The 71,191-nt window shown below is 49.7% G+C and overlaps 2 protein-coding genes and 1 pseudogene across 2 annotated transcripts; 2 read left to right on the plus strand and 1 right to left on the minus strand.

The window, feature by feature from the left end:
• Window positions 1-16,949: 16,949 nt before the first annotated feature.
• On the plus strand, window positions 16,950-17,471 carry LOC121447575 (annotated as a pseudogene).
• A 1,818-nt stretch (window positions 17,472-19,289) lies between these two features.
• On the minus strand, window positions 19,290-40,071 carry Irf8 (interferon regulatory factor 8). The gene is made up of 9 exons (XM_041650974.1): window positions 40,030-40,071; window positions 36,383-36,557; window positions 32,457-32,640; window positions 29,892-29,980; window positions 28,210-28,315; window positions 27,112-27,159; window positions 20,705-21,085; window positions 20,127-20,242; window positions 19,290-19,684 (listed from the first exon to the last, which is right to left on the minus strand). Exons 2-9 carry the CDS (start codon window positions 36,554-36,556, stop codon window positions 19,508-19,510), a joined length of 1,275 nt encoding a protein of 424 aa, XP_041506908.1. The 5' UTR covers window position 36,557; window positions 40,030-40,071; the 3' UTR covers window positions 19,290-19,507.
• Window positions 40,072-57,801: 17,730 nt separating this feature from the next.
• Window positions 57,802-58,167, plus strand: LOC121447459 (60S ribosomal protein L39). The gene has a single exon (XM_041650726.1). It carries the CDS (start codon window positions 57,851-57,853, stop codon window positions 58,004-58,006), a length of 156 nt encoding a protein of 51 aa, XP_041506660.1. The 5' UTR covers window positions 57,802-57,850; the 3' UTR covers window positions 58,007-58,167.
• Window positions 58,168-71,191: the final 13,024 nt, after the last annotated feature.

Below are 71,191 nucleotides of genomic sequence, written 5' to 3' on the forward strand. Positions count from 1 at the left end.
AATTAGCACTAGTGAAAGTGGCCGGTCCTGGGACCGGTTCCTCCTTGGGCAGGGAAGAAGCTGCGGGCTAGCAGGTGCCGCACCCTCGCACCCCCGTGCAGGCAGATGTTTTCACCGTGCGGTCAGGTTTGGGGAAGAAGTGCCTGGAAGCTCTGGGTGGTGGTTCCTTCAGGTGTCTTCAGGGCCACACCTGGGAAGTGTCGAGAAGCGGCCTTGGGTCCTGCATGGGACCTGCCAAGCTAAACTGCAAAGACCAAGCCCGATTTTCTACTCTCTGCAGTCCAGCTGCCATGGCGGGTGGGGCTGTCCCAGAGGGTCAGGAGAAGGTGGAATGCCTTACTCCGTTCTCCCAGCCAACTGTCCCCTGGGTCTTTCCCCACAGTTACTACTTGCTGTGTAATGGCAGGCAAGGCCCTCACTGCTTGAGTCTTGGTTTCTCCAGCTGTGACATATCAAAGGGTAAAACTTTGACCTTGTGTTACTGATGTTGTGAGTGTCTGAGCCTGGGGTCCAGCAGCCCAAACAACTTAGAATCCGAAGGTGGCTCAGACAACAATTAATAGATCAATTAAACAGAGAAAGAAGCAAAGCGAACAGTCAGAGAAAGATTCATTCATTCAGTGTGTCTACAATGGAAGGAGGTGAAGTGCCACCCCACCCCCCCCCCGCCAAATCCCTCACGCACAAATGTGTATTCAGGATTCTGAGGAGTTTCATGTTTAAATAGAGGGCAGAAGTGTGCAGAGATCATCTGTCCTGGTCCAGGTGTAGCCCTGACCACCACCGACCACCACTGTCTCAGCTCCAGCCTCCCCGACAAGGCTGTGTGAAATCTCTTCCCTCTGGCTGGCACCTGCTTCAGGCTTTTCCTTCCCACAACAGGAGACTCTCCCAGCAAAGGTCTGTTGTCCCCAGGGTCTGCTAGACAAAGGGAGGGCTTAAGGGTCTTTTTAGGAAATCTTCATGCCTGCCAGGACCCCTCTGTACACCCAGACGGCAATTGCATTAGATCAAAGGACTCGACTGGAAACCTTGCAGCCCGATAAGTCTGTGAACCTCCAGACATGGCAGCCAGTCGTGGGAGCCTTGGACCTGGAAGCCCCTCACTTGAGTGTTGCAGGATATTTGATCGTGAAACTCCGAGACTGTGTTCAAAAAATTAACCTTGCATCAGGTACCAGAGCCAGCGACTAGTTGACAAGACTTAGCCATAGAAAGGGTGAAGGACCTAGGAATGTGGATAAAGAAACGCACAGGAAGGAGTAGGGAGGGACTTAGAGATTCAGTCCTTTTTGGTTTGGGACAAGGGGACACTCTTCTCTTGCTTGGTCTTCCAAGAAGAAGGTTAACTGGTTGCTTCTTGACTTCTCCGATCCAGAAGGTTTCACCCCAACATCTGACTCCTGAGTCCTCCCCTGTTACCTCCGGGAACAGTGACTCCTGACTCCTCAATTTTTGGGAATGAGAGGCATGAAACTGAGGACCAATGCTGAGCAGCCCAGACTTAGAGCACCAGGACAGTACTGAACACCCAGCACTAAGTGAATAAGTACCAAGTATCCAGCACTGAGGGCTGTAGAAGTCTAAGCCACAGAGACTGAAGAGGAGAGGGATCTTCTAAAAGGGTCTTCCAGGCGGTCCATTTCCTCTAAGCCGGTTGACAACTGCCTGTTGTTTGCCTTCAGGGACTTTGGAGATGTTTTTGTTTAACCACAGCCAGCCACTGAGACAGGAGCCACTGCTGTCCCACTGCCAGGTTGAGAATTATTAAATGGCTGTGTGACACACAGCCCAGGCCAGTGGCTTTAAGTAAGAGACTGCTGGTTCAGACCTGAACCACTAAGAGCAGGTTTGCCTCCATGTGCTAGGATCTGAGTCTCTCCAGGTCCTGGCGTGAGTCCCTCTGGATGTTAGTTTCCATGACATCAAACATAATAAATGAATCCTAAGAATCTGTGCCACAGGAGGAGTGACAGAGAGCTGGTAGATACTAAGAGTTAGTCCTGTGTGCTAAGCAGGGCGCCATCCTTGACAAGCTCAGCAACCGACAAAGCTGGACAGGGACTGAGGAGGGGTCAGGGAGAAACTCTGGAGATGGGACGTGGGAGAAGAGCTTGGCGGAAGCGAAGAGAAAGCTAATTCAGGGAGCAGGTAGAGGAGCAACAGGGTGAAGGGCCCGAGCCCCTTGTGACTGCCTGGGGGCTGAAGGGAACATTGGAGAAGTGGACAAGGATCAGGCAACACTACCCCCACCCCTCAGCAATTCCAGTCCCTCAGAGACGAAAAGACCCACATGTCTGCTCATTCGAAGCACTATCCTGAGAGCCAGCAATGTCACACAGCCCGAGTGCGCATCTGTGACTCTCCCTTGCCACTGTCGTAGTGGCTCTGAGAACACTGTGTGAGATGTGACACATTAAAAAGAATCACAGTTCAGATCACAGCCCAAGGATGAAGGCAAAACAGCCGTGGGTGGTGAGCAGGCAGGCAGGGGAAGCTCTTTCCCCGCGTTCAGATTTTATAGAACGTATTTACTAGGCACTGTTTTTACAACTAATTTAAAAAAAAAATTACTAGGGAAGATGTATTCCAACCAAGCTGGTGACTGAGAGGGGGGCGGGTAGCCCAGTTTGGTTTCCCTTCCTAGTGAGGTGCCCTCCCACCTGTGTTTCGGGGTATCTCACCACTGCTGATGGAAGTGAGCCAGTCCCAGGGATGCTACACCCACAGGGAGCATCCTCCAGCTGCACAGCCAGGTGCTGCAGCCCCTGCGTTCTCCAGAAAAGCCATCTTGACCCCAACAGACTCCTGCCCAAAGTTCACACCAATGTTAGCATGGGTGGGGTTCGTATGCTCCACAGGACTCCTGACAAAATTACAGCCCAAAGGTACCCTTGGCCTCGGGAACTAGACAAAGACAGGATCTCCTGAGTAAATTGAGAGCGTGGGGATCATGGGAGAGGGCAGAAGGGGATAGGACAGGAAGGGAGGGAAGCGGAGAAAATATATAGCTCAATAAAAACAACAAAAAATGTAAAAGAGCGAGAGAGAGAGAGAGAGAGAGAGAGAGAAGAGAGAGAAACCATTTAGAAAAATAAAAGCATAACAAAACAAAAAATCTGGAAAAAAAAAGATAGCAAGAAAAGCTATGTGACTCTAACTAAGGGTAGGAAGCCTGGACCATCCCGTGTGCACAGGGTCCAGAACAAAGGCTTTCAACCTGAACTTCCTGTTCATTCCTAAATGTGGGCAGACATCTTTTGAATGTCATGGGTTCTGCTCAGTGACAGAACCCTGGCCTAGCATGTACAAGACTCTAGGTTCCATGCCCAGCATAAGAAACAGAGAGAGTATGTATGCGGGGGGCGGGGGGGGGGGGGGCAGGGGGTACCCAGGTGACTCCAGAGAGCATCCAGGCCTGAGACCTAATCTAACTTAGAAAACACCAAGCAGGAGTCTGTAGCTTCCTTGGACTGTTTAGATAAAATCATGGCAGGAGTCCTGACAGTCTGCAGACAGAGCGGACACCATGCTCCCACCCCAACCCCTGATGCTTCCGGTGAAGCAAACGTGAATTGTTGGGAAGGTCACACAACTCTGTGCACACAGTAAAAGTGGCCAGGGTCCCTCCCACTCCAGTATCTCCTCAGCTTCCCAATCCTTGTCATCTCTTCGGGGAAAAGAAATTAGAGGAGACACAGAGGTATCTTGGGGGACAAAGACTTTTATATGTTGTGGAACATGCTCAAGGGTGAGAGTGGGCAGTGTCCATTATGGAGGGAAATGCAGTGTGACAATGACCAGAGAGAGCTGGTCATGATGTCCCACATGTTTAGACAGGCTTTCATGCTATGCTCCTGAAGTCTCTGGAACAGATGGCTTTCCTGAGAGGTGCCTTCCTGTGCAGGTGATTGGCAGGCCAGTGGATTAATCCTTAAGGGACAGGCAAGGTTCATCTTCGATCTTTACCAGGAAGCTAGGTAGAAATCCTAGGATCTTTCTGGCAGTTCAGAAAGTCCTGTCTCCACCCAGGGCCAGTGATAACAACTCAGATTCCATTCTACCAGATCCAAGTCCTGCAGCTTCAGCTCCTGGTTTTCCAAGTTGCTTATTGGGATTGTGGGTCTGTCCTCAAGGGCTCCAAGCCTAGTAAAATCTATCAGCCTAACACTGGAGTCCACCAGACTGAAAGTTTAGAGGGGCAAACAGGCGAATTACAGGGGATGTGACGTCTCCCCACACAAGACTGTTACAATGCGGTGCAGGTGACTCCGGCCAGGACAGTGTCCTTTGTGCTGCTCTTACAACTCTTCTGCATGTTAGGGCTGGAGAGATGACTTAGTGGTTTAGAGTAGTTGTTGCCATTTCAAAACACTGGGATTCAGTTCCAGTCACCTATGTCGGATGACTCCCAACTGCCCCTGACTCCAGATCCAGCGAATCCCACACTTTCTTTTTACCATTACAGACAGACAGACACACACACAGACACACTTACACACACACATTTTACAATAAAAATGTGAGTTGGTTTTAGGGGCCCCTAGCACACACCACTTTGCTCAATGCCTGCGTCCCTGTTACCCGCGTTGTGCCTGTTCTCTTGTGTGTGTGGGGGGGGGGGGGGGGCAGGCCTTAACTCTCCATCCTAAGCGGTCCCAGGAGAGGCAGGTCCTGAAGATACACAGGGCTTTGGGAGAGGGTACCAGCCACGGAGGGCAGCAACTGCCTAGATAGGCCAGCCTGAGGGGAGAGAAAGCAAGGCCCACACCTGGGATCTGGCCCTGGGCTTTGGAGGGACCTGATTTAAAGTTGAGGCCAAGAACCAGCTGGAGATCAGTCCAGAACCAAGCTGCAACGTCAGTTACAGGGTGTGGGTCCTGAGGGGAAACCTAAAAACACCAGGCAGGGTGGTGGTTTTTCCACGGGGGTCTAATTCTGTCTCCCACGTGCCCCTTCCCTCGGCACCTGGACCAGCCTTGGCTGGAGGGCCACAGAAACCTCAGAGGCTGTGTTGCAATATCATGGCCCTGCCATGAAGCAAGGGCTGCCAGACACAGGTGGCGAGGAGAGCGCCAAACCCCAGCAAAGCAGAGTAAGAAATCCCACCTCAGGCCCTGCTAGCCAGCCCCTACTTTGCCCCCCCCCACACACACACACACTTAGGTGAGGTGAAATTCTGAAACTAGACCTGCCCCAAGCCAGTTCCCTTTCCAGGGCCATCGAAAACTTGGTGTTTCCTCCAGCAATTCCTTTTGGGGAGTCACTTGTTCCTTGAGGCAGGGTGAGGACGGCTGGATTCAGGAAGTGGCTGGTGTCTTCAGTGGCCAACTTCGCCTTTCACTTTTCTTATCAGTTAGGTGCGTGAGTTATCTCGGGGCTGATGCTGTGGAACCGCCTTGATGGACAGGACCCCTGAAACTCTGCTCCCATCCAGGGCAAGGCATCAAGGTGGGAACCTGAGCCAAACTGAAATTCAGAAGGAGAAGCTGAAATAGGAACAAGAAGAGACAGGGATGGAGGGGGAGCTGGCTGCACCCCCACGACGACGGCACTCTCCGCCCGAGCCAAGGTCTCCTTTGCGTGGAAGGGAATGGGCCCTCTGGTTCAAAAACCACAGCTCTTACCTCAAGGCAAACAAGAGCTAGTTGGTTCTGGTGCCAAACATGAAAGACGATGGCCCAGGAATACAGATTCAGGTTTCTATAGCAGCAGGGAAAAGAAAGCAGTAAGCCACAGCATCTTTCAAATGCGTTTGTGGGAACATAAGGCTGGGAGGTGAAGGTCAGTCAGGGAGTCTCCACTTTAGACTTCACATGCCACCTGATTACACTCTTAGCCTTTGTACTGGTGAAAGACGGGTTCTGTTTGTACGGTCCAAAGAATTTACTTACAAGGGTGTTAGGTCACTCACAGAGGTGAGCAACCACAGTTACTTAGGGGTTGAGAAAACCCAAGATAGTTGGCTCATCTGCAACTTTCCAAGTCTCCAGTCATTAAAGTGTATGTGTGTGTGTGTGGGGGGGGGTGTTTGGTTGTTGTTGTTTTGCTTTATTTTGGTTTTTTTAGTTTTTCAAGACAGGGTTTCTCTGTGTAGCTTTGGAGCCTGTCATGGAACTCTCTCTCTAGACCAGGCTGGCCTCAAACTCACAGAGATCCACCTGCCTGTGTCTCCCATGTGCTGGGATTAAAGGCATGCATCTCTGCTGCCCGGCTATTAAAGTGTTTTTTAAGATATATTTTTATTTATATGTCTGTGCCGTAAGTGTGCCAGTGCCTGAGGAGTGAGAGAGATGATCAGGTCACCCGGAGTTGGAGTTGCAGGTGGTTGGGAGCTGCTGGGAACCCAGCTTGGGTCCTCTATAAACACACTCAACCACTCAGCCATCTCTCCAGTCCCTATCATTGAATTTTTTTAACTTATTTATTTTACTCCGTGTGCATTGGTGTTTTGCCTGCACATATGTCTGTGTGAGGGTGTTGGATCCTGGAGTTACAGACAGTTGTGAGCTGCCATGTGGGTGCTGGGAACTGAGCCCAGGCCTTCTGGAAGAAAAGCCAGAGCTCCCAACCACTGAGCCATCTCTCCAGCCCCCACCACTGAAATTCTAATCATCCTCAAATCTGTCTCCAAGAATGTTTAACACAGGATGGTTCTTATTTCCCTGGGAACTTCAGTTTCCAGACATAGGCAGAATTCACTCTCAGTGACTCTGAAGAGTTGTTCCTTTGGAAGGGACCTATGGGCAGCTGCCTCACACCCTTGTTAATTCCCTTTATTAAACCTCAGTGTGGGAGGGGGGGTGCTGGAGAGACAGCTCAGAGGTTGGGAGCATTGGCTGCTCTTCCAGAGGTCCCGAGTTCAATTCCCATCAACCACATGGTGACTCAAAACCATCCATAATGAGATCTGGGGCCCTCTCTGGCCTTCAGGCAGACATGCAGACTGAACATTGTATCCATCATAAATAAATGTTAAAACAAACAAATAAAAAAACGTTAGTAGGGTACCAATGATGCCCCTCCCTCTAGGTTATTAACTGCCATTTTCATCACATGATGTTTGAATCTTCATAACGACCATGTCTGAGGAGCATCTGTTGAGATGTCAGTCAGATGGTTGTGTCCAGGACTGAGGTTCACCTCCAGCCACACCATCTACACCATTCTGCCTAACAGCTGCCCCAGTTCTGTACTGAATATGATACAATCACTGCTCTACGATTCCTCCCTTAAAGATGGGGAAACTGTGGTAGTCAGGCCAAGTGACCTGCCCAGAATGAACCTAGTCTAGGTCCCTGATGCTCGGAAACCCAAAGAGGTTCCTTTTTAAGAGACAGAGACTGGGGGCCTTAGGATGTGACTCAGGGGCAGAGCATTTGCAGAACATCGATTAAGCCCAGCACTCGGGAGGATGCACCAGAGTCAGGAGTTCAAGGTCATCCCTGGCTATGTAGGGAATTCAAGAACAGCCTGAGCCACATGATACCCTGCCTAAGGAAGAAAGGGTGAGAGGGCAGGAGACAGACAGACAGACAGAGACAGAGGGAGATAGATAGATAGAGAGACAGAGAGTAAATTTAGCATTTTCAACTGGTTTAAGTAAAGCAAGAACAGAACACTGAAGTTTAACCCCCACGATCCTGACTGTGTATCTCCAGGGACCCCTGCACCATGGGGCCTCATGCAAGGCAGACCCAGAGGCTCATACAACAAGAACTGTCTTGTAGGTAACTCTACCAGCACACAGCCCTGGGAGAAGCACTTGTGGGTGGGAAGGGGTCATACAGGGAGTGAAAAAGCTCACCTGGGAGCCACAGAGGGACCCCTGGAGGAAAAGCTGAGGATGGAAGTCGGGCACTAACCTCACAGCATCTAGATTCTAGAATGTTTTTCTCTTGCTCCCAAGCAGAGCAGGAACCTGAAGCTTGGAAGCCAGCACCCATGGCACCCCAACTCCTGCGCTAATTCTCTGAGTTTCAGTTGCCCCTGGAGCTCACGAGCACCTCACCCCACAGCCCAGCTCCAAGGGCAGGAAGTGAGCTCTGAGCTGCTGTAGCAGGATCAGATCCATAGCCAAATGTCTTTGGTGGAAACTGCCTTGTCCTCCCATGTCAGTGAGCCCCAAGACATGGCAGCAGCTTGGAATAAACCTAAGGACGCAGACTGCCATTAAAGCCGACTTTAGCTGAGATGCTGGAACCAGGCCATGGCCAGGCTTTGGGTTGGGAGGAGACACCAACTATGAGGGGTCACAGAGCAGAGATATCCTGGCTGTTCCCTGGACAGTTGTAAGTCCCTTGCCTCGCACTGCTACTGAAGACACAGGTTTGGATCTTGACAGCTCAGATTGGTGGTTCTGTTGTAGGAGTGGACATGCATGGGAGGGCATCCAAGCCAAATCTGGGATCGCAACCTAGAAGAGAGCCCAGAAGAGACAGACACTCCACCTGGCCAAACCCACAGCATACATCAGGGGGCTAAAGGGGTTTCCTCTGAATCTGGGGGCTGATTCTGTGGGGTCCACAGTTCTCCCCAATGCCAGCCAGATGCTCTAGTCCTTCAGTCAATGGCTTTCTCTGGTCACCTGCATCCATCTTGCTACCTGGACAAAGGTCAGCAGTGTGGGGAAACTCATACTGGGGCTACCATGTAGACATGCTACCTTCACATGAATCTGAGAAGCAGGAGTCCCAGGTCCCGGCATACAGAGGAGGAAGCTAGAGTACCCACCACAGAGCTTCCGCCCACAGCTGGGGCAACAGAAATCACTCTTCTCCCTCCATCCCAGCCCCACCACACGCCACCCAGCAGCGTTCACAGCCACAGTCCTGGCCTCTTAAACGTAATGCCTGCTGGTAGCCAGCAACCAGCAGAAGCCACCTCCTGACATTTGGCCATTTTCAGCCATCTCTGGGCTCCCTCAGCTATTGGCTTTGAACCCATCCCTGCTCTCTGCCTGTCCTTCATCCTCACTTCAACCACCCTATTTCAAAGACATCATTCCTAAGGGCATCCTCTAGTATCCACTCCCCCTAGTCCGTGTGTGCGCGTGCACGCGGGCGCACACATGCACACATACACACACACACACACACACACACACACGCTTCTTCTACAGGCCAGGGCTGCTGTTACTACCTCCCCACAGCAGGCCCTTTGGTTCACACTTGAGAAAGACAGAAAGAAAGAAAAAAAAAGAAAAAGGAGGAAGGAAGGAAAAAACTGAAAGCTGTGTTCAAACTTAGCACCAGTTAACTACCAAGAACACAAGACACGATTTCCTGTGTTTTTTCTGGTTTTTTAAAAGAGTTCCAAAAAAGTTTTCTCTACAAAACTGAGACCGAAATGGCAAAAAATGCAAATGTGGTAGCCCTGCTTTAAGCTGTCATCTGCACCCAGCACAGGGCAGTCACAGAGACCCTGAGGGGTCCAAAGCCTAAAGAGAGAATTCCATCAGGAGACAGGACCATTCCCGGCAGAATCACCAAGACTACAGGCCTCCAGAGAGCAGGCTATCTCTTGACCCTGTATGCCAAAACTGTCACTGTGCAAGGCTCAGTAGATGAGTGGGTAGATGATAGGTGAAGAGATGATGGATGGATGGATGGATGGATGGATGAAGGATGATGGATGGATAGATGGATGATGGATGACGGATGGATGTTGGATGATGGATGGATGGTGTGTGTATGTGGAGAGATGGATAAGTAGATGGGTGGATGGGTGAGTGAATTGGGGTAGGTGTATGACAGACGGTAGGTAGATGCATAGGTAAATGGATGGATAGGTGGATGGGTCAATGGATAGACCATTATGTGGGTGGGTGGGTGGGAAGGTGGGTGGATAGATGGATTGGTAGACGGATAACTGAGAACGGAAGGATAGATAAATACGTGTAGGTCAATAGATTGAGTAAATGAAGGGGTAGGTGGATAGGTGTGTCCATGGATAGGATAGTAGATGAATGGATGGATGGTTAAGTGGGGGGACAGATGGATAAGTGAGAGCTGATGCTGAATGGGTGGATGGTGGATAGACAGATATGTGAGTGGGTGGATAAGTGAGTGAATGAATAAGTGTATGGATGGATGATTGGATGGATGGATGAATGGGTAGATGTTTGGGGGATGGATGGATGGATGGATGGATGGGCAGATGTTTGGGTGGATGGATGAATGGGTAGATGTTTGGGTTCATGGATGGATGGTTGGGTGAATAAATAAATGGGGAGATGTTTGGGAGGATGAATGGATGGATGATAAGTGGATGGATGAATGGATGACCCTGTGGATGAGGGGCTAAGTGAATAGATGAGCAAGTGATAGGTGGGTTGATAGGTGAATGGATCTAGTTACAAGAGCACCTGGACCCTTTGTAATCTGACTGGCTATGGGCTACAGGCCCTGGACATACATCAGGGAATGCAAACAGAAAGAGTCTTGCCCTCCTTGAGTGTACTGTAGAGGAGACTCATTAACAAAAGGGAAAAGGCCCTATATGCGGTGTCTTTGCCCCAGCTCTGTCAGTGTAAAGGGGGCTCTTCCGTTCTGGAGGAGAGTTTTTCTCAAGGTGGCTGTTGGCAGTTGAGTCTGAAGGAGGAAGCTGTCAGCCAGCCTACCAGGGAAGGAAGCAGATTCCAAGCAGAAGAAATGGTGGGAGCTGGCTCTGGGATAGCTGGAAAGAGATGTGGATCTGGGGAAAAGCAAGAGGAAGCTTGCATGGCTGGAGCCCTGCTGGCAGGAAGGAGATGGTGCTCAGGCAGAGAGCAGGCTAGGGCTCCAGAGCGTCATAGGCCATGTTCCCAGAGTGTCATGGGCTACGTCATTATGGGACTTTTGGAAAAACTGTTCAGGTTAACTTGCTGAGGAGCGCTCTCAAAAACCAGTATGAACTACGGAGAAACCCTGTCTCGAAAAATAAAAAAATAAAAAAAAAAAAAAAAACCAGAATGAAGTTGCTGCTGGAAACCCCAGGAACTGGAGGACCTACAGGGCGACAAGAAGGCCTCCCCCTCTGTCCCCTAGCAAAGCACATATCCCAAAGGCCTGTGCTGCCCCCCGTCATTGGCCTGTGAACTTGAAGAATCCTCTGTGGACAGGAAGGACAGTTTTCTGGGAGACCAAGGCCAGCACCCACAAAGAAGTCATCTGAATAGAGTGTTCCTGACAGCCCAGCCTTCATCTGAAACCTGACATCTCATGTTTTTGTTTTATTTTATTTTTAATTTATTTTGAGACATGGTTTCGCTGTGTGGCCCTGGTGGTCTAGAACTCACTATGTAAAACGGGCTAGCCTCTAATTCACAGAGACCTGCCTGCTTCTACCTCCTGAATGTTGGGATTAAAGGCGTGCCATCTCTGTGCCTGGCCTCAGCATCCTCCTTTAAACAGGAGAAAAATATCACAGAGTGCCAACTAGGAACCATCTGCAGGATATCTCAAAAACAATCAAGACCAAGCGAGTCAGGCAAAGTCTGAATAAATCACAGCCAAAGAGATGTGACCACCCGTAGGATAGGGAGCATAGTGGGTCCCAGAATAGGAAAAGGGGAGAGGGGACACTTAAGTAAAAACAGAGAAGTGTGAGATTTAATTAACAAAAGTGCACTAAGTTTGGTCAGTTCCCTGCAGGGGTTAGTCATGTCAGGAGGAGTGGCCACCCTAGGCTGAATCCATGACCACCTCAGTAGACACAAGATTCTATTCAAGACATGTGGCCCTGGGCTTCGGCCTCTAATTTCCATAGATACAGAGAAGCTGAGATGGAGCTGCCAAGAGTGTCACCCCGACAAGCAAGCTTGCCTCTTCTGATCAACTCAGATTCAAATGTTTGTTGCAACCTTTAGGTTGTAACCATCCCGGGCTCTGCAGTGAGCCTCTGTGGAGGTCAGTGATGGCGGATACAGGAGCCTGGCTTCAGACTGTGCCACCTATTGGTCTCTGTGTGGCCTTGGACCTGTCATGTGACCCCACTGTTCCTCTGCTTCCTTGGCATTAGCACGATAACCATCTTAAGACAGTGTTGAACAGCTAAAGGAGGTGAGCCAGGGTGGTAAATCAACTCATGATACGGGGCTCACGGACAAGACAGCCCAGGGGCAGCGCCAGTGGGAACTCTGTAGACCAGCCTAGAAGAACCAGAGGAAGACACCCAGGCTTATGTTCAGGGTGTGAGACTGGCTAGTTCTGTTCCAGGATACTAGGTTCTGTACCAGTGTCTACAACAGATCTGCAAGAGTTTGGGGGACACCCAACCTCTCCCAGCACGGTGGCCTCTCTGAACCCACCTCCCATCATATGTCCCACCTCCTCCTGCTCTATCCATGGGCATGTGGGAAAGTCCACAATGCAGGAGGCCAAGCAGAAGCAAAAGGAGTTCCCTGTGCAGTGGGTAAGGATGGAGACCTAAGGCTGGAGTGTTCTTGTAGCTGTTTGCCGACTTAGGGAGGGCTGGGAGAACCTTGCAGAAGCCCATTGGATTGTCCCCTTATATTTCACTGACTGCTCTCCAGTCACGTGACCCTACTACTGTCTCAGAGATGATCAGGGTCCATAGTGGGGCGAGGATGGGACGCTCCCTGAATCACACAGAGGAAGGCAGGGTGCCTGACACAGTCAGGGTTCCATGATAAGAGGCAGACAGGCTGCAGACCTATCACCAAACACAGGGTCACCTCCTGGCCAATTCCAGTGCAAGCCACTCTGTCATTTAAAACCCATCTCTGGGTCCTAATTTCTCTGTCTGAATAATAAGAGTGATACTCTTGAAGAGGGAGGAGATGAGCTGGAGGACACCACCCCCTGCCACACCGTCTTCCTGATCACAACTGTGGGAACCTGCTCTGGACATCACTGGGGCATGCCACTCAGGATCGTGGGGTTCAATCCATCATGCTGGAATGAACCCGTGTCCTCATGGAGTAGTCAGAAGACCTTCAGGGCATTGCTACCCACTGGAGAATGATTTCAAGTAAGCGCTTGAGTCTTACTTAACAGAAGAAGGTGACCATGCTTTCTGGAACCTTCCAGCCATGTCAGAACCCGTGTGGCTCACGCTCACATGCCCCTTTCCCTCACGCTGTGGTGAAGACCAGCAAGTGGCAGGCCATCATAGGAAGTTTTGTCTTTCAGGCACTGTGAGCGGGGCACTGTTCCCCACCAGCCTTGGCATTTCAAAAGCGATCTGGGTGAAATGAGGCACACTATATAGCGGGCATTTTCCTCCCACACACCTAGGGCGATCTGGGTCTTATGGCGTCATTTACACTTTCCAGTGGCAACCAGCCCTGAGGTTAAGCTTGAAAACTTGGTGGGGAGGGGGGAGAGATTTCTTGAAAAAGGCCTATGCTGCTGCCCACACTTTTGAATGGAAACAAGTTATTGGCCATGACACCATCGTGGTCGGAGCTCACACCCAGAGAAAGGAAATGCCGCCACCTCGAACTTGAGAGTGAGGAAGACCCTAGAACAAAAAGACAGAAAATGGCAGCAACCCCTGCACCAGCCAGGCCACGAACACTGGGAACTGGGCACTTGCTATAGAGCCCCATCTGGGCCACCCACACAGCTGGGAACTCAGCAGGACAGACCAGACGAGAGCTGCCAGTATGGACAGCCAGACTGGCAGAAGGAAGTGGCTTTTTCAGCCGGCTGCCCCGAAGCAGCTGATAGCAAGAAACCCAACCAAGAAAAATGCAGGCTATTTTCAACCTTGGGGTTTCCACCCCAATGTCCCCAAGTACTGAGGACAGTGTGGCTCCCCTGTAAGAAAGCCAGGCGACTGATGAAAGAGGAGCAGTTATAGGGAAGTTGAATCTGGAGGAAAAGGGGCATGGTACAACCCACCGTGAAATACAGGACCTCTCTTCCTCTTCCTGGGAGTCCTGGGTGTCTCTGCTGAACTCCAAGGTTCTATGCAACTGTACTAGGGCTGTGGGACAAAGAGGACAAAACAGCACACACTCATTCCCTTACAGTCCTCAAGGTCAGAATCACAAGATGACACAGCAATTCCTTCTAGAACCTTCTGTTTCCCTGCCATTCTCAGCTTCCAGAGTCCCCTCATTCCTTGGCTCATGGTCTGGCTTCCATCTGCAAGCCCTCACAGCCCGACTAAATCCTGTTCTGTGGTGTTAGGTGTCTTCTCCGGCTCTGATCTCTATGTCCTCTCTCCATAGACTCTGACTCAGCACTGGGACATCAGCCCCTATGGATAATCGAGGGTCTTCCATCGTAACATTCTCGGCTTATTCACAGGGCTCCGGCAACAGTCGCTTTGTTCTGACCTCAGGATCTCTAACCTGCTTTGTCCAACAGCTCACTCCAGACAGAAGCAGGGGCATTGCGGAGATCGAGAGACCCCTGCAGAAGCCACAGGCAGGTAGGAAAGGGGCATCTGGGGCAGCTGAGACACTGATTCTTCTCCCCCAAAGCTGGCCAAGGAGCTGCCATGGGGATCCCTTGTGTCCTTTTGGAGATTCGGGCAATTTTTAAGTTTCCATTTTTGTATACTCCTGACAAAAGCAAAGCAGGGGGTATTATAGTCACCAGACTCTCAGTGCAAGGGTATCACCTATCAGGCTTTGAGTTCAGTCCCACTCAGTAACACAGCTCCAAGTCAGAATTCAGCCCTCCACTTGAACATGCTGAAGGGACCAGGAGGAACCTGCTCACTGGGCAGCATCCACAAAAGCTGTTCCTTCCCCATGTCTCACCACAGGTGATCCTAGACCCTGAGATTCTGCCCTTCCTCTCCTCTCCTGCCTCTCTCCTTCCACCAAGTAGGAAAGGCTGACCTAAAGCACACTATTTCAGTGGTCTCCAGGGAGGTGGTCACAGTGACGCCTCCTTTGGGGTGTGAGAGTCCATCTGACCGCTAAGAAACTGTGGAACGGCCTTCATGCTCCTACGGCTTGTCGGGAGAAGGTCGAAAGGGGCTCTCCCTTCTCTCAGCAGCTCTGATCGTCACAGATCCTTGGGGATCATAGACCGCGCCTTGCGGCCCCTCCCACCACCTGCCATGTGACCATCAGAGCCACCCTACCACATAGACACAGGCAGTTGGGGGGCTGAGGCAGGAGGTTGTCACACGTCTGGGGCTAGCCTGGACTACTAAGACGAAGACCCTTTCTCAAAAACAAAGAGATAATAAAATGGAGTGCTACTGTACTCCAGGCTTTGGGCAGGAAGCTGGGATCAAGGCAGCCTGGCCACTAGGCTAGCTGAGACCCTGTGTAAGTAAGCTTCACGAGAGAAGTTTAATCATCTCGTGTGTGTGTGTGTGTGTGTGTAAAATATACTGTTTAGAGCTACAGCTTTCAGAAGCAATCACATATCATCTACAATTGAATCAGTGTCCATAACTAAAGGGAACCATATAATTCTACACACTCATGCATTGCTTTAGCAATCCTAGCAATTGAGTATTTATTATTCCATTATTATTGCTTTGCTTTGGTTTCTTAAGACAGTGTTTCACTGTGTGGCCCTGGATGGTCTGGAACTCACCATCCTCCTGCCTCAGCCTCACGAATGCTTGGAAGACAGGAATCCAGGACCTCACCCCACCAACAATTACATACTGATGTAGCTGACTGACACACATACTTGAACCACTGGCGTTACAGTTCATTGACAGGAACTATTTAATATTTATAGTGCGACTATTTAATCACGCAGTTTAATCACAAATGAGTGATAAACGGAAACGCACCTCTGGTGGGGGCGGGATATTTACTGAGCGGCAGGTCATTTGATCCTCAGTGTGTGATACTGAATCCCTCTTACGGATGAGGAAACCCAGAGTTGGGAGCATGAGCAGTTGGTGAGCTTGGAGTGGTTGAAACCCTAGTCTGTCCTGTGGCTACACATTCTCCCCCCACCCTCCACCAGCCTAACCAAGTTCTCATACAGCAAGCAGGTGCACCCTGGCCTTGCCCCAACCCACCCAACTCCTCCCTTTTTGTCTCTGAGGTTGGTGTCTTATGTGGGCAGTAAAAGAGAAAACAGAACACTAGCTCCCCAGTGGATCTTGCTCTGGGGTCAATTGTCCTCGGGGTCAAGGATCTTGCACAGAGGCTCCTTAGTGTGCTCCCAGAAAGCTTCACATCAGCCAAGCATGGGCCCCTGCCTCACTTTCCACATCTATAAGCTGTGACTAACAGGCCTTGTCTCTGAGGGATTCCATGAGAGCAGAGGTGGCATGCATTGCCTCCGTGACAGGATGTGCTAGGCTGTATCCACCCATCTGAACTCACAGCTCACGCCCACCTGAGCTTGCAACCTGTGCCCACCTGAACTACCAGCCCATGCCCACCTGCAGTGGGGGCTTTTCTCTCAGTTGCTAATGCAATGGCTCCTGGGCTGGATGCAGCATCAGTGAGGGGCCATGCTGGACTTGTGTCCAGCATGAGGGTGTGCATGGAAATGGAAGGTCAAACTTCATCGCTATGCCTGCTAACCATCACCCTAATACTTCCAGAAGCCTCCAGAAGGGTGCTATCAGTGCAATATCCTTCCTCCATGCCTTCCCACACTTAACACCATCTGGACTCACTAAAACCCAAACAGGCCTCTGAACGGTATCCATGGTCCGCTGCACTCTCCAGTATCTTCTGTGTACCAGTCCCATTGTTCCATTCTCCAGACCTTTCTGCCATTGTCTTGGGAACCAAAAATAAAATTCTTAAAATCTCAGTCCACTATTCCATTATTTCTTTAAAGTTCCTTCTTTAAGAATCCTCAAAGCTGCCAGGCGGTGGTGGCACACGCCTTTAATCACAGCACTCAGGAGGCAGAGGCAGAGACAGGCAGATCTCTGTGAGTTCAAGACCAGCCTGGTCTGCAGAGCAAGTTCCAGGACAGGCTCCAAAGCTACACAGAGAAACCCTGTCTCAAAAAAAAAAAAAAAATCTTCTAGACTGCTGTAGTGCCCTCGTTGTCTAGGAAATGCAGTTATCTCAGCAGTTGGACCTGTTTCCTGAATGCAGAGTGACCCTTCTGTTATTTAAAGATGTAAAAAATGCAGGGGACTTGAGAAAAAGGCCATGGAAGGATCTCTCAATGGTTCATTGATAAACCCTCATATGGTTGTCGATCCATTTCAGATACTGGTGGCAGCAAACAAAGCCATTCATCTCCACAAGCTGGGAAAAATGAAGACAAGAACTCTGTCCACTGAAATTATCTTCAACCTCTCCCCTAATAACAACATTTCAGAGGCTTTGAAAAAATTTGGTATCTCAGAAAGGAACACTTCGGTTCTGATTGTTTACGTTGAAGAGGGAGATAAACAAATACACCAACAACACCTAATATCTCAAGTGGAAGGTGAGCAGGTGCCTTTGGAAAGCCTTCCAGAAAACAAACCTCTCAGAAGTCAGAAAGGCATACAAACTGTCACAAGAAGAGAGCATTGGGACATTATTGGATGCTATCATTTGTAGGATGTCAACAAAGGATGTTTTATAAGATGCCGCAAAATACTAAGACATGATCTCAGCGCTAACCACTAGCTGTTCTTTCGTGGTTATGAAATTAACATATTCATCACTGAAAAAGGGAAAAAGAAAACACATCAGCCTGCTTTTTTACGTCTTAGAGATAGTTCCTGTCGTGGTATTTGTCATTGTCTTCTAGTCTTCTGTTTGTACTTGAACGTATTTACTTTTATACAATTGAAATAAAAAGTGTAAGCACCTAAAAAAAAAATCTTCAAAGTCATAGTGACTAATGCCTATGCTCCCCTCACTCAGGAGGCTGAGGCAGGAGGATTGCAATGAGTTCAAAGTCTGGGCTACAGAGTCAGGTCTTGTCTCAATTTTTTTAATCAAAATGTTTTTTTTAAATCCTGGAATCTAATAAAAATTATATTCAAGAGTGGTTTATTTTTTTTAAAAAAAGGAACAGATATCACTTTTATGAAAGAGTAATTTACTTTAATAAAGAATAAGATCAATACTTTTTCAATGGATACAAAAATAAATATTTGGATTACAGATTCATGCGCTAGCACTCACGGAGGCAGGAGGTGACATGTGACACATTGTGACACGTGGCCAGCAGACAGACTGTCCTGGCTTCAGAAGAGATGTTCCTGGCTTTGGCCGAGGGGGAGAAGCAAGCCCCGGGTTCTGTTCACAGGCAGCACACACTCTGGCGACGGTGTCTGTTGAGCTGGCCCACTTCTGCCACCTCCACACAACAGCCATGAAGTTCTCCGTGTTCTTTGGCTTTTCTGGTTGCAAGGCGTGGCCTGCCGAGCCCCTCAGCCCTCATACTTTCCCCCACTTCTCAGAACTACAGTCAACAGGTAAAGCTTTTCCTGCCCTTCACTGTGGAATGCTGAGCACATTAGGAGGGACCCAGGCTGGTGACAAAGGAGAACAGATCCAGGAGGTCTCTCCTGTCTCCAGACAAGAGTGGAAGGAAGAGGATGCTCCCTTCCAATGAGCTTGGCATCGGCACCTGCTGTGCACGGATAGTGGCAGTGGCTCACTCCTACAGGAAGCAGCCCTGGAGGCGGTCCTGCGGCCCCACAGCCAGTGATTTAAATTACTTAGATACTAGACTGGATGGCCAGACTGAGGGCACAAACGGGCCTCTGTCACAGAGCCGTGCACTAAGTTTTTCACCCTGGCTTCTACTCAGCATGCTACAGCTGGGCATTCTGCCCTGTGCTGTGCAGGATATGTACCTTTCTCTGGTATGTGGGTGGGCACCTCTAAGCCTAGAGTGCAATTTGGACATTGCTTTTCACTGGGCCTTAGGGCTATATGTGGAGTGGGACAATGGAAGGGTGAGATGCGTATGGACAGGTCCTCTCCACAGTTCCTGGTCCTACCATGCCCCACGCAAACCCCCGCCAGCTGACACAGAGTCATGGGAATTGATGAGCCACAACGAAAATTCATATGAAACCCACAAGCAGTATCTACGCTCCTATTTATAATCTGCCCTTTACAGGAAAGGTCCAAAGTGATTGACAGCGGTCATGCAATACAAATATTGTTTAAAAAATGAAAACCATTTAGACAGGAGACAGAGGTTACCTGGGACCACCTCATTACAGAAGCTTTTTGAGAAAAAAAAAATGTATCAACTTACTTTCTCAGCCTTCTGGCCAAAAACTAAAAGAAAAGGGCCGAATAGTAAAAAGATGCATTGTATACAATCAAGCAGGGGAAGTCACAAATCTCTAGGACAAAGATGGCTCTATTGGCAGACTGATTTACTGTCAAAGGGACTCCAACATGCAGAAAGAATAGCCATTAATGGTAAAGGAAAAAACTCATTTAAAAAAATGTTTTAATTGCAGGGTTCTGGCCACAGCCTCTGCAAGCTTTCAACATCTGCCTGAGCAGGAGCGTGTCCATGGCTGGGCTTCTTGAGGCCCCACGGGGGACACTGCCCACCCTAGTCAGGGGGGTTCACATCCTTCATAATCCTGTCACTCAAAGAATCATGACACTTGAGTCTCGGGCGAGGTGGGATGCCCGGAAAGAGGCTTAGACGGTGATCTGTTGATTTTCTCTGAAAAAGGGTCTCTGATGTGAGGCACAAATATCTGGAAACATCCGGAAGGTCTGGTCTAGCTGGGGCTCCTCCAGGGCTGGCATCAGGGAACCAGCACCACAGGTCTTGCCCGCTTCCTCCATCATCTGCCTGGCATAAAGCTGCTCCACCTGCAAGGGCCATGTGCCAAGTCAAAAAAGGAGTGGGAGGAGAATTGGGGCCTTCCTCCACCACAGTCCTCTGAGCCCCTCAGTGACGAGAAGGGGCTGGGCAGGCAGTACTCCTCACATTGCTCAAATAGGGGCTTACAAAACTGGAATAGGTCACTTAGACCTTAGGGCCACTGGACAAGTGAAGATTTTCTGAGGAGGGAGGAACAGGGGAAGGGAGGAAAGGAGAAGAAGGAAAACACAGATGAAAAGAGCCCCAACCCGGGAAGACAGAACACAGAGGTGGCGGGAACTCTTTGCAGCCTGGTTTGCCCACCTCTGCCCCAGTCACACAGGTGAAATATTCAGTCCTTGCTGTCTCTATTCACCCTGGGATAAAGTTGGTCCCATATAAATGAGGGTGAGGCGACCTGGGCACGAGACCGAAGCCGCTAACTCTCACCTGCACCAGGATGAGCTTGGAGCGCAAGGGCGCTGTGTCCGGAAACTCCTCCCCGAAGCACAGCACCACCCTGCTGTCAGGAAGGCGACTCTGCGAGGCGTAGAACTGCTGCAGTTCTGGAAAAACACAGAAACCAGTGAGCCTCTGAGCTGTAGTCAGTCAGGCTCCGGGGTGGGCTGCAGCGCTTGAAAGGAACCACATGCAGCCCACAAGCCGAGGACTGGACACACAATCACGCCACCTCCCCAAGGACCCTGCCAAGGGCTTGGCTGAGGCCCTGGACTCGGCGTATCTAAGCAGCTCCCAGGCTAGGGAACAACCACGAGCTTCATTAGCTCCACACTCTGGAAAGGAAAGGCTCCAGCTCTAATATCCTGTCTACCCAAGGGAAACTGAGGCAAGGACCCCCGGGCTGCTCAGGGAGACTGTGCAGGTCAGGCTTCAAAGGGTTCCCCAGCTATACCATCGCCAAAGCCCTCAACCCCTGAGGAGTGAACTCAGTCCGTGATGCAGGAGGCACAGGGTCGGAGGTGGGTGTGAACTCTAAGGCAAGGGCAGCCAGATGACTCAGTACTGACCTCTGAAGAACTGGTTGGTGTCAAAGACCTGCACCACCTCATCCCGCTCCAGCTTGTTGGGCCTGCCCTTGGACACCACCGCGTTGCCGCTGCAGAACACACGGCCCTGGCACAGGCGCTTCACAAACACACCCTTGCGGTTGCTGTGCAGGAGCACACCACGCTCCAGGTGCCCAAACAACTTCCGGGTCACCTGCCTCTGCCGCTCACTGGGGATGATGTCAGCTGTCGGGAAGCACACCAGCTCCAGGCCATCCGGCCCATACATCTTGGGAAGGCCCGGCTGGCTCAGGGATAGGCGGCAGCCCTCGGGGCAGGTGGTAGTAGCCTGGCCCACGTGCTTGCCCCCATAGTAGAAGCTGATCAGCATCTGGGAGAAGGCTGTTGGGGGATGAGAACACAGGGCAGTCAGGGGCCTGGGAAGAGGGGGAGCCCCAGGCCCTCCTTTCCAAAGGCCCAGAGTCTCTTTTCCCCTTCCAAGTGGTGTTTGCTTGTGATCCCAGCACCTGAGTGACAGAGAAAGGCCAATCCTAAGGCTGACTGGCCAGCCAGTCTCTCCTACTTGGTAAGATCCAAGCCAGTGTGGGAGTCCCTGTCTCAAAAAATAAGATGGACGGTATCCAAGAAATGATACCTAAGACTGGCCTCTGGCCTACACACATCACACACACACACAAACATGCATTCATGCACACACACACACGAACATGCATTCATGCACACACACACATGAATCTGCATTCATGCACACACACACGAACATGCATTCATGCACACACACACGAACCTGCATTCATGCACACACACACACACGAACCTGCATTCATGCACACACACACACGAACCTGCATTCATGTACACACACACAAACATGCATTCATGCAACATGCACACACACACAAACATGCATTCATGCACACACACATGAACACGCATTCATGCAAACACATTCATATTCACATGCATCTGCACACACAGGAACACACACATGTGAACTTATACACACGATCTAGCAAGACCTGGGAACTGTGCCAAGTTCAGGCCATTTAGGCATTGCCTGTGTAATGTCCCATGAAGTGCCCTGTGGCTCTGCTTCCCTTGTCACCCTGGACTCGGTGGCCTTTATTCAAGATGGGAAGGCACACCACCTATGAAGGTGTGACCATCACAATACCATCTTCCCAACACACGGTGACCTGGGATTTCCTGGATTCAGGTGGAAACCTCTGCAAAATCCTGCACACAGCCTGTCCTCCGGGAAGTGCTCTGTCTGGGAGCTACCCAGGGGGCAACTGTGACAGACAGGCTACACTTCCACCATCCCTTCACTCTGTCACCTCAAGAACTAGAGTGCCATTCAGAGCAGGGACGACTGCCTCACACATGCAAGGTCCTGGGCTACACCCTCAGCACCACAAGTGCAAACTAATCAATAAACAGAATTTAAAAGAAAGAGAAGAACTTCAGTTTGGCACCAACAGACCATAATAATCCCAACGATCTAACTTGAGCCATGAGGCTGGAAATTTATCAGCACTGTATTTTGCTTTCGTTGGCTTTGGTTGGCTTCAGCCTCTGGCTTCCTGTATAAGAGGTGTTGCTGGTGTCCTCTTACAGGCAAGAGCAGCAGCATTCCAGATAAACTTAAGAGTGAAGAGACAAGAAACATACACTGCAGAGGGCCCAGCAGGCCCTGAATGACAGCCAGCGTGGAGGCGGGGCTCCAATGCTGGGAGTTAGGCAAACCCTGAGTTACTGTAGGAATAAAGAGAAGAGCCCAGAGCTAAGGGCTGGAGATGCTCTGTAGCTGCTCTAAACAGAGTTTTCTTTCCACCAACAGCAGCCTGAGGTGTCCTCGGCTTCTCAGAAGCCCAGGCTTCCCTCTGGAGCCACAGAAACTGACAGCTCCCCAAACCTATAGTGTCCTGGAGCTGTGTGGTCACCAGCAGCACCGCTGGGAGGGCCTGTGTGAGTAACACACGCCGCTGGGGCCAACACTGCTGTGCATCTGGAACACTCAGACCCTTCCCTAGGGTCTATCTGCTAGAGCGCCCACCGCTGTCCACAGACTCTGTCATCCCCTGCTGCTGCGACATCGTGTTCTAGAGTCACCTGAGGAAAGCAAGCTGTTTGGGTTCAGGTCATCAAGCTCACATTTGGGGAAACTGAGGGCCAAATCGACCTGGTCAGCAATTCAGTGATAGTACCAGTGAACCTACTCTTTGCTCCCTGCACTCCCCACCAGCCAGGTGAGGAACCTCTGTGTCTGCATCATCAACAAACTGACACATTCCCTCTGCACCCTGGGACAACTGAGGACTTCATTCTGAGTGAATGGAGACTCAGCATTGCATCTGCCTCTTATACTGTGCCCTGTGCCCATATTGTGCCTTGTGCCCACACTGTGCCCTGTGCCCACATGATGCCCTGTTCCCACACTGTGCCCTGTGCCCACTACATACCCTGTGCTCATGTTAAGCCCACATTGTGAACTTCACCCTGTCATCTCAGAGGAATTTCGGAACCAGAACCCCTCAACACACCCAGGAACAGCAAAATGTCTCAGAGATGCGCCAGCAGGACTGGCTCAGCAAACCCATGCTATAGCATCCTGAGCTTGGAGAAAGGACAGGTGGACGGAGCATAGGTGCCAAGCTGCCACACCTCACAAGTGACAAGTGCAGACCCAGAGGAGAAGCAGGTGATCAGCGTTCTCCATGCTATGATGCAAGTCTTCACCCCACCACTGAGATTCTAAGAATCCGGACACAGTCTAAGCCTACTTTAAATGCATCCACCGAGGACGCTAGCAGCTCGCCCCACATGTGATCCCAGGCCCACCACTAATATCTAAAATCAGGATCGGCACTATCACCATCAGCATCACCATCATCTCCACCATCAGCATCACCTTCAGCATGGGATTCCAGCATCGCTTCCTCACAACTGTGCGACTTGAGGCAAGCGGTTTCACCCCTCTGTCTGCTTTTCATCAACAAGGTAGAGAAGGCAACAGCACCAGCTTTGTGGGGGCTTTTGTGTGACCACATGAGCTGGGGGAACAGGACAATATATGGCCTACAAATAAGCCCTCTGAGACTGTGCACCACAAACCCTGGTCTGCGGAGATCCGGAGGGGTGCTGAGTCAGGGGCTTTGGGCCCATCCACACACTGGACCCCTGCTGTGTGTTACTGGTCACTTGCAACCGTTTTGTAGATGAGGAAGGGAGGCTGAAGAGGCGAAAGTGCAGTCCCTGCCAGCCTAGCTGTTCTGTGGGGGAGCCTGGTCTTGCTCTCCACAGCAGGCTGGCTCTGGCTCATTCTGAAACGCTAAGACATGCCAAAAAATCCTCGCTGTTTAATCCGCTCATTGACTATACACAGACTGGGAAACAAGCTGGCAGCCTCAAGAGAGTTGGCAGCAGGATGGCACTGAGATATTCGGGGGCGGATGGCAAATAAAGAGCGGCGGCTCACACCCTAGCACTCCAGAGCCTGAGGCAAGAGGGTTGTGAGTTTATAACCATCCCAGGCTACACACTGAGACTGTCTCAGAAAAACAGTTAAGTTTTAAAATCCGGACCTCTGAATTTTTCTGATAAATAGGAAGTCCATAGAACACTGGTTACCCACAGAGAGGCAATTACCATGGGGCAGCCCTCAAGGCCATGGCTCTCCACAGTGTAACATTCTCCCTCATTCCTTACCATTCTTCGCCACCCATCTCCCTCTCTGTCACCTCTGTAGTCAGAAAACCAGGAGCCCTGGCTGTGGCTTATCTACAGAGGCAGGGTGTGTGACCTGGGTTCTGGAAGAGGAGCTCCAAGCAGTGGTGGGGACTCCTTGCTTTCCTCACATCTGCTGAGACAGCTCTACAAGGCTCAAGGACACTTCCTCCTCACAGCCTAACTTTACTGCTCACTCAGTTGGTCACAGGTCTGGGCCAGGCAACGTGCCCCCCAGAATGCATTGGTCAGCAGATTCCCAGGGCCACAGCCCAAGACTGACAAGGTCAAAGGCTGAGCCCATTAACCCAGGCCTCCTGTGGGGGATGAAGGGGGCTTGAGAACAGGCTAGGAGGCAAATGCCTTCTGAAACTTGAAGGAGCTAGGGTCTCTTATCTACAGCCAGGTCTAGAAGGACCCCAACACGCAGGCTAGCACTAGGTAAAGCATCATTTCCTTTGTATTTTTCTTACTTGCTGAGCACCCACCTCTGCCCTCATCATGGCCCCCAGGGCATGCTTCTGCCTGAGCTCCTCTGAGTCTGCCATGAAACCAGACAACACCGTGGCTCCTGGGAATGTATAGTGATGCCACCAGCCCCACTACAGGCGGCAGTGAAGATGGGATACCAGGACAGATCCCTGCTCTGGGGCCTATCAGACTCATCACCCAGGACCTATGAAATGGGAAATAACCTATCTCCATAACCTAGAGGAAGTTGGAGTCATGGGTAGAAAAGGGCCCACAAGAGTGTCAGCCTTAACCCTGGCACCCAAAATCGTACCGTAAATACCACCCACCACCATCAGCACCATCACTATCAGAATCATCAGCATGGCTATTATCACCATTATCAGAACTATTACCTCCAGCACCACCACCATCAGTACCATCAGGACCATTATCACCACCACCATCACAATCATCACCGTCACTATCACCACCACCATCACCATCAGCACCAGCACCACCACCATCACCATCATCACCGTCACTATCACCACCACCATCACCATCAACATCACCGTCACTATCACCATCAGCACCATCAGCATCACCATCAGTACCATACCCAACAGCATCATCAGCAACATCACCAACGACATCATCGGCACCAGTACCACCAGTCTCAGCAGCATTAGCACCATGTTACCATCAGAAACAACCTCTGTGGGGACAGCTTTTCTCTGGAAATACCTCTTGTCTTAAGAAACTGAACTTTTACAGTTAGCCTGGCCCTGAAACCAGGTTAATAATTTGCCTTTGAGACCATTGAAAGTTTTGTCGCCATCTGTCTCCCTACTGTGTTCTCTGCCCATTTAACCTGCCTTTAAGAAAACAATGTAACCAATCTTACTATGCCTTGGATTTCCCATGCAATTAGCTTTTAAAACCCAAGCTAAATAGTAGTTTTAATCTTAAATTATGAACTTTCCCATGTCCATACCAGAATAGTGTGAGTAAGTGTGTGTGTGTGTGTACATGTATGCATGCATGTGTGCATACTATGGTAGTCATTTGCTGAAAGCAGCCCATAGATTAAAACCAACCCTAAACAAAACAAATATCCCATAAGTGTTAGAAGCAACATGAGGATAAAAATTAATAACATATCAGCTGGGCAGTGGTGGCACATGCCTTTAATCCCAGAACTCAGAAGTCAGAGGCAGGTGAATATCTGTGAGTTTGAGGCCAGCCTGGTCTACAAGAGCTAGTTCTAGGACAGGCTCAACAGCTACAGCAAAACCTTGTTTCAAAAACCCAAAAAGAAAAAAAAAACAAAAATTAATAACATAGCAACTATTCTGGATCAGCTGGGGTAAGCAAAGTAACTTCTTCCCTTATAAAACTCTGCTCAAGATCTCTGTTAAAAAAATAATAATTTCCCAGTATTTTCACACACTGTGCTAAATAAACACAGAGCAAAGCACTTTATTAGGGTCAGAGAGACATCAGACCCACATAATAAAGTGACACTGACCCAAAGACAACAAAACAGTTAGAAGACACAAGGAGAGAGGTAAAGAATTCAAAGATACAATCTACATCACCATTAGCATCTGCACCAGCATCATCACCTTCAGCATCACTGCATCGTCACCATCATCATCACCATCAGTATCACTGCATCATCATCACCATCAGTATCATCTACATCACTGCATCATCATCACCATATCATCTGCATCATCACCATCAGCATCACTGCATCATCATCAGCATCACTGCAGCAGCATCAGCAGCACTGCATCATCATCACCTTCAGTATCATCTGCATCATCATCACCTTCAGTATCATCTGCATCATCATCACCATCAGCATCACTGCGTCATTATCAACATCAGCATCACTGCATCATCATAACCATCAGTATCATTTGCATCATCATCAGTATCATCTGCATCACCATCAGTATCATCTGCAAAGCAGGCTACATTATCTTCTGCACTGCTGCTTCTGAAGACCCTCTGGACCAACTGTGGCTACCTCAGGAAGATGTTCAGCAAATCTGGGCCACTTGTCTGCTCCCAAAACCACATAGAATGAAGAGGAAAAAACAGTCCTCAAAGCCTACCCCCAGGCCACACTTGTCCATAGAACCTCATGACCCCACCCAGGTCATGAGACTGTTTTCAAACAGAGCCTGTGCCATGCCCACACACCCAAAACACCCTAGTACCTGAATGATGTGTGTCATAGGCAGCATACCCGGTCACCAGTGGCAGGCCTGTAGGCAGAGAATAGAAAGTATAATCCCACCTGGACTGGTTCTGTGAGCAGGGAGTGACTCAAATGTCCCTGGAGTATGGATGGGACACTAATAAAGCTGGTGTTGATGCTGATGGGCAGATCCCACTCTATGTGAGCTCTCGAGCTCACAAACACAGAAACCCACCAGGGCAAAGTGTTTCCTCGGTGCTCTGGGATCCTGTCCTTGTGCCAGAAATCCACAGGACCATGCTCCCTTCCTACCAAAATGTCACTGGACTGTATACAACAACAGGGCTTATCTCACAGGGGAGCCTGGTGTCCCAGGCAGCTTTCCCAAAGACATCTCTGAACACTGGGCCCCTTGCAAGACACTAATACTCACGGCCTGGAAACCTCATAGGCCTCCAGGGCCAGCTAAGACATCCTGGCAGCTCCTGTCTTAGCAGGAAAGAGGTAAAGGAGGAAACCAACGTGCCTGTGAGCCAAAAAAATTGCTCACACACTATAGCAATTTATATTATAGAGGGCCGGTGAATGGCCCTCTAAACATCTATAGCCTGAATGTACCCACCAGATGCTAACAAAAGGGTGAAGCCCTTATTTAACTTTCTAATTCCCCTGGCACCGCCAAGACATGTAACTGCCCATTGTGGTTCCAAGCTATTGCCCTGACTGGGCTCCCTTCTCTCCAGAAGTCCTGGGTCTCTCAGGGTCTAGGAGTGTCCTGATCATCTGAATGGAACAGTGAACCTATGTGAGCTGGGAAGGAGAAGCAGGGTGGCTGAGAGCTGGGGCCTCCCTTGAGTCTTGGGGATGTTGGCAGACTCCTCCTCTCAACTTCCTGGGGGTATGGGAGGAGAGTGACCATGCATAACCACCTATTATAGACCAAGATACTTGTGCCTTCCTGGGAGCTTGCACCTGGCTAACTCAGCTCATGGCTGTGATTTTTTCACCTATCTAGACTTAGTAACCTTCCACAGGACATAGGGCCTAACAGTGACAAGTACCCCCAACCATAACACGAAGTACCTAATGGCTGGCAGTGCCAGCCATACACACTCACCTGCACTGGGCTGCTGGACCCACCAGTCAGGAAGGACCTGGCTCCTGCCGGCCTCTGGTGGGGATGGGCTCCTTTTGGTTAGACCCATGTACTCATCCACAGAAGGCTACAGGACCAGGTGACAGAAAATAACCGTTGAGTCACGGGTCTCCAGCACAGCCCTCCCTAAAGTCCATGCTTGTAAAACCCAATATCAGATACACAATGAAAGCCACAAAATCTGTCACCTTTATCTCATGAGACAGAACCTGACCTTCACTTTGCAATTCATAAGACCCTAGACTACAAGCCCAGCAGCTGACAGTTTAACCAAGCTTGTCAAGGCTATGAAAAAGCTCACTGATCTTTTGATGCCAGGAGACATGGACCAGCTTTAGGGCAACTGGTACAGTGACGCTGAATGAATCCTACTGTGCAGTGAGACCCTCACTCAGAGAGTCACATCCAATTACAAGAGGTCCTAAACCTCCTTCGCTTGTGACCCTAGTGTGCCATCATATTCATCTAATTGCTTCAGTGAGTTAGCCAAAAAAAAAAAAAAAAAGATACTGAAAACAGGACGCAGGACCAAGACCACCCAGAACGTCACAACTGCCATTTGCCAAAAAGCTGGGCCACACGAGGCAGGTGTTGTTGGCTGTCTGTACTATCCCACGGCCAAGCTTCAGGGTGCACAGCTGATGAGCCATTGCTGACAACAATCTTGGTTTTGTTTCAGTGACATTATGGTGCTGGGGATGGAAGGCAGGACTTTGTGCACGCGAGGCAAGCACTCTACCACTGAGCTACATCCCCAGTATCTTTTCCCTTTTGGTTTCAAGACAGGGTCTCATGGGAGTTTCCCACCTTGAAGTCATTCTGCAGCTCAGACAGGCTTTAAAACTTGCCATCCTCCGGCCTCAGCCACCTGAGTAGCTGAGATGACAGGTCTGGGCCATCTGTCATCTAAAATGCCCTCCTCTTCCTTTACATGAGCTGAATAGGGTTCGTTAGCTATGAAAGCCCACCTTGTGCAGACATTTAAAATACAATAGAGATGCTAAAAAGAGACACACAAAAGGCCATCTGTTTAACTTAAAGAGACCCTATTGCACCTTCAATTACAGGCTACCAACCATGCATGCATTATCAGTGGATTATTTTAAGATCTTGGTTTCGCATGTGCTGTTAGGAACTAGACCTTAGGCTTCATGCACCACAGGTGAGCGCTGGGTCACTAGCTAGTCCCCAGTCCAATTAGTGGATCCAAAGGGTCTCAGCCATCCAATTACAGTGGCCATTCAGGAAAAAACTTTGTAGGTTAAAAAGGAAGCCATATAGTTGCCAAGAGGGCCAATAGGATGACCCTATGGAATGTAATGGAAAAGGTCATGTTTTATCCTGGAAGCCAGGCTGAGAAACAAGGCTAAGACCACATGGTGACGTTTCAAATCTGCTATTCAACATGTTTAAGTAAACTTGGAGCTTAAGAAAGCCTTGCCGGAGGCTCACAGGAGAAGACAGGACATACAGGACCTGACCAGGACAGGGAGGCTGGCCTAGGGAGGTGGCCAAGGAGTCCTTCACTCTGCCTCCTCAGCTAGAATTGTCACTTTCCTGGAGGGCCTGAGGCGCTCAATGCCTGTGAGGGGTAAAAGTGATGTCTGTCCCTCCCTGGAAGGTGTTTGGGAAGCCGCACTCACCTCCTTGATTAGCTCATCGATTTCAGAGCGACCACACTCCATCTCCGTGACATCGTTCATGCAGCCTGCAGGCACCACGCCCAGCTTGCCTATGGGAAAGGGGATGGACACCATGACCCAGGGCGGCCAAGCACTGCAACCTTTTATAAAATGCTGAGTTAAGGAAACAGAGGTGGTAAGCGTCCTCCCTGGCTTTGACCAGCAGCTGCTAGAAGGTTTGGGAAAGACTCAACTGTGCCTTCTCATGGCCTGGTCATCTGATCAGCTAGGTCGAAAGAGAGAAGTGGGTGCTGGGGGTTGTAAACACAAGGCTTTTAAAGGACAAGGCTTAGACTCTGGCTTCTTCCTCCTATCTGAGCCTTGCCTGGTACATTTTATACCAGACGTTCACTGCCTACATATTGAAGATAAGTTTGCTAGTCCGGGTATTTGAAAACATCCAGTGATTTACTGAAGAATATGCTGGCAGATGGGGAGCCAGGTAGCAGAAAATCTCCTTGTACCCTCCAAATATACATGTGTGTGTCTGCACACCTCTGCCACATGGCAAAGTCACACCTGTGCCCTGTTTCACAGCCCCCACCTGCCTCCAGGGGGCCCACAGCTTTATCTGCTGGCATCTGAGCCCAGGTGGCTTCTCGCCCACTTTGCTCCTCTTCCCTGATCAGAATTTGCCTTAGAAGATTAGCATCCATGAGATACGGCATGATCAACAAAGCCCCACCAGGCTCCCAAATCCCAGGGACCTGTGCAATCTCCCTACCACTTCACCCAATGTAGGGGCTCACTCAGAAGCCACTGCTGGCGCAAGAAGAAAGCAAGAAGATCCCCCTCCCCCACTCCCCCCAGAGAGGCTGGCAAATCACTCAGGTTCATAGTACAGTGTACCAGGACAAATGCTACGCAAATGCTGTGTTCCTCTGCTCAGAAGCCTGCTGCGCCTTCACCCCCAACACTGCAGGTGATGGGGCTCCACCCGTGCTATAAACAAGTCAGGGCCATCTACCAGGTCAAGCCCGGCTGAGCCTGGGGGAGCAGGGCGCTGAGAGAAACTTCCCTATTGCTTTGAATCGTTTTGAAGACACACAGTCTAGAGACGGGAGTAATTAAGGCTGTTGGACCTTCCAGAGGCTGCGCAGAATGAACCAGGCCCTGGGAGCCATAAGGCTCTTCCAAGGAAGGTTGCTGAATAAGCCTTGCCACGGTCACCTATTAGGACTCTGAGTCAATGCAACCAGGTGTCCATCTGCAGGTGACTAAGCTACAGATGACCAGGTCACACAACACTGCCAACCACGGTGCCACCACCTGCACCCGTCAAGCATCAGTTGGGTCGGCTTCCTCTTTGGGGGATTTTTTTTGTTTTGCTTTTGAGACAGAGTCTCACTCTGCAGGCCAGGCTGGCTTTCATGCAATCCTCCTACCTTGGCCTCCTGAGTCCTGGGATCATACATACAAACCAACACTCTTCCTACCCCTAACAGACTAGACATGTCACATCTAGTATTTCATATTCTCCAACAGGCTTTGTCACCAGGTCAGCTCCCTGGGGCGTGCCAGACAGCTCCGATACCAGCTCTCTGTCTATATGTTTGAGTCTTGGTTTTCACTTCTTAAAAAATTGTATGCCTGATGTTCAATACCCCCACCGAAGCATGAGGACAAACCCAGAATTTATGTCCAGCCCCAAGAACTGTTGCAAGGCTTCGGCTATTAGCAGTCTGCCTGTAAGTTTCCAAAGAAGTGAAGTCACAACTCCACAAGATTCTTTACGCCTGTGTGGAGTGGCTGTGAAAACCAAAGCTTTCAAAGACCCTCACAGACTCACGGTGGAGATTAAACAGCTCTGATTCTGCACAGAACACGGGTTTAAAAGGATTCTGAGGTTAGCACTGAGGTCGACACACTCTGATTGATTGGTGATGTCTCACCAGAGCACAGGCACACACCGTGTGGCAGGTTTCCGCTGCCCCTGCTTTCGTCCCATTACAAGTGCTTTAAGGATTTTACTGCTGGAAGGGACCTCAGGAATGATGTGATCCCCGACAGCAGTCACACGCTGAGACCATCAGTGAGGCCACTGCTGCTGTCTTGTCTAACTGGAGAACTCTTCACTCAACTTTAGCCCACACTTTCCTCGCCCTCTAGATAGACCTTCCCCGGCCTCCTCTGTAAACTTCTAGACAGCAAAAAGGAATTCTGCATCCCATGCTCTGCTACGGCAGACTATTAGGGGGAGGGTACACCGAGCTCGGGGGCTCTGCTGGGTTCCCGCTCAGACTATGACCCAGAGTGCTCTGAGCCTTGACCCAGGCTACCCTTCCCTGCCTCCACATGGCCACTCCCTCAGCAGGAAGCTGCCACTTGACAGCACATGGCGTGTGAGATCAGCAGACCAGCTCTCTGGGTCTGCTTACAAAAGAGAGAACAACTTTGTTTAGCTAAAGCAGGCACCCAAACCCTGTGGGTGGCACACCTGCTCTGTGGAGACCAAAGGCTAATGGGGCAGAAGAGGGAAGGTGAGGGAGGGTCCTGGAAGGCTTCCTGGCCCCAGCGGATAGTTACATTTTTGCTCTTCCTCCGGGACAATTCGGTAAACTTTATATGGCTCGGAAATGTCCAGCTGGGATCGATCGGTCACTTCCTCAAAATCTGGGCTCTTGTTCAAAGCACAGCGTAACCTCGTCTTCCACGTGGCTGGCTCAGCTTTGTCCCCCTCTTTAAACTTCCCTTTAAAAACTGCCCAGGCCTGAAGAAAGAGAGAGAAACACAGTCAACACAGAGGGACACAAACCACAGAGTTCAGCATGAAGCCAGGACTGCAAACCCCCTCCTCCCCAGAGACTTTCTTGGCCATCAACTCTTGTTCAAGGTCAGCACTCCATGGGACTTCAGGGAGACCACTTTGTCTACTGTATCCGAAGAGACCAGAGCAACACTCTGCAAAGCCAGAATTTGAACCCACGTCCCCAGCTCCCCACACCCTGGGATACATCTTTGGCAAACTCCTTCTCTGGCTTGAGGTCATGACGCTTGAAGAGAAAGGTGCGCATGGCTTCACCAGTATGCTCAAAACAAAGACTTTCTGCTTTTTCAGATAAAGCCCTGAGCATGAAAAGGGAACCGTGTGAAACAGTTTGAATGTGACCACCATTCTTTCCTTTTAATAGAAATTTTGTTTTGCATTTTTTGCCTGATCCTGGCCATTTAAAACGCGATGGATTGCTCTCCCTGTTAAATGTCTCTGTTTTTCTTCTGTGGTTTCTTAACAGCTACTTTTCCTGACCTGTCTAAAGCTTATGATGTAAGCAAAGACCAAAAATTCAAAGCAGGGCCTCAGTCAATACAATGCTTGCCATGCAAACATGTTCAAATCCCCAATGCCCACAGAAAAAGCTGGGTATGTGTGTCTGTGATCCCAGCACACGATAACAGAAGGATCCCTAGGGCTCACCAGCAGCCAAGCTAGCCTAATCCGTAAGCTCCAGGTTCAGTGAGAGACTTTGTCTAAAGATCTGAGGTGGAAGGTGATAGACAAAGACACCAACCCAGGACCCCTGGCTTCCAAAGGCACACACACCAGGGCACATGCACATTCATGACTCCAGGGAACTCTAAGGTTCAAGGCCAGCGCTCTCTGAACTGTTGATGCCAGATTCTGTATCTCTGCTCGGCAAGAAGCTGGAAGAACATTCCTACCGCTGAGCCTGAGTGGCCACTTCCTCTCTGACATAGTTGTAACCCACTTTTAGAAATATTTCTTAAGTAGATGGTTTCCAACCCTGGCCTTTATTGTAAACTGCATTGCAGGCCACTTACTAGCTTGTGGACTGTTGTGAATTCAAAGGCAGAAAAGAAAAACTGGCAGACTGTAACAGTGATATCAGGGTTGTTTGTGATTACTGGAAGGTTCTGCCTCTTTGCCGCTGAGTGAGGACCCCACAGTGAGGACCACTCAACACACTGTCTAAAGCATTTTCCAGCAGTACCTCCCCCTGGAGATAGCCATCCAGGACATCTGCCACAGAAGGAAAGACCCCTCTCTAAACCACTGAGTGAGCCCATGCTCCAACAGTGCCTGAGGAGGCACAGAGGCCACAGCAGCGCTGTAGTCAGTGGGTCCATGATGGAACTGTCCTGCCTCAACAGCGCCGCCCTGTTCATTCCTTCATTCGGGGCTCACGCTTCCTCTGCGAGGAAGGCCTGGAGGCTGCTACCATCAAACCAGACTCCATAGTCAGGAAGCATCCTAATAGCAAGGGCCTGCCCTGAGCCTTGCCACATCTGGCCAAAGACCAGCTCTACAGGACTGTCTTGGCTGCCTGGTCTCTCGGGGTCACCCAGGGCCGAAGCTCCAGAGTAGGTCATGCTGGGACTCACTGCTTGGAGTTTTTCCTCAGCTGACATTTAAAATGCAACACCGGGAATGTACCTCAGCTGATAAGAGTGTTTGTCATGAGTGCGTAAAGTCTTGGGTTCAATCCTCAGTGCTACATAAACCACACAAGCAATCCGAGCATTCAGGAAGTAGAGGCAGGAGGATCCAGAGTTCAAGATCATCCTCAGCTACATAGCAAGCTTGAGGTCGGCCTGAACTATGTAAGTCCCAGACTCGAAACAAAATAAAAAATTAGCACCTGTTTCTTCCTTCAAGGCCCTCTGTGTATTGATTGGGTGGTGTGGTTGCTAGACCTATGACCAGTAGGGCCCAGGGAATCTCAGCTGTTGCCTGATTGATGTAAGCTCAGAGTCTTTTCAATCTCCATCTGTGGTCTACACAGGAAGCAGGCCCCAAGACACTGCCTGCAGACAGCACTGGACTCTCTGGGATAATCCCTTTTCCTCCCCACAAAAAAGCAAAGCATAAACCTTTTCCTTCACAGCCACATTTTTTAAAGGTTTTAATTATCTGAGAATAGCAGGTTTCCTACTTCACCAAAAAATCCCTAACATGGCTCTATCTGCCCAAAGTCTCAACACAGGGTCCCTTCAACCGTCAAGGAGTTTGGCTGATGATGCAGAGACACTCCACCCCACACAGAACAGCTCAGAAAAGCCTCTCTTTGCTCTGTGTCTCCTGGACTGTCCCCCTCTCCACACGCACTCGCCTCCCCATCTGGTGGGCACCCGTTTGTCTCCGGCCATTCCTGCCGAGATTGTTGTCTCATTTCAGATTGCCACACAGAGCGGCTGCGTAACCAACGGAAACACTGGGAATCTTGCGTGTTCTTCTCAATGCTGTTGAAACGGCTTGTTGGCCATGAAGAGCGTTGCATAAGATGCATAAATCTGGGGCTTTATTTCAGGACTCCTGGTTTGCTGAAACAGGGAACTGGCTGAAGAGAGACTTACTGTCTCCTGCAACAAATGAGACCCCTGGTCCAGCACTCTGCCTTTTCTGTGGAAGAATCATGATGGTCGTCCTGCCAAGACCCTGCACCTCAGGTTAAGTGTCAATGCTCGTCGTCACCAGCTCAGTTTGGGGTCTCATTGGAAAAGGGAGACTGTGCCTCAGAGTGCAGCATTCAAGGCAGTTTGGGCAGTCGCAGTGCTCTGCAGGCTGGGCTTCCCCCCCCCGCCCCCCAAGATCCCAGTCTTGAGTCAGTTCTGGTCCTCAGCAGTTCAACTTGCCTTTCTCCCCACCCCCAGCTCCCCTGAACACACAGAACCAAAGGCAGTGGTTTCCAGCCTGGGCTCTGGGTCAGGCCACCAAGGCTGCAGCTGTTCACAAAGTAGAAGTCTGGGTTGACCACGACCTGTAGCCCTGAAACTCCCAGAGAGAAATGCAATGCCTAGGACCTTAGAAGCACCCGCTTTGACTGCGACAACCCACAGGGGGTCCTGACCCAGCCTGCATGCAGAGCTGGGCTGGGCTGATCCTTAGGGAGAAACCACCCTACTTCTCAGTACAATAAAGGGTTAAGACCTTGAACCATCTGACCCCAGACGCTGGCTATATTACACAAGGGCTATGAGACCTGGAGAAGCCACATCTCCTCCCAGCGCCACTGCAGAATGTCAACAGGAATATCCCCCGCCACACAGGGTGAGATGAGGAAAAGAAAAGACTAATTCAAGCTGGCTCTCACCCCAGCTGTCTGACCTGCTCTCAGTGGCAGCACTGACTCCTCTCAGAAGGGGAAACAGCAGGGGCAAGCTCAGGACGCCTGCCCCTCAAACCCTGACACAGAAGCAATGATGGAAGCCTGTCGCCCTTTCCGCTGGCCCTGTCATGCCAAGCAGGAGTCTCACTTTGAGAGAGTAAAGACCAAAGCCTTCCATAGTACACCGAGCGGAGCCTGGCAGTACGTCAAGGCACGGGGGTGCAGGATGGGTGGGGAAAGCACACTTGGCTTCACAGGGGAACATGCTAGAGCCAAGCACTCTTCAGTGTTTCCCTTTAAAAACTGGGCCAATTGTTTAGTTGTCAGGACACTCTAGAGTCAGGGAGAAATCTGAAACTCCCGCGTGGGGATGCAGGTGCCTTTTACCTTGAAGATGGAAGCATCCACTTCCTGATTGTAATCCTGCTTGCCGGCATGCTTCCAAGGGATACGGAACATGGTCTTCTCGTCGCTTTCCCATATCAGCCCCGGGTACAGGCTGCTGTCAATCTGCTCAATCAGCCACTGCCGGAGCCGACGCCCGCCATTCCGGTCACACATCCTTGGAAAGAAACAGATCTCTTACTATAATAAATGTGCCTTTCATGAGTCACGGTAACCCCAGAACGGACAGGAAGATCAGGGATCCACACAAAGCTGCTGGCTTGGGAGAAGTCTGGGCCGGTGCCAAGAGAAAACAGTGGCGCCCCATGACCCTAAACCCAAATGAAAACTGAAAGCCCGAGGGACCCAGAGCTGCCTGTCCGAAGGTGTGCCCCACCCACGGCTCTGGCTGTGTGTCCCAGCTCTCCCTGATCTCCTGTGTCAGAAAGACACTGAGGGCACCTGCAAAGAAGCAGCCGCTCTTAGATGATGCTGTACTTTGCTACAAGCTGCCCACTGCTCTGAGAACGAGCCTAACCACTGATACCCAGAGGCTGTTGTCCCTGGCAGACTTTAACCCCGGCACTTCCTGAGAAAGGGGGTACCCTCAAGGGTACCCCCTCTTACAGGTTGTCCTTTCCTCGCTGGCGTGGTAACAGTAATGTAGAAGAGTATAGGGTCTTATTCCCACTGGGAATGAGTCAGAGCTGAAGTCATGTTCCAGCTAGGTGACCTTAAAGCCATTTAACCTTGTTGGGGAGTCAGTCTGGGTGATGAGCGTAAAGTACCTGCATCAGGGCCTGTGCCCTAGAGGACTCCTCCAGTAACACAGATCCTCGGGGACTCTTATGACCAACCCTAGACGAGAGCAAGGCACGGTACAAAGCCAACTCAGGGGCTCTGTTTCCAGGCCCTACCATCCCCAGACACCTGATGGCATCCTTGGACATTCTTGCCAGCACTGCCAGATAAACATTCCCTGCCGACTGGGGAAAGAGAGCATTTGTGCCCTGAGTCTTGCAGCCAGTGTTTACTAGAACAGCCTGGAAATCCCCACGGCAGTTGGACAGATGCCCACCCCAAAAACTAGAACACAGCATTTCTAGCCTTCCAATTAAAATGTGACCTCTTCAGGCAGGAAAGAAGTCATCAGCAGTGAGGAGACACGATATCTCCAAGGACATGATTACGTCCAGAGCCAGCATGGCCCACAAAGCAAAACGGCAGTCAGGAGTGTTGGGAAGAGCTGCGCAGGTCAGAAACTCCGGGCCACTGTAGGTGGCAGCGGGAGCAGGAAAGCAGGCAGCGTCCTGAGAAGAGGGAGGTGAGATCTCTTCAGGGCTGGCTTAGCTTTTCCACCCAACAGCCCCAGTGGCCACCTGTGGGCTTAGAAGTGGGTGAGGGCTGAAGTGAAGATGGTCTCTGGCTCTGTTTTTGTTTTTATTTTTCAAACAGGGTCTCATATCCCAAGCCGATCTCCAACTCCCTGGGTAGCTGAAGATGGCGTTGAACTCCTGATCCTCCTGCCTCCATTCTCCACTTTACAGGTACTAAACCCAGAGTTTGTGCGTGCTAGGCAAGAGCTCTTGCCACCTGAGCCACATCTCAAGAAAAAACTGCACGTTGGCTGGGAAATCCTGACCTCAGTCAGCAAGGGCTCTTCTCCTTGGGAAGCCATTTGATTCTCAGCCTGAGGACCTTCACCAGAAAAGCAGGGGAAGAGGGGATATGTCAAGAAACCCAGAATTCTAAAACAACTGTGTTTACAAATGACGGACCAGAAAGGAATACCTGAGTAGAGAAATAAAAGCCACCAGATACCTCCCCAAAAGCAAGTAGGGTGCTAGCTCCCACAGCTTGCTCTAAGGAAGACAGAGGCGGCTCCCCTGACTTGATAGTATCTTATGAGGTCTGCAAGGATAAATGTGGGTAGGAGCAGAGTGGGGGGCTCAGGATACAGCAGAGGAACTGGTCTCTAAGGAGATGTCAATCAGAAGCCATCTCAACTTCCCCCCGGAGATGGATTTGTAAACCACAGGCCCTGGCACCTGAGCCCTGAAATCTAAAGAGAATTCACTGGCAGGGCTAGACCTCTTTCCAGAAGAAAGAAAGAAAGAAAGAAAGAAAGAGAGAGAGAAAAAAGCCTGGCTCTTTTTCATCAGGGCTCCTCCGATGACCAATACCCCAGAACTGTGAAGGACACCTGCCGAAGAAGGTGACAGAGAAAAGAATGGAGTCACTGGAAGGAAAGGTGAATCACAGACCGTGAAAGTTGGGAGGTTAAAATCCTCTAACCCAGCTTCCTCTTTGCTCAAAAGAGGAGAAACTTGGAGGGACAGCCGTCCCCTGGGCACGGCATAAACCGTCAGCACTGTTCCCAGCTCCCAGAAGTGATTTTATTCATTCTACAAACAGAAGCTTCAGCTGGGATCTGAATCTCAGCACACAGACAACACTTTCTATTTCCTCTACAGTCACCTCTGAGGTCCTAGGCAGGCAGAGCCTGACCCCTTTATAACTATGGACAATAATAACTTACAAACAGGCTCACATGATCGTAGCTTCCTCTTCTTGATGTTAAGGGAGCATTCCCTCTCTTGGCCCAGTCCTGTCTACAGCTAACCCAAAGTCAGAGCACTAAGTCCTGGCCAGGCTTCTCACACGGCAGTTGAGGCAGAGGCTCACCCCACACAGATGTCAGCATCTCCACCAGTCATATGTATCAGGGCTCACCCCATGCCATCTCTTTCCTTCAGCCCTGGGCACCACTCTGGCTACTACGAAGCGGAAATATCCATCACGGCCATTTCTCTCGCGCGTGCCCCAAGCTTCCTCTAGCCACTGAATTACTCCCAGATCTTCATGAAGGAGCCTTGCCATAGCTTAAAAGAACAACCTAGAATTGTCATGTGACTGCTCTTAACTTTGACTTTAAAAGAAAAAAGTGGGGCCATTGGTGGTTCAGCCTGAAACCATAACTCTCAGGAAGATACGGCAGGAGGATCTCCAGATTTCCCAAACGAACCTGGGCTACAGAGTGAAACCCTGTCTCGAAACAAATAATAACAATTTTTTTAAAAAAGCCATGGGAGAGAATTTTAAAATTCTAGAACATTTATGGCTAGTTTCTATTAGTTTCTACCCCCTGAACCCCGTCCCAGCTGTGGCTATGGAACCCTTCTCACCAGGAACTGTCTACCCTACAGCCTGGGGCCAAGCTCACAACAAACCAGTCCTGGCAGCTGCAACCCACACGGAACAGAACTTTCCTCCCAGGGTCAGCTGGGCTAAGGCGCAGTCAGTCCTGCACCACTGGGCAATCAGACAGCCACTGGTCAGAATCAACGCCTGTCGACCCCTGGGCAAGCCCATGCTTTGGATAGTTCACTCTTGGTAACCGAGCTGCCTGCCGCGCGGAGATTGGCAGGTCTTACATTACAGGGGGTCACTGTTTCTCTTCATTGTGAAGTTGCCCATCAGGCAAATTTTAAGAGGAAAGGCTGGGGGAGAAGGTGGCTGTTGTGGTGATTGCTGTTTTAAGAAGCCGTCAGCCTTCGGGAACAGGCACCTGCTAACGTACTGTACACTTCGTCTGGGAACGAGTGGGAGAGGCAGCCCCGGCCTGCGCGCCCTCCCCGACCGCGTCCTACCTGCTGCTGATTCCCACGCTGCCCGCGCCTCCGCGACCGGCCGCGGGCTACAGGATAGACGCACGCGCCCCTTTAAGGACTGGGCGGGGGCGAGGGCGGGTCCCATTCGTGCGGAGCGACGGCCTCATGAACCAATGGTGCGCGACAGGGACGCGGGCACTGCCCATTCAGAGCTTACCGCTAGGTCCGCGTTCTCTGAAGCGCTGGCCTTTCCGAGAAATCACTTCTGCGAGTCCTGGCGCCCCATTGAGCCCTTTTTCTCCCTTTACCCCGGGGGCGGCGCGGGAGGGGGCTGCCCCAAGGAAGGGTTGGGGGACTGGGGCGTCCTCCCAGGGTCAAGACGGCTGGTAGTGCGCACAGTTCATTCTTGCGGTGTGGCTAAGGTTCCAGGGCGCCCCTGTCTCAAGCACGTGTCGGGGGGGGGGGGGGGGGGGGGCTGCCCTGGGTGTCACCTGCCCGGATTGGGGTTGCAGAGCAAAGGCCGGTCCCAGAGCTGCGTGGTGAACGACAGCTAACTTCCACCGGCCCTAGTGGAAGGAGGATGACCACCTGAAACTGCCCTGGGGTCCGGGAAACCTGGGACGTCGCACGCGTTGGGGTTGGGTTGCCACCCTGGAAGGCTCCGCAAACATTCTTTGTCCAGTGGTGTCAGGAACCGGGCCGGAGCCTGTTCCTAGCCTGAATAGGAAGTGAGGGCGAGGAGCCTTAAGTGAGGTAACCGACTTTTACTGCCTACTGCCAATCACTCACCTCTGGCCAGGTTTGCCGGACTCATTCATCTGGGTTTTCAAAGAGAGGGAAATGTTGGAACCAGGACAAGGACTTTTAATTGCCCCCCGGATACAAGAAGTACACGGCTAAGTTTCAAATAAATACAAATTCAAGTAAGAATTTTCCAGTCTTCTAATTCTAATTTATCCTAATGAGCCTGTTGGTACACCTGAAGGGCATTTGTGAGATATAGATTGTCAGTTGTTAATTCACTGATCAATACTGTCCAAAAGTCAAGAGCCAAGTGGAGTTCCCTGGGGCCAAAGAATTACAAATGAAAACTACTTTTCAAAACTCCAACTCGAGTAGTGTGGGAGTGTTTTAACGTGTTTTCTGTGGTGAAGTCAGAGTCCAGAAATCAGAGACGCTCGACAAATTCCCACAACAGACCCCCATATGAATTTATACTCCCTTCTTTTCCCAAATATGCCCCTTATGAATTGATGCAGATTTTCCCACCTGCAAATGTTGTCAGAGGCACAAAACTCAAATGTCCAGCCAGCCTGCCTGCATCTTAGCTAAAGGTAGAGAGCGCTAAGGGAAACCAGCCCCAGCATGTGGTCCTGGCAGCAGGTGTCACTGTGCACACTGCAGGACACCAGTCTAGCCTGCCTGACAGCTGTCCCCTGTCCACTGTCCTGAGGCCACGTGTGCTTCAGGAGCGGCTGCCTAGTCTATGCTTGCTAATGTTTTCACAGAAGTCCGACACATTTTCGCTGACAGCACAGGTTTCCTCTCGGACCTAAGAGAACCCAAGCCTGCAATGGACACTGACTCGTGGGTGAACACTGGCAGGGTCTTTGCAGGTTGAAGCATGAAAGTGGTGTCTCCAGAGAGCCACGTGTAAATGTCCTACGTGTCAGAGGTGGTCGCTCAGGAGGACTGTGGGATCTTGCCTCTCACAGCCTCCAGGGAGACAGAGGGACTTTGGGAGACAGGCATAGGCATATCTCTCTAATGCTGAGGCTAGGTCACAACACCACAGAAGAGAAGATGCATCTGCCGGGCTGACCTCAGGAAAAGAGCCCCCAAAATGTTCTGAAAGAGGCCATCACCACCTCCCAGCTCCTCAAGGAAAGCAGCTGACCATGTTTTCTACATCTGCAGGACACACCTTCCCAGTAAGACCTAGTCACTGCTGCAGTGACCGGACCTCTTCTGAGGGCCCCTGGCATGAATATTCTCACCAAATCTGTCTCTCTCTGTCTCTGTCTCTCTCTCTGTCTCTCTCTGTCTCTGTCTCTCTCTGACTGTCTCTCCCTGTCTCTCTCTGTCTCTGTCTCTCTCTGACTGTCTCTCCCTGTCTCTCTCTCTGTCTCTGTCTCTCTCCCTATCTCACTCTCTGTCTCATTTTCTCTGTCTCTCCCTGTCTCACTCTCTCTCTCTGTTTCTCTCTCTGTGTCTGTCTCTCTCTCTCAAACACACACACACATATGTCTTCTTGTCACCTAAAAGAGTGTCTCCTTTCCATTCACCATCTGTGTCCATTAGACCAAAAACAGGCATTCCCCACCCATAGGTGTCAAAGGGCTATGGTCAGGGTGTCAGTAGGGCCTTCTGAGGACTCCGGGAACAATCTGTGCCTGGAGGGCCCATCTCCCAGAGGAATTCTTACCTTCTGGCCTTATTCATCTCCAAAGCGAACAATAAGCAGACAAGTCCTCCTCATGACTGATCATGTCCCTGGCTCTTCTCTGCAACCTCTCTGTTCCACTAAGAGCTTTGTGACTGTATTAGGCTCAGCTGGATGACCCAGGGTCATCGCCCTAAAGTCAGCTGAGCACCAGCCCTGGCATCATTTCGGTTCTGTGGATTTTGACTTGGGCATCTTCGAGGGACCATTGTTCTGACTACCACTCCATCCTCAAGACCCAGCTTCAGGCCTTTTTCCTGTGCCAGCCTTCACAGACCTTAATTTTAAAAACCCAGATTCCAGTGACACTGCCATCTTTAACACAGCACATTGCACATCTTTTTGTTTATTTTAAATTTGTGTCCATATTGGAGGGGGGGAGGTGTGTGCACACACGCTTGTGAGTACGGATGTCAACAGAGGCCAAAAGGGGAGAGCGGATTCCCAGGAGCTGGAGTTATGGTAGACATAGGATGCTGGGAACCCCAACAGACTTTGGGTGGTGGAGCAGGCAGATGAGAAAGGCTTTGAAAGAATGCACTTTACTGGGGCTCACACACCATAAATAAAAACAATAAAATATGAGCTGGCATTCGGAGTGTGGGAGGAGGCAAAGCTGGAGAGGCAGTGTGTGGTCTAGAACATCTAAGCCAGAGATGGTAGGGCATGCCGGGCATCCCAGAGCTCAGGAAGCTGGGGCAAGAGGACCGGAGTTCATGCTCAGCCTGCGCTACACCCTGAGCATCTGTCTCAAAAAGAAAAAGAAAGGGCTTCTACTCAGAACATTTCTTAAAATTCCTGTGAGTCAATAAGAAAAAGGCAAACTGAGCGTGGCGACAGCTCTGTGGCAGATCCCTTGCTTGACCTGAGCAGGGCCCTCGGTTCCGGAGCCAGCACCCTGAGAAAACAACTTCCCATGTTAATCAGCGCCTGCCGATTCCTCCACTCCCCGAGGAGAATCCTGTGCTCTGGTGAGTTCCCAGAGGCCAGTTCATCTCTGTCTGAACAACCCCTCCTCGGTGCACACCTGGCTCAGCAGTGCCTGGACTGTGGCAGTATCAGTCACCCTGGCACTGGTTGCGGAAGAGTCCACGGCCATTGTGTCTGTCTCCTGCTGCAGTTGCTGTGCATCCATGGTTTATCCCTTCCAGCCCAGGCAAGTGTTCAGGATTGTTTTCTCCGAGATTATTTATTTGCATAAAGCTGACCGCCTCTGGGGTCACTAATGGCCTCAAAATCCCTTCCTGAGGAGAGGGACACAAAACAAATGCCAATTTTGAGCTGATCCCGCTTACTGGAATATCAGCAGTAAATCGGCTTAATTTACTAAGCCCTGAATGCATAGGCTTGTCTCCAGGAAGCAAGCAGCTAGAAAGAGAGAGAGTGGAGGAGGGGCAAATAAGGGAAAAGAGGGAAAAGGGGGAGGAAGGGACAGAAGGAAAGAGGAAGGGAGGAAGAAAAATAAAAGGTTAAACAGCCGCAACACTAAGAGTAGCCTAGAAACCTGGCGAAAACGGTCAAAAGCACACTCGGGAACACAGATTGAAGCTGGCAATAAGGCGATGCTACCCACTCCTCAGAACGACTAGATCATAAAGCGACAGCTCAGACGCTGGCGAAGATGTACAGCGATGGAACTGTCATTCCTGGCAACAACTTTGGCAAGTCAGATGGAGCCTCCTCTAAGCCAGGAAAGCCAGCCGCTAGACACATGCCAGAGAAGTTAATGGCAGGGAGCCCACAGAGAGGGGGTACAGCTGCATTTACACACCCCAAACTTCAGACCTGAGCGCCAGGGCCATAGCTCCGTTGGTAAATCCCTTACAAAGGCACAAAGCCCTGGATTGATCCCCAGCTGTATAAGCCAGGCAGGCTGGCATGTCCCTACAAGCCTAGAACTCGGGAGACAGAGGCAGGAAGATCAGTAGTTCAAGGTCACTCTCAGCTGTGTTAGTAAGTTCAAGGCCAAACTTCTGTATAAGAACTTGTCAAAAAATAAGTCTTCAGGGGGAAAAGAATCACAAGTTTCTCAGATCAGAGTCAGGACAAATGCTGTGGTAGTTTGAATAAGAATGGCCCCCAGAGGTTTTTAGTGTGTTTAGTCACCAGGGAGCGGCTATTTGAAAGGAGGAGAAGGATTAGGAGGTGCAGCCTTGTTGGAGCAAGTGTGTCTGTCACAGGTGGTGGATTTGAGGTTTCAAAAGCCCACCCAAGGCCCAGAGTCAGTCCCTCTCCTCCCCTCTCTTCTCCTCTCCTCTCCTCTCCTCTCCTCTCCTCTCCTTGCCTCCACTTCTCTTCCCTCCCCTCCCTCTCTCTCCCCTACCCCTCCCTCCCCCCTCTCTGCCTACAGATCACGATGTAGCTCCCAGTTACTGCTCCAGCACCTACCTTCTTCACTATGTTCCCTGCCAATGCTGATAAGGAACTAAACCTCTGAACCTGTAACCAAGCCCCAGTTAAACGTTGTCTGTTCTAAGCGTTGCCTTGGTCACAGTGTCTCTTCGCAGCAATAGAACAGTGACTAGGACAAACACCAAACCTCAACAACCCTCTTGGCTCAGCCCTTGGATAAGACACTGCAGTAAACAGAACAGGCTACTCGGCATTCCCCCACAGGATGGATCTCTGACACCGGGCTCGGGGAAGGATGCAGACAGAGGCACCAGAGTGACAGGCTAGCACCTGTGAAGATAGAAGAGAGCCCCTGTGGGAGGAGGTGGGGATGCGTGGGAATCAAGACCACTGGACTCACTGGGTTTCTTTCAGATCTAAAAATCAGGAAAAGGAAACACTGGAGATGCTGTGCAGAGTGGGGGCTTTCTGCATCCACCTGAGCGGTGTGGACGCAGGAGTGGACATGCACAGCAAAGCCATCCTGCTGTGCACTCGAGCTGACAGGACACAAATACACAAAGGTCCACGGCTGAAGGTGCCAGTCAGCCAGGGGCAGAATGTTCCTAGGACAGGAAAGAAGGCATGAGTCCCAGGCTGCAGGTGCAGAGCTTCAGGTGACTCACCTGGGAAAGGCAAAGAGAACATCAAAGTTTATAGTTAATCCCAAAAGATAAGGAAGGATTAATTCATTCTTTTACTGAGCTCGGAGCACAGGACCCCAGCTTATCAGGGTGCTCAATGCCATATGCATGCATTTGTGTGTGCATGTGTATGTGTCTGTGTCTGTGCATATGTGTGTGTGTGTGTACTCATGTGAAGATGGATTTTTTTTCATGCAAGAAGCACCTACCAATAAAAGTGGGATTGCCTCAAGCTGGCTAATTGGGACTTAGCGATGGCCCTAGAAGGTATTCAGAACTGGGGCAAAACTTAGCTGTGCTGCAAGGGAAGACCTTTGCCCTGCTTTCTTAGCCCCAGTTTTCTTTTACTGGATCCATCTGTTCTATTTGCTCAAGGTGGACTTGGATGATAATTGACTAGTCGATAACATTGCCCCATCTATTTCCTTACTCTAGAGAGGAAACAAATCAACCCTGAGATCCACCTGTGCTTAGCTGTAAGTCAAAACCCACAACTGTTGAGGGCACATTGGTTCACTTATGAGATGCTTATTACATGCCCCAAGTGTGCTAGATATCATGTTCGGGGCATGCCTGCAAAAAAAAAAAAAAAAAGCATCAAAGCAGATGAAGAGTTAAGATAAAGGGAGAAACCCAACAGTGGTGGTGCACATCTTTCATCCCAGTACTTCTGAGGCAGAGGCAGGCAGATCTCTGTGAGTTCGAGGTCAGCCTGGTCTCCAAAGCCAGCCTGGTCCAGGACAGCCAGGGATGTTACACAGAGAAACACTGCAAAGGTAGGAAAGGGTCACTTGTATTTATTATCAATGGAAGGGCCTAAAACAGTCCAGTAAAGAGCAAGTCTCCCAAGTAAAGGAATTGTAATCATAGATGAGAATATTGGGATATTAGGAACCATTGCCTAGAAATAGCAATTTACTGAAAATACAGATTTTTGCTGGGTATGGTGTTACACACCTGTAATTCAAGCACTTGGGGGGGTGGATGTAGAAGAATCTAAGTTCAAGGTCATCCTCAACTACTTAGTGAGTTAGGGACCAGTCCAGGCTACAAGAGCCCCTGTCTCCACAAGAATACCCTTCTTTAAAGAGTCAGAGGCAACTTTAGTGTCCTTGTGTCAGCTGGCGGAAGGGGTGGTGACTCAGCCCATCATCTTCAAGTCAACTTCACTGTTGCCTGGTGGGTCTTCAGTGAGCTTCAGTGAGGACAGTACAGCCACCCTGAGTGGCAGTTTCTCCTGTGTCCCTTCCATGATGCTCTCTGTACTTACAGGGCTGGCAGCAATGCTGCAGGGGACTTCCCACCAAAGACTCCTGCAAAGAAGGCTCACAAGGCATAGCTGACATCCAGGTTCTGAGGTTGTGAGGGACCCATGGGCTGTCAGCACTCTAGAACTCAGTGCAGCCTTAAATGCTAATAGCAGTTCAATAACTAAATAGTTTAATAACTAAACTCTGCAATTCCCTCTCCCAGGCAAGTTTTTGTTAGCCCCACTTCATAGATGGAAAAACTGAGGTTCAGCAGGCTTGGGCCTCTTGCCTTCAAATCCCAAGCTCTCCACTCCTCCACCATGTCCTGCTCAGGGGATGCAGGTGCAGCCCAGAGTACAGGGGTGTAATTCACACCTCTGTTTCCTCTCCTACGAAGTGAAAGCTTTGAGCTCAGTCAGGTCTAATAGCCTCAGCCAGTTCAGGCTTGGTGGCACATACCTATTGTCACAGCCCACAAGAGCGAGGGGCAGGAGAATTGCAAGTTTGAGGCTCCGTCTCATAATGACAAAAGAACGACAGCAGTTTTATGCAGCCTATGGTTTTATGTAAACATCTACAAACTGAAAAGGAGCCAACCAGATACCAGGCGAGGAGAGGCTGGGTACAGGACATGCATGGCTGACGAGGACAAGCAAGTCATTTCCTTCCTGGCAGCTTTCTTGTTCTGTGCTCCTCACTCTTACCCCTGTGACCCGCTCATGCAAATAAATGCATGGTCACTTGGGAGCCAAGCTCGGGTTGTGTTCGAAGGACACCTGCTTGGCCTCTGCTCAGGGACTGCTCAGAAGCTGGGCTTGAGGCAGGTGTGAGCAGGCCTGCCTGCGGTGAAGCTCCTTCGCTCTGCTCGGCGACCACTCTGGGGTTTCTCTTGGAGCTCAAGGGTTAAAAATAATCCCTTTGTGAGACAGCTCCAGGGACTCCTATTTGGATGTAGGCAGATGGAAACCTGGTGTTTCCGGGAAATTGTGAACACGGTGGGGGGGGGGGGGCAAAGCTAACCTGCCCTTTGCTGGCTGGAACAGGCCGGTGGCTCCTCCAAGCTCTGGAGCTCAGATTCCTTTCTCCTCCGGAGTTTCTTCTTGGCTCTTATGACCTTACCACTGAGTGGACTCTGTTATTAGCTATTTCAACATACAAATATCCACAAACGTCTCACACAGCTGTTAATTGCTCAGTGCACACCTGTCAGGAGCAAGGTCCTTTCTGCTTCCCTGCAGCCGCATGCCAGCCACCCACCAGGACCTTGAACCTGTTGGGCAGAGTGGCCACGTACCTGCAATCCCAGTATTACAGAGACTAAGGCAGGAGAATTGCCTCAAGTTCATAGTCAGCCTGGGCTACAGTGAGAGACTTTGTCTAAAGAAAAAAAGAAAGCCTACATCATAGAAAGCAAAGCGGGACTCTCATTCCACGAGTCAAGGGGTAAAGATGATTGACACCTAGCCTGATGACTTGTGTTTGAACACTCATGTTGGGAGGAGAAAACCTACTTCAATAAGAATAAAGAAACTTGAGACCACATTTGAATTAATCCAGATAAAAAAAATGGTGATGGTAGGACTTTTTTATATTAAAAAGTATGATTTATTTTCTATATGATTATGTGTCTGTGCATGTGAGTGCAGTGCCCAGAGAGGCCATCAGAGGGCAGCAGACCCCTCTGGAGCTGGAGTTATCAGCACAGTGTGGGTGCTAGGAACTAAGCCTGAGTCCTCTGAAAGAGCGACAAGTGCTCTTGACTGCTGAACCATCTCTCCTGCCTAAATTATGAATTTTTAAGAATGAAAATTATGCACCATCATTTATAAATACAGACTTCAAAATCTGTAACAAAATATCAGAAAGATCTAGTTGGACACTCCAGCTTCTCTAGAGTGACTGGTTGAGGCTGCACTAAAGGCGCAAGACATTTGTCTCCTGTGACCGCGACACAGTGTGATCAGTCAAAGTGAAACAAACAAGACACTGTGTGCTGGGCCAAGTGCTTACCATGGTCAAAGTCATCTAACAAAACCCTACAGAGACACCAGGGATGGTGACACATTCTGCTATCCCTGCACTCAGAAGGCTGAGACAGGAGGATCATGGGTTTGAGGTCAGCCTGGGCTACATATTCTGACCCTGCCAAGTCCAAGTGTGTGTGTGTGTGTGTGTGTACAATACATATTAACATTAATATATATGAAAACCAATCTGCCACATGATACCCAGGGGTTTCCATGGAAACATGCAGAATGTTATGTTAGTACGAGTAACGAAAGAAAACTTGACCAAGTAGGTTTGTGTCCATGGGAAGAATTCAAGTGACTTTAAAGAACATGGAAGATCAACCCCACAGATGTCTAGTCTTACACAAGTCTGTTGGAAGCAAGAATATGAGGACAAAGTTAAAAGCTTAGGACAGAACCTGGAGAGATGGCATAGCTGGTTAAGGGTGTGTATTGCTCTTGCAGAAGACCTGAATTCCATCCCAGCACTCACAGAAGGTAGGTGGCTCACAACTGCCCGAAACTCCAGCACCCTCTTCTGACTTCTGTAGGTACTACACTTACAAGCACATACACACAGGAAATCGAAAATAAATTTCTAAAAGCACAACTTAAGATGGCTCAGAACCAGCCGGGCGGTGGTGGCGCACGCCTTTAATCCCAGCACTCGGGAGGCGGAGGCAGGCGGATCTCTGTGAGTTCGAGACCAGCCTGGTCTACAAGAGCTAGTTCCAGGACAGGCTCAAAACCACAGAGAAACCCTGTCTCGAAAAACCAAAAAAAAAAAAAAAGATGGCTCAGAACCTATACACTGGGTATGCGAAGACTCACACATGACAGAGGCGTGCTTGACATCAGCAGAGGAAGGAAGACTGATTAATCAATCATGTACTAGTCATGGGGAGATTCTTAAAGAATAGTTCATACCACACAACAATCACACAGAGAAAGATCCAAGGACAAAAGGCAGTGTGCCAACATCCTTAGGAGGGAACATGGACCAACAGCTCTAGGATTTCAAGCAGTTCTCAGACAAGAAACCCTCAGGGTGACATAACCCATAAAGGAAATCAGTGACATGGTAAGGTTTCTGTGCTAAGAAAAAAGAAAAGAGAAGCCAGGCAGTGGTAGCGCACACCTCTAATCCCAGCACTCGGGAGGCAGATTGAGTTCGAGGCCAGCCTGGTCTACAGAGCAAGTTCCAGGACAGCCGGCGGCTGTTTCACAGAGAAATCCTGACTTGAAAACCAAATAAATAAATAAGAAAAAAGAAAAATGAAAGTAAACAAGCCCCTGACTGGAAGCTATTTCCAATAAGCAGTATAAACAGACTATTCTCCCAAAAGTATAAGGGTTCCCACAAGCCAGAAGAACACACCAAACAAATAACTTGACGAATGTGCGAAGGGTACGGATGAGGACAGGCGAGAGGGCGCAGATGGTAAAGGCGACTGCACACAGGTCCCAGGACCTGAGTTCAAATCCCACATGGCGGGTAGGCAACAGGAGAGAATCCTGGGAGGTGTCGTCATTCTCTAGCTTTGGGTTCTAGACTACAGTAGAGCACACAAACTGAGCATGAACACATATGCGTTCATTCTCGCTCTGCTGTTGGCTGCCATGTGACCTGACACACAGACTTCCCCACCACGATGCTCTGTAGCCTGGGACTGCGAGCTAACATTGCCCTCTCTCCCTTGAGTGGCTTTTTTCGGGGGGGTTTTCTGAGAGCAGCAGGAATGAAACCAAGACAGCGTGTTTCACTCCTCTGAGGGTGAAGGTGCTCAGTCATGTGATTATTTTTTATTTTTATCTTTAAAAATTATTTAGTGGGGTGTGTGCGCATGCACACACATGCATGTGTATGTGTGCACATGAGGACATGCCACTCATAGTGGGCAGATCTTCCCACCCCAGTTAACATAACCAAGACAGTCCCCAACAGGTTAACCCCGTCTAGACGACCGTCACTGAAACTGTCCTCCCAGGTGATTTTACTTTGGGTCAAGCTGATGATTAAAACGGACCAGCACACCAGGCAGTGGTGGCGCATTCCTTCAATCCCAGCATTCAGGAGGCAGAAGCAGGCAGATCTCTGTGAGTTCGAGGCCAGCCTGGTCAACAAAGCGAGTTCCAGGACAGTTAGGACTGTTACACAGAGAAACCCTGTCTCAAAAAATTAAACATACATAAATAAATAAATAAATTTTATAAATAGAATTGCCAAGGAGACAAATCTCCAAGTTGTCTGTGAAGGAGTGTCTAGACTGGGTTAGCTGAGCAGGGCAGATCCGCCTGAATATGAGAGCGTCATCCCGTGGGCTGGGAGCCTGGACACAAAGAAGGCAAGCTGAGCGGCAGCAGTGACTCCTCTCCGAAGCCTCTGCCTGTGGACACCCTTAATGTGCCACTGTTTCCCTTTATGAGAGTCGTACTGGCCACCAGGCTGGGTCCCAGCACACTGTTAGGGCAGAAACTGAGAGACGTCAGTGGGGTGTCCTCGAGGGCCACCACAGAGACACCATGAGCAATGTTTGAAAACCATTATGGAAGATCACAAGAGCAGCTGAACCTGAGGACCATCAAGGGGAGTCACAGAGTGAGCATCCCTCACCAACATCAAGGCAGGAACTCCTCTTGGAGGCTTGTCTCCCCTGGCTGCAGACAGGACAAATGAACGCATCATGCCATTCAGCAAAATTTCCTGTGGCACTTGCTCTCCCTGACTGTGACCCTGGAGTTTCCAATGAGGCAGTTCTCTGCCTGGCTCCTGGCATCACCCAGAATCTTCACCCACGGGACGGCTCCCCAGTGCAGGAACCAGTCCCCTTTCACACCTCCAGTTCTATATGGCTTCAATCTTATTATAACAATAAACACTACGCAAAATCTACATAGAAAAAAAGCCCTGAAAACTCAGTCTCCATAGCAACCCAGCTTTCCGGGTGTCATGTGGGTCAGCCTTAGGACTACACAAAGATGCACTGAGCTGTGTCCTCCAGATAGGGAAATGACTTCACTAAGATGCACCAAGCTGTGCCCACCAGGTGGGGCAATGCCATGGCAGGTGGACTGTCAATCAGGTTGAGCACTAACCAGCCCTTGTGGGTCTGGGATGGAAAGCACACATGCAGGGTCGTGGTTAATTTTTAATGACTGTGTTGCTTTAAAAACTAAGATCAAGTCAGACATGGTGGTGCATGCCTGTAACCCCAGCTCTTTGAAGGAAGAGGCACCAGGGCCAGGAGTTAAAGGTTATCCTCAGCCACATAGGGAGCCTAAGGCTAGCCTAGGCTACATGAGACCCTATCTCAGAAAATGAGACACAGAGAGAGAAAGAGAGAGAGAGAGAGAGAGAGAGAGAGAGAGAGAGAGAGAGAGAGAAAATTATGATGGCTCGTCAAACTGAAATCGAATCTTACTTTCCTATCTCCAAAGCTACCGAACTACACAGTCTTCACCCAAGGCTTTTCACTTCTCTATTCTGGTTTTTACTTGAAGAAATTTAAAAATTATGTCATCTAAAAACACTGAGGTCACTGTACCCTCACTCCGCAGACACTATCAGCAAAAAACAAAGAGGAAAAGGAGAAAAGCGCACGCAAGGCTTCTGGGACAGACAAGTGGCCGCACAGTTCGGAGGAGGTGATGGCGGCTGAGACCTGAGAAGAGAGACGTGGGCTGTGTGAGCTGAGGGCCCAGCGCCTCCAGCAAAGGGCACCATCATGGGTGAAAGTGGTTTAGAGGCTACAAAGCCTCTGTCTGCCGTGACCCAGCGGTGGCTTCCAGTGTCGCAGGAGAAGTAGCGAGTGTGAAGGTAGGGGTGTCGGACTTGAGGCTGCTTCACACAAAACCACCCAGAGGAGCTTTGAAGCATCATCCCCAGCAGCGAGGGATTTTCCTCCCACCAAAGCAGCCTTATGTAAGGGACAGGCTGCCGAGAGAACCTGGAGAGGTCGAGGTGGTTGATGATCTCAGCTTAGTGGCACCTAGAATTACCTGGAAGCTGCCTCTAGGCATGTTCGTGGGGTCATGGGTTTTGCTTGGGTGGAGTCTTTTGTTTAATTGAGACAAGATCTCTGTATATAGCCCTGGCTATCCTGAAACTTGCTATGTAGACCAGGCTAGTCTAGAACTCAGGGATCAGTTTGCCTCTGTCTCCTGAGCGCTGATTAGTTAAGGTGTGCACCACCATGCCAGACTTTATGGGCGTTATCTTGATTGCTTCAGTTAAGGTGGGAGAACTGTCCTCCTGGGGGTGGGGTTTTTCCTGACTGGGGTCCTGGACCCTAAAAATGGAGAAGGTCAGCAGGAGCAGCAGGCATTCATTGCTCACAGCTTCCTCACTGTGGGTGCAATATGAAGAACTGCTTCAAGCTTCCACCACCCTATTCCCCGCCATGATGGACTGTACCTTGAACTGTGAGGTGAATAAACCATCCCTCCCTCAAGATGCTTTCATTGGGGTGTTTCATAAGAGAAACAGGAAAGTCACTAAGACAGACGGCAAATCAGTCCTGCCAGGGTTGGCTGGGATATAATCCCTGGGAGTCAAAAAGACACCTGTCAGGCCTTGCTGTAATCTAATCCTGAAGTGGGGACGGGGGTGGGGGTGGGGGTTTCGTCATCTTTCTGTTTGCAGTTTTCTGTTTGCAAGTGTGTAAACAAGTTACGGCAGAACTCACATGTGGAGCCAAGGGAGTCGCCTCGGGAGACAAATGCTCCAAGAGTGAGGACCAGAGTTCAGGTCTCCAGACCCCTGTATGTGCCGAAGAGGAAGACAGGGGAGTCCCTGAGCAAGCTGGCTGGCAATGCTAGCTGTATCAGAGAGTTTGGGGTTTCAGTTGAGAGACCTTGCCTCTCTATGTAAGGCCCGGGGTTATTCGAGCCGATGTCACTTGTACAGAGAAAGGCTTTCAGGGAGGTGCACCCTGCCAGATCTGACAGATGGGGAGCCTGCCTCAGAGACACAATTCTTCAGGCTGATTCCAACACTGACATCATGCACAGGGACACACACACACCACGTGTGTGACCAAGTAAAACAAGGATGACAAACACACAACAGGAAGTAATCAGAAAGCAAAGACCTCCCCTCCCCTGACCCCATCACTAAGCTTCCTTCCTGGGCACCAAGTCTTCCTTCCCTTCCAGTATGGCCACCTCCAGCCACACGGTGCATGGCAGCCGGTCCCAGCCGAGAGGTGTGGCATGCTGCCAGCCTGCACAATGGACTTCAGAGACTAAATATGAGCAGAAAGAATGTAAAACAGGGGTGTGGGGACATTCCCGCCGTGAGGCGGGTCACCACACTGATCACCAGGATCAGTGTGACTGACCTGGGTGGCTAGGAGGCTACCTGCTTCCTCCCTCGCCATGGCTCCGTGTGTGTCCCGCTGAAGCTGCCTGCTTGGTGAAGAAAAAAAGACCTTCCCTGAGCGAGGAGGACAGATCTTCCATCAAGGGGCACACAGACAGCTATGCTGCCCTGCTGGAACTGTCAATCTCCCCAGGGTGTGAACTAGCCGACAACAACGTTATGTTAATAATAGTAAAGATATGGGGGAGGGGTAAGTGGGCTCTGATACCAAAGTGGGTTTTACCCTTTTTGTTTGCACTTTTTAACCGTGGCTTTTGGGAAATGTGTATTTCTGGGGAGCTATGTAGATATTAGTCAGCTCACTAATCTGTGGAGTAGACACCACCAAGTCCTGAAGGTGAGAAAATGAGGGTGACGCAGTCACCCAGAAACAGAGAGGCAGGTCTGGGGTCAGAGACCAGGTCCCCGAACCTAGCACTGGGTCCCTAGATGTCCAGGGTTCCTGCCCCAGCAACAGCGGTGTACTGACCACTTGGGTGTCTACTGTCAGCAGAGCCAAGGGCTAAAGGGTGAGACCACAGTGTTGGGGAAGAGGACTAAGTCTGACAGACAGTGGAACCTTCATCTCTACTGCAACTTACCCCAGGCCCCACCCCTACCATGCCAGGAAACCAGACCTCTCCAGTGAATGACAGCCTGGAGGGTGAGGGTAGGATACCACCCTCTCCCTGGAGTACAGTTGTATTAAGTGGTTCCCCTGTGCTATCAGACGGAACGTTATAAGACAGTGAAGGTGCTGGGTTGTGTGAGTGTCTTTGTAAGCTTAAACATGATTAGATGATAAAGCGGAAAACATTCAGGGTGTCTTTACCTGAACTTTCCACCTACAAACACCTCAAACAAGACCTTGCTAAAGCCAGACCCTCATCAAGGGCGCCAGGGCCTTCATCTAGCATGGCTGCAAAGAAAGGCAATCTCCACCCTGAAAGACACAGGACATCCACAGCACTAAGAGACGCTGAGGGAAGTATGGCACCGCCTTCCTGGTCACCATCCCCAAGCAACTGAGGTCACACACGTCCGATGTGCCACATCGGAGCTACATGTATGCTCCTTATCTTCTTTTTTCCTTGTTTTTCTAAGACAAGACCTTGATTTGTAGACCAGGCTGGCCCATCCTCTCCCAGGCGAGTGTTGAGACTGCCAGCACGCTGCCATACCTGACTGCGCTGTTTCCTAGAAAACCCTTCACCCATTTGTCATATAATCAAGGTGGTTTTCTGTGTCACATTTACCCTTAACAAAGCTGTCACTTGGCAGGTGAATCATCAAGGGCACAATGACCTGCTGAGCATGCCACCTTCCACAGGCCTCCTTGGATGGTTCTTGGGGTACAGGTCTCAAAGGCTGGGGTGCACTGGTAGGGTATGTCCAGCCTCATGATTTTCAATCCACTCTGTGTTTGCCTTGAGTGATGACATGTGGCTTTTCTTCATTCCTTCTCAAAGCTCTTGCTTCAAAGATGCTGACTTGGATGGGTACTCCAGCAGGGAGCTGGGCTCCTCCTGCTGATCCCAGGCCAGGCTAAGCGTGACCTGGGAGATGGGCTTCCTCTGAGTCACACGAACAAGGGTAACTGTGGGTCACTTATGGTGGGAGGACATTTTGCCACGTGACACAAGCCAAGCAGAAGGGTAAATACTGGCTGGCTGGGGTGCAATGCAGTTGATGGGGTGCTTGCCTAGCACGCACAGTGTCCTGGGTTTTATCCCCAATGCTACTGAGACAAGGCACAGAGATGCATGCCTATAACTCCAGCACAGCAGAGCTGGGGGGCAGGAGGATTAAAAGTCCAAGTCATCATGCTCTGCTAAGGGAGTTAAGGTCAGCCTGGGCTACAAGACCTTGTTTAGAAAAAGACAGCAAAGAAAACTGAATACCATTGCAGTGATTCAAGTACTGAGAACAGGTGAATTCACAAAAATAGGAGAGCAAGGACTTTGAGGGCTGGGGAGGGGCTGTGAGGACTGGGGAGGGGCTGTGAGGGCTGGGGAGGGGCTGTGAGGGCTGGGGAGGGGCTGTGAGGGCTGGGGAGGGGGCTGTGAGGGCTGGGGAGGGGCTGTGAGGGCTGGGGAGGGGCTGTGAGGACTGGGGGACTGTGAGGGTTGTGGGGGTTGTGAGGGCTGGGGGGGGATATTATTTCATGGAAACACTTTCAGTTAGGTATGATGAAGAGCCCTGGTGACATGAGGTGGCACTGGCACAGCCGTGTGAGCATGTGGAGCGAATGCCGCAGACCTGAACCAAAAATGGCTAAGACGGTAGGTTTGTATTATCAGAAAATTAAAGTATTTCGGCTAAAGACGGGAATAGATTGTCTGTGAGGTTTAAATGGCAGACATTAACATGGCAGAAAAGAACCCTCCAGTGCTGAAACACTGAGTCAGCAGCCACCAGGGACCGCAGGACAGGAAAGCAAAACTACTGTTTCCTGGAACTTGTAAAAAGAGTCAGTAAATTTAGATGTTAAAGTGTTTCCTCTCTGTTAAAGAGTGGAAGGATGGTACCGTCTGTCAAGAGCTCTGGTGTCTGAGAGAACAGTAAGGTCAGGCCCCACGTGGCCCTGCACAATGCCCCACTGTCTCCTGCTCTTTGCCACACCTTTATTTTAGGGCAGCTCCCTAGTAAAATTGTTTTTACTTTTTATAAAGATAAAATATTAGCATAGGAAACTTTCCTGATGTATAAAGACATAGGGAAGCAAAGAATATTTTTCTAGAGAGTAGACTATCCAGTATAAATTCACTGATAAGGGCTTTCCAAACCCCTTGCTGTGCAAGTGGATGTCGACATGAAGAGTAGGCAAAGTGATGAGGGAGGAAGTGAGGGCAAGAGAAAGAATATAAGAGAGAGAGAGAAAGAGGGGGAGGAGAGAAAGGGAGATGATAGATAATAAATAGATAAATGATAATAGAAGATGATAGATAGATAGATAGATAGATAGATAGACAGATAGACAGACAGACAGATGATAGATGACGTATATATAGATAGATAAACAACTGATTGGTTGATTGATTGATAGACAGACAGATAGATGATAGAAATACTAAAAATTTTCTGCATTTAAAAATCAGATTATATTTGCCTTTAGCTTAGCATGGTGAATGACTATGCCCTGTTCTATGTACATAACTGTCCCAAAAACTGCTCACTGTCCCATTGTGTAAATAAACCATAATTCATTGACCAGTCCTTGACTATCAGACAATGTAGTTCTTTCTGGTTTTTCCTACAATAACATTCTGATCATCCTCGCCATGTGACCTCACAAGCGTGTCCAGGTGCTTCCTGCAATCAAACTCTAGAGTCTGTGTCACCATGTGGGCATGCTCTGTTTGTGTCATGGCGTGGGCATGCTCTGTCTGGAGACAGCTGTGCTCTGAACATCTGGATTTCTCCCAGATTCGAAAAGACGGCAGAAGCTGACCCCCAAAGTGAAGTCATGGAGATGTGGAGCCTTCAAGGCTTGATTGAGTCACCAAGAGTCCCACCCTAGGACCAGAACCAATAAAAGAGGCCTAAGGGGACACTTGATGCTTCTTCCACCTGTGTGAAGACAGGAAAGACACTGTGACAGGATTGACTGGGGTGATGTTTTCATGATCTGTGACTGTACCAAAAAAAAAAATACAGCCGCCCCTTTAAATAGGAATGTGAATTGATTGTTAAAAAAAAGAACATAAGCTCTCTTCGCCTTTCCTTCGCCATCGTGCGCCACCTGCCCGCCTAGCCTTCTCGCCATGTCTTCTCACAAGACTTTCAGAATCAAGCGATTCCTGGCTAAGAAACAAAAGCAAAATCGTCCTATTCCTCAGTGGATTCGGATGAAAACTGGCAACAAAATCAGGTACAACTCCAAGAGAAGACACTGGAGGAGAACGAAGCTGGGTCTGTAAGGAGTCAACAATGAATGGCAAAACAATTAATGATGAATCGTGATCCTTGATGAGTGTTAGAAGATGAAGTTCAACATTTTCAATCTGGAGACTTGATCATGTTTAAGTTGGGAGTGGTTTCTCCAGTAATAAAATGTAGAACCTTTTGAAAAAAAAAAAAAGAACATAAGAGTGGATGCAGAAAATCCAGCAAAGCTGACTTCAAGGCAAGGAAAATGGCTGAGGGCAAAGACATGATGGCTTAGGGCAAGCTCACTGGGAAGCTGTACCAACCATCAACATGTACACACCTAAGAATATTGCTTCAAGATACAGAAGCAACAGGAGGAAGGGAAGCAGGCACATCCTAAACCTGTGCCTAGAGAGCTCACTGCTTCTCACTCCTTAACTGATAAAAGAAGCACACAAGAAATCATTGGTGTCTTAGTTAGCATTCTGTTGCTGTGAGAAAGACACACGGCCAAGGCAACTTAGTAAAGAAAGCACTTGTTTGGACTTATGGCTCCGTAGAATTAGAGTCCCGGGGTCAAAGACATAGCAGCAGGAACAGCTGAAAGTTCACATCTCAACCACACACAAGAGGCCAGGAGTGTGCTGGGGATGGTCTAAGGCTTTTGAAACCTCCAATGCCACCCCCAGTGACACACCTCCTCCAACAAGGCCACGCTTTTTAATCCTTCCTAAACAGTCCTGAAAACTGGGGACCAAGCATTCAAACATGTGAGCCCCATTCACAGTCAGAGCAGTACAGGTGGGGACACGGGAGACCTGAGCAGCGCTAGCTACTCGGCCCAATTACCATGTGAAGAGTGTTCCACCCAACAAAGGCTATTCCTTTCCAAATTTATTGGATTTTCTAAAGACAGACCTTGTCCTGAGTCACATGATTAAATTTTAACAAATTTAAAAATAACTGCAGGCCTTAGGACCCCACCACTCTAGAGGTAGAAGCAGGAGGATCAAGGTTTCAAAGTCATCCCCAGCTACATAACAAAGGTGAGGCTAGCCTGAGCTACATGGGGATCAATCTCAAACAAACAAACAAAAGAAATCCTGAAATCATATGGTGTGTGTCCTCTAAGCAAAATTTATGGGGATTAAATTAGAATCAATGACAAAAAGATATTTAGAAAAATCCCCTAAATATTTGGAGATTAAGCAACATACTTCTAAATAATCCCTGAGCCAAAAAGTCAGTCACATGGGGAAACTATAAAATGTTTTGAGTGGAATGAAAATGAAAACATAACTTATCAAATGTGTGGGCCTCAAGGAAACCAGAACTGACAGGGAAGTTGACAGCATCAAAGGCTTGTGTTGGGAAAGGAGACCATTTTCAAATAAACGCCTAAGCTAACCCCTTCAGAAACTACAAAAAAAGCACAAGTCAAAATCAAGGGAAGCAAAGTAAGTGGGGGGGGGGGGGAACATAAATAGACAAAACTGGAAACATAAAAAGAAAAAATCCCTAACACCAAAGGGATGATTGTTTTCTGTTTGTGCTGCCTGAGGTTAAACACAGGGTGTTAGGTGTGCGAGGAAGAGTCCACCGCTGGGTCACAGCTCCAGCCCCAGGAGCCCATGCTTTACAGTTTATCAGTATATCAAGCCTGGTGTGTGGTGTGCCTTTAATCCCAGCACTCCGGAGGCGGAAACAAGCGGGTCCCTATGACTCTGAGGCCAGCTTGGTCTACACAGTGACTTCCTGGCCAGCCAGGAGGAAGTACAACAAGGGAACCTGCCTTAAAGGAAAAAAAGAGAAAAGAAAAGAGAGAGAGAAATAAAGAAATGAAGGAAAGAAGGAAGGGAGGGAGGGAGGGAGGGAGGGAGGAAGGAAGGAAGGAAGGAAGGAAGGAAGGAAGGAAAGAAGAGAAAACTTTAAAACTTATGATCAGACTGAGGGGAAAGAAAATAAATAGGTCAGAAATCACCAAAATGAGAGCTGTCATAAATGCCCAGAGGCAGGAGACAGGAATGTTGCTGACAGTTCTATGGTACATATAACAGCTTAGGTGAAACTGAGCTATTTGGTTGTTTTGTTTTGTTTTCCAAGATGGGGTTTCTTTGAGTAGCCCTGGCTGGAAATTGAGTTATTTCTAGACATAGACTAGCACTACTCAAGATGAAGTAGATTGCCTAAGTAGCCTTGTTTCTACTAAAGGAATCCAACAAATTCAATTTTTAAATCCTCCAGAAAGGAAATCCCAGGGCCTTAGAGAGGTAGCTCAGTGTTTAAGAGCACAGAGCATGGATGCTGCTATTCCAGAGGACCTAGATCAGATTCCCAGGACCCATTTGACAGCTCACATCTATAACTCCAGCTCCAGGGGATCTGACACCCTCTTCTGGCCTCTGTGGACACTGTGTGCGTGCACGTGTACACACACACACAAATAAATATTTTTTAAGTATTTAAAAAATAAAAAGGAAACCTCAGGCCCCAATGTATTTTATTTGAAAATCCTACCAAACAATAGAAGAACAAATTAATCTTTCATTATCTCTTCTAAGAAAACGAGAGGAGGGAGCATGCCCCAAGTCAGTCTATGCATGGCAGACCGCTAGGGAACCTCTCTGTGTGCCTCAGCTTTCTGCCACTTAGCTACATGTTCTGCTTGTGGTGGGACCAGAAGCCATGGACCATGGGTCTGGATGGGAGGCTGCTCAGCCCATAGCCACCAGGAAGCCATAAGAAGGATGAGAGGCCACAGCCATGGACAGGATCCTCCCTTAAAGACATGCCTCCACTGACACGCTTCCTCCAATGAGGCCCCACCTTCTGGGCCCCCATCTAGCTATGAATTCACCAATGGGTTAATCCAATAATAGGCTGATGTCCTCAGGATCCAACCACGCTTGATGATACTCCTACCTGAACACCACACCTTTAGCACACGAGCCTTCAGGAACATCTCATACCACCACAACACTTATGAGCATGGACACAGAAGTCCTCAAAATACTAGAGGCAACAGCAGCTCAGAGATAACAGCAGGGTGACACCAGGTGGCATTGAGTACTGGGAACAGCAATGGAGTCAAATTAGAAAATCTTCAGTTGGGTGTTGCTTCAGGCCTGGAGTCCCAGCTCTGAGGAAGGTAGAGGAAGAGGCATTCAAAGACATCCTCAGTTACATAGAGAGTTTGGGGCCAACCTGGCCTATGTGACCCTGTTTCAAAAAAAAAAAAAAAAAAAAACAGAAACAGGCTTGGCAGAGGGCCCTGTCAGTACAAGCCTGAGGACCTGAGTTCTTTCTCCAGCTCCCTGGGAAAAAGTCACAGCGTGACCCCAGTGCTTGGGAGACAGGGGGATCCCAGGGACTCACTGACCAGCCAGTCTCACCAAATCAGTGAGCTCCAGGTTCAGTGAGGGATCTTGTCTCAAAAATTAAAGGTAGACTCAGGTGTGGTGGTACACGCCTTTAATCCCAGCACTTGGGAGGTAGAAGCAGATGGATCTCTGTGAGTTTGAAGTCAGCCTGGCCCATGAGTTCCAGGACAGCCAGGCTATGTGGTAAGACTGTATCTCAAAAAGAAGATAGTGAGCAACTGAAGACTCCCGATGTCAACCTCTGACCTCTACACTCGTGTGCACATACATGTGAGTGTGTACACACAGAAATGAAAGCCGGCTGTGGGGATTCAGCCCTGTAACCCAAGAAGCTAAGAGAGGAGGCTTACCGTGGGTTTGAGGCCAGCCTGCACTACATAGTAAGTTCTAAGCCAGTCTAGGCTACAGAGTAAAACTCAGGACAGACAGAGACTGAGGCAGGATGATTATAGGGTCAATGCCAGCCTGGGATACACAGAGAAAGTTGCCTCAAAACTCACAAGGGAAAAAAAAGAATTTAAGAGAGACAAGAGAGGGGAGCACACATTGTCTCTGTAGATGCAGGAAACACATTGGACAAAATTTAACAACCACCCATCAATGTAAATACAGTCTCAGCAAACTGAGAACATAAGGAGATTTCTTCTTTTTATTTTTATATGTATTGGTGTTTTGCCTGCATACACGTGTGAGGGTGTTGGATTCCCTGGAACTAGAATTACAGGCAAGCATGAACTGCCATGTGAGTGCTAGGAATTGAACCTAGGTCCTCTGGAAAAGCACCTGGTGCTCTTAACCACTGAGTCACTTCTCCAACCCCATAAGGAGACTTTTTCCCCTAGGACAAACTGCTCATTAACTTTTGCATTAGTATGAATATCTTTTACTACACCCAAGGAAACTAGGATTCAGGGAGGTGGTAAAACGGCAATGGAGTTTGGGTATCTGGTCTCCCCAAAGTACCTGCCACTCTACCGCTGATTCTTGAATGGTGGCCCTCCACTGAAACCATTCCATTCCATAGCCAAAGCAAGAGCATTGGCAGCATCAACATAGCCATGGACATATGAACTCCCAGAGATTCCAGTGGCAAAGGACTGCCTTACCATCATCCCCGCCCAGCTCTTAGGAAGTAAGAGGTAAAGAGACCCATTCAAGGTCAACATTGGCTATACAGGGAGTTTGAGGCTAGCCTGGGATACATGAAAGCCTACCTTGAAAACAAAACAAAATAGTGACTCTCATTGCATTAGAAATTTTAAAGCAAATCCTACAGGATCTAGCCACAGCTGCACACACTTCCCTGGCCTTCTTCCCAGGTGGGGTCTATGGACAGATTTTGCTTCTCAAAAACAAAGGCTTGCTAGTCTTTGCAGTTGTATGAACTGGTAATTTGTGGAGGACCGAGGTACTTTCAACACTGAGTTCTCCTGAAGAAGAAGTCATCCTCAGGCTCCCGAGTGTGGAGGGCCTTTCAGTTCTTCCCCACAGCCGTGCGCGTTCTGTGCTGGTTTTCCTGCTTCTGTTTGCTGCTCTTTGTTCTGAAATCCTCTGTTTCCACACTGGCGTCATCGCGAATGCAATCTTTCTGCTTTGGTGCTTCAAGGCGACCTATCTCTGAGCCCTCACTCTCCTAGTGACTTCTCTCACTCCGGCTCGGCTCGTTACTAAGATTAGCTACTACCACGCCGAGACGCACGCTTCCATCATCCACCACGATGGCATTTCCCTCAGTCTGCCTCAGACTTCCCCTCTCGGCACGATGGGTGACTCACATATTAAAAGTGTCCTGACTTTTCTGAGTTTCTCCCACATGTGAGAGGTGAGACGGCTGCTCGCTGTCCTCAGCTTCTCGTTCCCCTAACCTGAGAGCAGAAGCCTGGGACATTCGCAGTACTCTGTCTGTCTTTCCATTTTCTGTTCACTAACCAGGAGCAACTCGGCCAGATCCAATATTGAAAAGAAGAGAAAACGAGGCTCCTCCGCACCCCTCCCTTCCCCTCTACCCCATCCCGCCTACTCCCACCTCGGGTGAGTCAATCACATGTGAGCCTACTTGTGAACTACACTGTGACTGTAGTCACGCCCCCTAAGGTGTTTCCTCAGAAGCCGAAAGCATTTACATGAAACTCCAGGCTCCAGAGGCAACTCAAGAATGTTCCCACCTGGCCATTATGGATGGAGAAAAATGCCTGTCATCTAGAAAGCAGCAGATGCTGGCAATGATGTGGGGTAAAGGGGAACCCTGATTCCCAGCCGGTCGCAGCATGGACTGGAAATCAGTGTGGAGGTGCCACGGAACGCTGAAATTAGAGCTGCCATATGACTAGCTGTGTCATTCCTGGACACGTGCCCCAAGGCCGCTGCATCCCACCACAGAGACATTTGCTCACCCATGCGTATTACAGCTCAATTCACAGGCACAAAGAAATGAAAGCAGCCTAGATGTCCATCAACTGATGGACAGATCATTAAAAACATGGTAGACGAGTGCAATGGAGCATTACTGCTGTCGTGAGAGACAAATGACTAAAATTTGCGGGGCAAACATGGATAGCACTGGAACACGCATTAAGTAGGCAACCGAGCTCAGAAGGACAACTGCCGACTGTTTTCGCTCATGTGTGGGTCCTACTTCTGTGTACGTGAGGATCTCTGTGAGAGTAAACATGGGTAGATTCTAGAAAACTAGAAACGGGTCCGTGAGCCGGGATAAAAAGGGCTTCCGGGAGAAGAGGGATGAGAGAATACATGTGATATACCAACCAAAACAAAGAGAGAATACATGTGATATACCAGCCAAAACAAAGAGAGAATACATGTGATATACCAGCCAAAACAAAGAGAGAATACATGTGATATACCAGCCAAAACAAAGAGAGAATACATGTGATATACCAGCCAAAACAAAGAGAGAATACATGTGATATACCAACCAAAACAAAGAGAGAATACATGTGATATACCAGCCAAAACAAAGCATTGTGGAAATACTGCAGGGAAACTTGCTGCTTTGTGAGACAGACAGGGATGGGGAGTGGGGGGGGGGGGGAACGACGATGATGATGATGGACAACATGACAGGCAAGTGCAGAGAGTGGGTGACAGTCAAGAGCCACAGTCCAGCTCCTGGAAAGATCCGCTGGAGGTGGAAGGAAAGGGACAGGGTATGAGAAGCAGCCCCACAACCCCCCCCATCTCCCCCCAGACAAAGGAACAATGGTCGCGGTGTGAGCCTGACAAGGAGCCATCGAGTATGGCCAGCTCCAGTTCTGCACCACGTAGCCACCACATGGAGCTGACAGGTGGTTGCCCTCAGTAAGGACAAGCTGGATGCTCGGGACACTCCCAGGCCTAGCTTCATGTTGAAACTTCTACAGAAAAAGGGGGCAACTGAGACGGGAGTTCCGTCATGGGAGTCTGAAAACGAAGAAGTGGCTTCAAGAGAGCCAGAGCTGTGAGGTCACAGTGGAAAGGGCCCAGAGGTGACCACGTAACTTCCAGTCCTGCAGGAATCCCCTCAGGACATCCTCACAGCCCTGATGAATTGAGCTGCCTGGAACACACTTGCTAACTCACTGAGTATTATGTGTTTGGATGGTTTAAAGCATTTTTGCGAAACTCTCTCTTAAATTAAGACATAATCAATTCCAATTTAACGATCAAAACCTAACGTGGGGAAAGTGGGCATGGTGCCGTATGCTTAGAGCTCCAGCTGCTTGGAGGGCCAAACGCAAAGAGTCATCTCAGGTCACAAATTCAAGGACACACAGACATTTGAAGCTAGACTGACGGTTCCGTGGGTGAAGACCAATACGATGCCGCAGAGAACTGTGGGAAGGCCAGCTGAAGTGAGTCCTCCCCTCAAGCCTCCCCTGAGGTGAGGCAGCTGGAGGAAGTCAAGCATCAACTTCAAGTGTGCTTTGGAGAAAGTGAGGCAGGGGGTCGACTACAGAACAGAGACTGGAAATAACTGTTTGTGCCGATGAGAAGGGCATAATGCAGAGCATTAAAAATAACATCTCGAGTCAAAACCAAGAAACAGTGTCAATGATCTGAAAACACCCTTCATCCAAGCGGACTTTACATGGTTTTGTTGTACATGTGTGGAATCCCAGCTTTCAAGAGGCCAAGGAGGCTGACAGGCTCAAGCCAAGCTGGTCTACATGAGAAGATTCTGTCTTTAAAAAATAAATAAATAAGTAAAATAACAAAAGTAAGTACCCCAATGGCAAGTGAGTACATAAAAGCATTAGTCGGCTGGGGATGTAACTCAGTGGTAAAAGTATTTGTTTAATATCTTGGAGGTCCTGGATTCAATCCTCAATACTCCCTAAAACAATTATTGGTCATTAGGCAAATACAAACTAAATTAAAAAGAGACACCCCGTAAGATCACACACCTGGCTAACATGTAAATAAATTATTGATGGTAGCAAGGGCCGACAAGGCAAGGACGGGGCAGCACAAGTTCTGTGCACTGCCAGTCAGAGGACAAAACGGTCCTCAGAACTTTGCAAGTAGTTGACAATTCCCTGGAAGGGGAAACCTCTGCATGACCCAGCGATTCTAGCGATGGGTATTCATTCACCCAAGCACACAACCTGGAAAACAGCGGATGGCCACACTGATGCCAGAAGTCCAATGCTGATAAACACCTTTATTCATGCTTGTCCAGAACAAGAGACAACCAGATAGCTATCAGCTGGCGAGTGGGCAGATAAGCAAGTCCTGGGGCAGTGGAAGAACCAGCTGGTGATACAAACCACAGCACGGATTACTCTTCAAAGCAGTGTACTGCGTTTAAAGGCTAGGCCTAGAAGACTACACTTACAGCTATTTAAAAGGCACAGCCATGGGGCTGGAGAGATGGCTCAGTGATTAAGAGCACTAACTGCTCCTCCACAGGACCCAGGTTTCGATTCCCAGCACCCAAGTGACAGCTCCCAACTGTCTATAATTCCAGTTCCCTTTCTGGCCTCTGAGAACATCAGGCACACACAGCGTTCAAAGATGGACATGCAGGCAAAACACCCATACACAATAAAAAATAATAAACATAAATAAAAGTCTCAACCAGAGTGATAAAAAGTAGGTCAAAGGTCACCAGAAAGAGGCTCTGGAGGGAGAGGTAACCTCCAGAGGGGTTAGGGAACCCCAGTGATCATTTAGATAATCAGTCTGCACGGATAGATGGAAATACAGCCTCATACATTTCTCCAGATTCATCAAATTGTACATTTAAAAATGGTGAATTTTATTGCCTGGATTACACCCGGATGAAGCCGACACCCTACACAACATTCAGAGAACCACTGGATCCAAGCACTGTGATCGTGGAGAGACCAGTGGGAAGGAAGGTTTCTGTTTCTGTGGCTGCAGGATTTTCAGAGTTTTCCTCAAGCCCTCCCACCCTCGCTGCTCTCTCTGACCATCGCTGCTCTCCTGGGACATCAGCTGGGACTCTCCGGGACTCTGATTAAAGGTGTTTGACCGCATGCTCAGAAAACCACTGGCTCTCAGCCACCCGTCAGCATGTCATTTCCAGGCTGTGCTGGCAATGGACATCCCAGACTTGAAGCCTTGTCATTGAGTACATTCATGCGGATGCTGGCCTTCATCCTTTGCCTTCTGGTGGTACCCAGTGAATTATTCCATCAAGGCACCCCTGAGAGGAGTGTGTTCCTGCAAACCACAGATGAGAAGAGAAGAGCAAAACAGCCATTTGCCCTTGTCAGAGCTTAGTTCCCCAAAGGCAACAGGCAACCTTAGAAATGGCTTGGCCAGCAAGAGACCAGGCAGGCCTGTCGCTGGACCGCTTAACACAGGACAGAGAGCCAGCCAGCGCAGCGGGAGGCAGGTTTCACCATCTGCTCTTGGCGATCTCTAAGGACTTTGCTTTTCCCATAAATGCTAATAGCCAATGAGACCCAGACCTCCCTGAGCTACTAGATTAAGTCTCTTCTTTTTTATTCCAGTTTCCTTAAATCTTCCTCCACCCCCTACCCACTTCCCAACCCTGAACCTCTTACAAGTGCAGTCGCCCCGGTTCTGATCTGTCAGAGACCCAGTGGAAACACTGGTGCTCAGGGATGACAGTACCAGAGCTGTCCCATAGGCAGCTGCCCTGCTGCAAGGCTTGAGCAGCAGCTCTGGGCTGATGTTGGGGTCATCTGCCTGCTCTGTATCATCCCAATGCCTTTGCACCGGCTGGAGGATTGTCCAGCCTCCCTCCACCCCCACCTGTCTTAGCCGTCAACTCAATACAGCCTAGAGTACTCCATTGCCCAGATCAGTCTGCCCTATGGCCAAGTCGGTGAAGGATTGATGTGAGAGAGCCCAGTCCACTGTACCAGGTACCATCCCTACGCAAGTAGTCCTGGCCTGTCAAAGGAAGCTAGTTACACATGAGCATGGGAACAAGCCAGCAAGCAAGCCAGTAAGCAGTGGTCCCCTGTGGCTTCTGCTCCCAGTTCCTGCCCTGGCTTCCCTCGGTGAGCGTAGAATGGAGTCCCCCCTTTCCTCCCAGAGCTGCTTTTGATCAGAGCATTTCATCACAGCAGCAGAGGGAAACCGAGATCTAGCTTGCCCTCCCCTCTCCCGACTCATACCGAGGCAGTCCAGGAGCTCTGTCAAAAGCCCCCACGTGGAAATCCCTAGGAAGGGGCTCCAGCCCATTGAAACCGTGGAATACAAGAGAAACTGACACCAAAGGGTCCAGAGCATGAGATACCACTTCCTACCAACGTGACCTATCATAGCAGGAAACGGTGGGGGAGTCCCTCGTGACTCACAAATGCCACCCACACAGCCGAAAAGACACACCTGTGAGGATCAGCACGTGGTGCCGACAGAAACTTGGTGCCTGCTTCTTCCCTGCCTGCCTGTTTTCAGAGGGAAGGTCCGACAAGAAGCAGTGGGACTCGCTAAATCTGATGGGAAATAGCTCATGAGCCTATTACACTCAGCTTATTGCTGTGTTTCTGCCCCATTGGACCTGGTGAAACCAGACTGAGTCTCCTGAGGACCTGGATTCCCAACAGCCTCCCACCCCACTTCATGTGGACCATGTAGCAGTTGCTCATGAGACTTGTGTAAATGTGAGGGAAGGTTTGGGGGGGAGGGCTGTGAACAGTGGGCCCAAGTATAAGATGATGTCTAGACAAGCTTCAGGACATTAGGCTTCCTCTCCAATACCTCCTGTTATGGGTTCCTTTAAGTCATATTAAACTAAGGGCACATTCAGGAGGCTGAGGCAGGAGGATTATTAAGTTTGAGGCTGGGCTACATAGCAAAACCCTGTAGTGTTTTGTTGTTATTTTGTTTTTAAAAAAGAATAGCCTGGGGCTGGAGAGTTGGGCCCGTGGTTAAGAGCACTGAGTGCTCTTCCAGAGGACCTGGGTTCAATTCCTAGCACCCACATGGCAGCTCACAACTCTCTGTAACTCCAAGATCTGGCATCCTCACACAGACATGCATGTAGGCAAAACACCAATGCACATAAAATAAGAATTAAAAAGAATAGCCTGGAATAAAAGTACATTGAGAATGTTCTGGATATCCTGTGTGCCCACTCCTACCTCCAAACCAGCTGCCCTCAGTCTGCACAGATGGGCCTACCTACACTGCAGTAAAGATGGTGACCCCTCTACCTTCACTGTGGCCAGACCTGCAAGCACCAAGCCTAGAAATGGGCCGCTAGTCTTTGTGCACACTTTTGCTCACAGCTGAGCCCAGAGAGGGACCTCCCGTCTCATCTCAACCACAAGACTCCTGAACCAGGGGCAGGATCCACTTTAAGCTCGAGCTCTCTCATAGACATCTGTCTCCTCAACCAAAACCTCTGCCATCCCCGTCACTGTGCTGCTGTTTTGGTAAAAATAAATAAATAAATAAATACAGATGCAACCAGAGGGGAAGGAGTAAGGCCTCCTCGAGACTAGTGCTGCCCGGCCATGGGTCCATCCTGAAACAGTCTTCCCAGGGGAGACTCTTCTTCATTCCCAAGATTCTCTGGCACCAGATGTCCAGGCCTGACTTCTGTCATAGCAGGATGTCACATAAAGAAGCCAGGAGCTTATACAATGGTGTTACCTGAGAAGATTAATAATAATAATAATATAATAATAATAATAATAACAGTCCTGAGGTCGAAGTGCGCCGCTGGTGTATTCCCCTCCTTGAGTGGGCAGAAGTGCGCGAGGAACGGATAACAGACTTTCAGTCTGACGAAAAAGCCAACCTTTGCCTCTGGGAATGTGGCAGCAAAGAGAAGTGGGACATAAAGCAGAGCTGGGTCCGCGGCACACTCATGGTGACAGGTAGTGCAGAGCCTGTGAAGGAAAGGGACAGCACAGCAGGGGAAAGCAAGGTGGCGATGCGAGGCACAGAGATGCGGCACAGTTCTGAGATGGGGATTACTCCTGTGTGAGCAGAGGGCTCTAGTGTCATCACACAGCTTTCAGTAAGGGCTGGAAAGATTCACATCCAGGAAGCGGAGCCGAAGACCAGAACTGTGAAACCGTTCCCAGCTGCTAGCTTGAAGGTGAGGAAGTGTTGAGGGGTGGGCTGCTCCAAGGCTTCCCCTGAGGCCTTGATGTATGGAACACAGCACCTTCTCAAAAGCCAGAAACATGCTTGGCAGAGCTAGTCATGGGCTGAGGCCAGGGCCTTGAGGGAATGTGGCTTTGGATCCTGACAACCCAGTTCTTCCCACCATGCAGGATTATAGTTATCAGTCCCAGGGCTGCAACGTTCTCCATCTATGATGTTCCTGAGATACTCTGTGTTGACTAGCTTCTGACTTAATCTCATTGTATAAATAGTTCTTCTGGTTTCCTCCTATTTCTACCCTGGAACTTAAGAAGCTTGCTTGGCATAAGGCAAAGTCTGTGCAAGACTCACTTAGGTAAGTGTGTTTCCCAAGCACTCTAATGGGAAAGGTATAGACTGGCCTGCCTTGAGTTCTGAGACATCTTGAGGGCAGACAGCCTCTTCCCTGGACAGACATGCAGTCACACACTTCATAGGCCCAGCAGACCCTGGCTTCCTCCTGAGGCGAAGCTTTAGTGTGGTTTCAGAATCCTCTAAGATGGGGAAGAGGACAGGGACAGGAAGGTCCCTTGTCACTGCTGTGTCCAGTCCCGTTCCCCACTGAGGAGCATCAGATTGCTAGATCGCTTGTAGCCGTGATGAAGATCACCAGGCTAAGGTGAGACCATGTGTAGTCATTAGAAACCAGAGGACCTGGTTGATACTGCAGAGGAAATAAGAACCTTGTCACAGAGATGACATGCTACCGCACAGACACCTGTGAGCATAGGACCCAGCCACCCACACGCAGACCATGCCTTTGGATCCCCACCATCTGTCCCTAGGTACTACAAGAGTGCCATGGCTAGGGTCCTTCATCTTCACCAGGACTCTTCTAGCTCAGTTCTGGAAACCAGACATCCGAATTCAAGCCACAGGCTCCCTCTGAGGGCTCCTGAGGAAGGGAGTTTCTTCTTCCAGCTTTTGGTGGCTGCCGCGACTCCTCAACCCGACTATATCGCTCCAAAGTTGAGGCCTCTTCCTGTGTCTCTGTCCCTTCTGAGTTTTGCAAGAACTTCCATTGGAAGTATGGCCCAGGCAAGCTACCCAGGATGGTCACAGTCCCAGCTCCTTAATTAATCTGCCAAGATCCTTTTTTGCAAACTAAGACACATGTCAGGGTAAGGAATGAAGTTGTGACTATCTCAGGAAGTTGCCAGAGCCTCTACAGGTAAGCTTTGCTTGTCTGTGGGTCCAGCCTCCTCCAGCACCCAAGAGCTGTCACATCTTTGCTTGGCACAGGGTTTGCAGATCCCACAATGC

This window comes from Microtus oregoni, unplaced genomic scaffold (assembly GCF_018167655.1).
Source record: "Microtus oregoni isolate MIOR12 unplaced genomic scaffold, Mior012 000004F_ref0000308, whole genome shotgun sequence".
Lineage (NCBI taxonomy): Eukaryota > Metazoa > Chordata > Mammalia > Rodentia > Cricetidae > Microtus > Microtus oregoni.

Bases quoted from the DNA above. Each gene is read 5' to 3' on its own strand.
- LOC121447459 (XM_041650726.1), top strand. From the start codon at position 57,851: ATGTCTTCTCACAAGACTTTCAGAATCAAGCGATTCCTGGCTAAGAAA.
- Irf8 (XM_041650974.1), bottom strand. From the start codon at position 36,556: ATGTGTGACCGGAATGGCGGGCGTCGGCTCCGGCAGTGGCTGATTGAG. The intron at 27,160-28,209 runs GTGAGTGTGTAT...CTCTGCCTACAG, and splicing joins GGTCCAGCAGCCCAGTGCAG to GCCTGCCACTGGTGACCGGG. The intron at 19,685-20,126 runs GTGAGAGTTAGC...TGGCCCTTGCAG, and splicing joins CCAAGCTCATCCTGGTGCAG to GTGGAGCAGCTTTATGCCAG.